Below are 72,089 nucleotides of genomic sequence, written 5' to 3' on the forward strand. Positions count from 1 at the left end.
TATTATGTATAGATATAAGGTAGGCTTATTTCTAGATTGGGAAATAAATGGCCCAAATTCTCTCAAATATTCTTGAAAAAAAATGGTAAGCTGAAAGGACTATTTACGAATATAGCCTCATGATTTGAAGGATATACACTATATACCTTATCAAAGCAGGGCATGGCAACTTATTACAATGTATGATGTCATATATCAATCAAAATGACATTTCAAGTGCTATGGTGTGGAACAAGTATGGTTTTACACATAGCCATGCATGACATGCATGTATGCATGTGTACGTGTTGACAAGAGGAATTATTGGTTTGTGAGCACATGCTTATGTGTCTGTCACATCATAGGTTGAGGCCTGGGGATGATAATAGGTGTCTTAATTCTTCCCTCCCCACCTTATAATTTGGAGTAGGGTCTCTCCTTGAAACTGGACATTCAGTGGTCCCCTGTCTCATAGTACTACAGGCATGCTGCACATCGACACCCACACATATTTTAGGTGGGTTTCGAGTATCAAAACTGCAGTTTGTCTGCCTTTGTGGCAAACTATTTACTCACAAACCATTATGCTACCCTCATATATGATTTTTCAGGGGATTACTTGAAATAAATAATGGCTTCTAAATATCTCTGTTTATACCCATAGGAATCTATTCAGCCTTTACGAGAGAAACTTCTCTTTGCAGTAAGGTTGGTTAATTCAAGGCGCTGAGAATAAGCGATGGCTGAGTGCTCGGACCTACACAAGGCATTCATGCCACCTCCTCTATCACTCAGGGAACACTGGGGGTCAGGGAAAGGAAGAAATACAAAAGCCAGGAGATACGGACAAAAGCTTCAGAATGACAGGTTCTAAGAACAACACAGCTGTTGCAACCAGGAGCTTGCAACAGTTGGGCTTACATGCACTGGGCCTGCATGGGGCTGTTCCTGTCTGGATGAGAGAGAGAGCATGGTGGTTAACATCATGCATTGGTTTTGCCGAGGACTCGGGTTGGGTTTTTAGCACGTATATCATGTGGATGACAACAATACATCCAACTCCCGGGAGACACACTTCACCGACAATCCCACGCTCTACACCATCATAGGAATAATTAAAAATAGATTTAAAAAGAAAAGCTATTGATAGATTCTGTAGAGGTCATTGTTCTAGCTGTGTGCTGAACCCACCACACCCTATTAGGTCAGTCCAGTCCTAGGAGCACACAGATGGACACAGTTAAATTTAAGTAGACACAGAGATGGAATGTATAGTGAAATGGGAGTAGTGTAGGCAGGGGTGGGCAGGAGAGCAGAGATGTTGAAACACAGCCCTCCCATTCAGGTGAGTCCTGACACATCCGACAGGTCACACATGCAGCAGCCTGAGAGCAGAGATGTTGAAACATAGACTTCACACGCATGCTAGTCCTGACACATCTCCTGTCATATCACACATACATCACCCTGACTTCTGTTTGACTCCAGCTTTTGGATTCTAAAACCCTGTGAGAGCTACAGTGTGGACAGGATCCTCTGTCTACAGCCGATGACTCCCGTGAGAGCTGCAGTGTGAACAGGATCTATTCAAACTTTATCAGTGAAATTTTTCTCTGTGGTTAAGCATCCTCTGTACATAGCTGATGACTACAACTTCCTGTGAGAACTGTAGTGTAGTCAGGATTGTGGTGGTATATTATTTATAATTTAATAAAGCTTACCTGAAGTTTGGAAAAATAGAAAAACAAAGCAGCCAGCCACTAGCTCTTACCCATACCTCAGGCCAAAATGGGTGATCCTGTCTCCACAAATCCTCAGAGTACAATCCTCTCAGTTCCTGTCTCCTCCTGACTTACATTCCTCTCTCTAACACTCCTGCCTCCACCTCTGTAGTGCTGGGGTTAAAGGTGTGTGAGCCCAAGTGCTGAGATCATCTTTGTGTGAGCGGATTTCCTTTTAGACTGGATCAATTTCTTATAGGTCAGTGTGACCTTGAACTCACAGAGATCCATCTACCTCTGTCTCCTGAGTGCTAGGATTAAAGTTGTGTACCACCGCTGCCTGACCTCTATGGCTTGTGCCTAGATTTGCATTATGAGCTCTCAGGCACGTTTTATTAAATCATATGTAATATATCACCACAGAGAATTCTCTGTCTACAACTGATGGTCCTACTTGATGTTTGTTGTTTTCATGATGAAAAGCAACTGTTGTTGGAGATAAAGTATGTGTGCCTGCAGGGTTCAAACAGAAGGCATTTGTTACATTGATCTAAATCTGTGAATTTATTATTCCTTGCACTTTGGATTAAATCTGTGACTTTCTTGTCAGAGTAATATAATAAGTTTATCTGATAATTTTAGCCTAACAGAAAGGCAGAGTTCATCTGTCTAGATACTCACGCATCAGATACAGAATCTCTGAATTTCTTTGAAACTTTTCTCCTTATAATCATCCTGGTTACAAATAGTTGTATTTGAAACCAGTTAACCTCTCCTCTCTCTCTCCCTGTCTCTCTCTCCTCTCTCTCCTTCTCTCTCCCTCTCTCCCTTCCCCTGTCTGTTCCTTTTGTTTGCTTTTTAAACCTAAAAGTTCAATAAAACATGTTTTGTGGTAACGAAATTTTGAATTTGAAGATCACATTGAAGTTGAAAAGGCCAAGATAAAACAAATTTCTGGAAAAATGATGCCTCTGTACCTCTTTGCTTCCATAAATAAAATGAAGGGTCCTGGAATGCTGTAGAAAACATTTTTCCGTGTTTCCCAAGCCTTATAACAGGAATGCTCCTAGAACCATGTTGCGGTGTGAGATTGGTGCCTTGAAAATGTAAGATGTAAAAACTGACCATGTGAAAGAGGAAGAGATAATAGTTGACTCAAATCCAAAAGACTAAGGTTAAAACCTTTATTCATGGTACCCTGACTGACAGCAGACAATATGGCTAAATAATGGGAAATACCATATCCATGAACTGTGGGAGAGAGGGCACCATCTTGCCAAGAATTGCTCTGCAAGGTTCTAGGGCAAGGCAAGTCATGAGCAGTATGGCCGAGCCCCAATGCAGAGAAGTAACAAACAGGGTCAGACTGAGAGGAAGCCTGAGAAAACCCATTAAGGCTACATCAGTCACTGTTCTTTCTCTTGAGTTAATTAGATAATTCCACAGAAGCAGTCATGAGTGAAAACGTCAGACTTAAAGATTTTATTTTCTTTTATGTGTATGTGTAAAGAGTGTGTATGGGTGTCTGGTTGGATCCCCTGAACTCACAAGGGGCTGTGAGTTCACTGTTGGATCTGGAAACCAAGCCTGAATTTCTGCAAGAGCAGCAAGTGCTACTCATCCTCACAGCCACAAAAGTCACTCCTAAGATTCTTCAAGCTGAGGTATTGAAAGGAACTCCCAGAAAAGCATATTAAAACTCCAGTCTCTGGAGAAAAATGACCCTTTGTTGCAAGAACACAGTGAGTCTTCATGGCCACATGACTAACCCCCAGCAGCCGGAATGATGGGCTGCATAAAAGACACAGTGATAACCCCTGGAACTCTTGTGACATTCACTGCGTAAACTGAAGCTCCTCTTCACCTCAGCTGAATTACAAACACCTTCCACTTTATCAGACTTTTACACCGGGCTGTGCAGAGATGATGATTCTGGAAAATACTGAACAGACTTATCCACCTGTTATAATATGTCCTCTTTATACAAACTGATTTCTTCTAGCACAACTTACCAGTTCATGAATAAAAGTTCATGACCGGTACTCAGATTCACTTATCTGGTAACTACTTTACTGCACACTGGGTGCTATTTCCTGTGGTTACAGGATGCAAAACATACAAAAACACTTCACAGGATGTAAAGTCTGATGGGAGGAGATACACAGGCTCAGCCAAGAGCCCACTGTGGAAAGCTAATGGAGAAACACAGAATCTCTCATCACAGAAAAGTCACTATGAGACAGCTTTCTCGCTAGCTGGAATGACAATCGTGGAAAGCGAAGTAGTTGCAAACAGAGGACACTGCACAGTGTCAGTGACGGGTGTGAATTAGCTTGGCCATTATGGAAATAGTGTAGCTGTTCATTGAAAGCATAGACACAGTTCTGTGTGACCAACTACTGTCATATATTAAGAATAGGAAGGGGACTTTTGCATACCAGACATTTCCTTATGTGCCATTATCTACAAGCCTAAGGAGGTTTAAAACCATTAAAGACACTTGTCAACATACGAGGACAAATCTGTGTGTGTGTCTGTGTGTGTACATGTAACATTATTGAACCATATCAAAGAGCGAATCCGGGCATTTGAAGTGAAATTGATGGAATTTAAGTGCACTGCGTAATGTTGGATAGTTTAGGCACAAAATGAGATAATCAATACCCTCCATCACGTCAGCTTGAATGTAGAATCCTGTCCAGCATAATGGAAAGACTGTTGCAGTAAACAAAGAGAGATTGAAAAAAAGGAAGAAGTTCTGTGCTCCTGAGCCCAGAGGTGGGATCATGGTTCCCTGTCACATAGTTTAGAAAGCTCTAGAAGAGATGAGCTTGAAATCTTCAAGCAAAAAAAAAAAAAAAAAAAAAAAAAAAGGGGGAAAGAAATACAAGATAACTTAATTGGTTCCTGCAAGACATGTATATGTTCTGAAATAACCGGCTGCATTATTTTAGTAAAATGCATATTAATTAATTGTATATTTCCAAACTGGCAAACCCTTTTATTTTCAACCACATGAGTGTTGTGGGTGGTTGTTAAATAAAGAAAGTCAAATACAGAAAGACAATCACCAGCATTCCCAAAAACATCTGAGAAACAAGCGAAGAAGTTATGAACAAGTAATGGAAGCTCTCAGTAAGCAAGTGGTCCCGAGCTGCAGAGGCAGAGAGGGGTGAGCTGTTCTTCAGAGAGGTAAGGGTCCTGTCAGTACACACTGTGTAGTGTGTGTCAAAATGACTGAACGAGTGTAAGATTTCAAACACACACAATGATTAGTAGTCGAAAGATGCAAATTTGTACTGCCCTTATTTGATTAGTATGCATTTCACACCTGTCTTGGGTTATCATAATGTTCTCTGTAGAGATGTATAAATATTGTGTCTTAATAAAAAACAAAGAGAAATATTTTTAAAATGGAAAAAAAAAAGCTGTGTCTAACTCTGACATGCTACTCAAGGAAATGTATCACCATCGTGGAGAGGAAGTCTAAGATGAGGAGACTCCAAGGACACTTTGTGTTCTCTGTGCATTGTGGGGGCCACAATGGGTGGGGAGGGGGGAGGCCAATGCCACACAGACCTTCTGTTAAACAAGGAGCAAATGTCTTAACTCTTGAAAGCTCCGTGGCAGACATAGTGCTGCCCTAGTTTCTGCAGTCTGTTACTTACTGCCTGGAGGCTTTCTGACCATGGGGGTTTGCTTTTCCTGCAGCTACACTATGACTTCCATGAACTGACAGATAATTGGTCTTTATGGGGCTTTTCTCCATTAGAAATAAAGTATCAAACTTTATGATTACATTGGTGTAAAAACAAGTTAAAATATGACTAGTTTCTAGAATTCCAGTGCATGTTAGTTTGACCAAAGTATCAGTTCTGAAGCCTTCTCTGCAACTGCATAGCCCCTTCATCGACCAGAGACTGACTGTGATTGTTGTCTAACCCCATCAGACACAATGAGGAATGGACGCAATTCCGGTGCCCATATTATGGCATTTCAACCTTGTGAATAGCTTTTTATGGTAGACTATCTGGAGATTTACATGGATAAAACAGTCATACATCTTAAGCATTTTAGTAATATGTTACTTATGGTTTATGAAAGCTTGCCTGAGGATTCAGAAAGTAAAGCTGGCCACAAGCCATAGAAGCCAGGCACTCACCTTTAATCCCAGCAGTCAGAACCTAGGGGGTAGTGGTACACACCTTTAATCCTAGGACTCAGGATAAAACATAGGTGGATCTCTCTGAGTTCAAGGCCACCCATGGAGACAAGAGATTGAATAAGTCTATAAGAGTATCAGATCACATGCTTTTAATCCCAGCACTAGACAGGTATGAAAGAAAGAAGCAAGATCTTCGGTGTTCAGTAGGAGGTATTCTTTCTCCAGCCATGTTGAGAACAGGAACTCCTCACCTCAGCCCTGTTAGAGGCGAGAGCTCTCTGGTAGCTTGGCTGCTTTGTTTCCCTGATCATCAGCTTGAACCTCCCTCATATCTGTCTTTGGGTCTTTTTATCTTCATATTACAAGCATTCAAGTAATTTCTCAGGGATTTACCCTTGTCATATTGTGTGTGTGTGTGTGTATGTGTGTGTGTGTGCGTGTGTGTGTGTGTGTGTGTGTGTGTGTGTGTGTGTGTGTGTGTACTTCAGGATGGTTAAAAAAAGAACCCTTAAAAAACCTGGCCATTTAAAGTTAAATGCTTTAATTAGAAGAACATCTCAGTGGCCGGCCTGCCTGCACTGAACTGCAGAGACACCCTGCTGGACCAGAGACCACAGCAGCCACTAGAACCTCAGACAGGCAGCCCAGCAGAAACTCCTCCATTCTTCACCAGTGCCCCTGTGCCCATTTCTGTCTCATTACCATATTCCATATCTGAACTTAGTCAGAGCCCCCTGCCTGCTGCATGTAAGGCCAAGCTAGGTTTCGAAAGTCCAGCCCCTAACTTGGACACAGGCTCTCTATAAATCTCCCAACCCCAGATGCCTAAATGCGAGTGTAAGGTTGTAATTAGCAACAGCCAGGGCAACATGGCCTGAGTATTCCAACACAGCTTCCACGAACCTACTCTTCATATAGTGTGCCTTGCAGACTTAATAGGAGGGGAGGAGCTTAGGCTACCCCACGCCTTGATGGCACCCATGGAGGTGTGTGTCCCTTTTCAGAACAGAAACGGAGGAGGAATGGATTGGTGGGAAGGGGCAAGAGAGGTTGACAGAGGAGTGGGAGGAGAGGATGAGCATAAAGTGAATGCATAAATTTAATTAATAAATAAAGTAAGATGTCTGTAACAAGTAGGATATCTCATACAGATAAGGCCTCAGAAATCAGCAACACATTCAATGATATAACAGAGCGTGAGGTAAGTGAAAACTGGGTGCAGAGTATCATTTTATAAACAAATTTCCCATACACATGAATCTCAATGGTGAAAATACACTGTTTTAAAATAAAGATGGAAACTCATTTCTCTCAAATCAGAAGGCATAAACACATAAAGAGGAGTCAACATGCATCTGAATTTTTCCTCTTCCTAGGTCTTTTCAGCTCTATCTTGTATAGTTCTTCAAGTCCACAACTGAAATGTCCCAAAATTGCCTTTGCATTTTATTCTTGGTACATCTAGAAAACAACCTCTACACATACACAGAGAGAAGGTGGAGGGGGAGGGAGGGAAGGAAGGGAGGGATAGAAAGAGAGCAAGGAAAAAGAGCTACATAGTTTAAATGGCACATTCTCTAGTGTTTCTATTTCTGAAAGTGTGTCAGTGAACACTACTTTACATACTTTCTCAACAAAATTAGAGTGTGTTAATTCTATATAAATATTTTTCTATCAAATTATAAAATCAAATAAACCGACAGTGCATTACTGTAAATGTGTCGGATAATATCGGGACACTATTAAATACTTTCAAGGAATATTTGAGGACATAAAAAGATGAAACGAGCCAATAAAAAGGGCGTGATGGTGCACACCTGCAGTCTTTATGTGTTCCAAGTGTTGTTCTTTACTTGCTGTTATAGAATAAAACCTGGAGAAGAGGTGGGGGTGGTCCCGAGTGAGTGGGGTCCCAAGATAAGGGACCACGTGGGACAGCAGGTGAGGGTGACCAAGGCGGCGAGGCGGGAGGGAGCAACAGGCCAGGCAGATAGAGCTTAAATGAGTTTATTTAGAAAGGGGAGTGAGGGACAAGGGAAGAGACATAGAGGCACCAGGAACAGAAGAGGAGAGAGGGGGAGAGATAAAGAAAAGGGGAGTAGCTGGTGGCCAACAGAAAGCAGGAGAAAGAGAGAGAGCAGAAGAGAGAAAGCAGAGAGCAAAGGGGTCTGACTTTTAAAGCATCTTTTACACCTGCCTGCAGGCTAGTACTCATGGAACCCTGGGCTGACCAGAGTGCTGCCTGAGTGCACTCTGCCAGGTGACAGGGGCGGGCCAGCGCAATGCCTGAATCCTTACCCCAAGCAAACCTGAGCTATTGTGTTAGACCCTACCATTGAAAACTAAAGATGGTGACTAAAGAGTCACATATTATAGCTTAACTATTTGGGTCATTTATAATGATAAGAAAACTATATTTTGAATTATCACTAGAGTCTAGAGAGGACACTCATCCTGTCATTCAAGGCAAACGAATTACAGACTGCCACTGTAGGGGGTACTCATCATGATGCCAACATTCAGTACCAGTGGTAGCATGGCCCTCAAACTTCCTGTACAGTGTGCAGGATGACATGTGGGGAGGGTCAGCTTGTGAGACGCCCAAAGTCCTCATTCACAGTTTGTCAGGCGCAAGCATTCCAAATAACACCTGTGACCCTGGGACAGGCATTGAAAAAGGATCTTAACTCAAGGGGCAAAGAATATTCCCTCAGAGCAAACGTAGCATGTCTACTCATTACACTTTTTTGAATTTGGCCAAAAGAAATTATTATTTCTAGATCATTGGGTACCTATGTGTTTTGTGTTTTGAACTTTTTTCTATCACTTCATGGTTTATATTAACTAATCGACATATTTTAAAAGAGAAATTAATTTTAGAGAATACATAGAATACATAAAATATCTATTTTATCCAACTAATATTCTTTGGAATTCCCAAACCTTCATGATAATATTTTTCAATAAAATTGAATAAATAAGTAAACAAGGCTAGACTATAGTTTGACGTTTCTCTGGCCAGGAACCTGTACCTCATCTGCCTTCATCTCCTGAAGACTGTCTTTCCATGTCTGACTTTAAAAATATATTTATATCTTTAATTTGGTTCAAAGAACTGTATTCATATTTGTGAATATTCATCTCATAACTGTGCCTTTGATTCACATAAGATACTCAAAACTCTGCTATAATTTCATAAAAACAGGCCTCTTCTAACAATGAGCACCTTCTTCTCAAATTCCCAGAAAATTTATATGAATGACTAACCCACTCACTTGTTCACTATACTAATTTATTTTATCCACTTTGTGTGTAGTGGTGCTGTGTGTGCAGTGACACAACTTGGGTGTCAGAGGACAACATGTAGGAACTGGTTCTCTCCCTCAGTCATGTGTACCAGGAGGATCAAATTCAGGTCATCAGGACCAGTGGCCAACACTGTTAGTAACTAAGCCTCCGACTGGCCCTTATTACACAGGTGCTTATGGCTGCTCTCTGTTGTTTGCAACAAATGAAGATGCTTGTATTTTTTTCCATGAACAGTACAGACCACCAGATTTTCATTAATGTTTTCCTTGTTCTACCATAATAACAGCCCATGTGTCACTTGATCAGTAATTCATCCATTCCTGTAGGAGTACCACATTGCGAGAACCCTAAAAGGCACATGCAATCGATTGGAGATCATAAAAATAAATAATAGGTAAATGAAAAACCCAAAGTCTATATATTCCAGTTCTGGGCATGCTTTAATAAAGCTCAGAACAAACAGCATGCGTTCCTTGACACTGGTGTGGTCTCCATGTGCGTCTTTCTTAAATTCACGTATCTAGAGGTAATTGTGCATCCAACCGTAGAAGAAGAGGAAACTCTGAGACGTGAAATTTTCAGGAAGACAGAATCCGTGAGTTAATGGTCTTCAGAAAAAATGTAGCAGAACAGCAATCCTATCTGCCAAAGGGCACTTAACGAAATGCAGCAAGGCCATCACCAGGCACAGAGCCTGTGAATGTCTTGATCTTGCTTCCATTAGGCACAAAATTATATCACTTAAAAACCACCCAACCTGATATATTTTTACTGCAACTGCAGGATTTGGAGAAGAAAAGATACCTGTGTGATTTTTCCACCCAGAACTGAAACTTTTTCTCAAAGCAGTAATAGTACTTAAAGCAGTCTTGCCTTCTGAGATACAGTAATTATTCTTTGTTTGAAGGTGTGGTGATAGACACGTGTTCCACTGAAGGTTCTGGATTTTGGAAATTTGGACCAATATATTAAAAATTATAATGGAATTTTTATGCACATATTTAGTGTAAATGATGGACTAAGCAGATGTACACAACTTATGAGGACTGACAGCTGTGATTGGAGAAAAAAGCTGGAGCTTCACCTCCTGAGAAATCTTCGGAGACCCTAAATATTTTCTTAAGATTAACATCACATGTCACTGTTCAAAAGATCTAAACTTCAGAACTGGTGCAGAGAGAACAGAGAATATGATGTTTAAAAAGGTTCTGAAGATAAAAGACTTGTCTAGGTAAAGACAAGTAAGTAACACAATCCAGATAGGGTTAATGTAGCACACAAAAGCAGAAAAATGGTAGACACTCTCGTGTTGGTGATGAATAAAGTTGCAGCAATACTACAATGGAAAACATTCCCACTAGGAAGCACAGGAGGGCATAAGGAGCCTGGGGAGACACAGACACCAAGGCAGGAAGAACCCAAGCCTTTTCTACGTTTCCTGGGCATTCCTCCCATGAGAAAGGGTTTGTTTTGGCTTAGGGTCTGACATGGCAGGGAATCATAGCCTTGAATGTCAAGTTAGCTGAGATCTCCCATGCAAGCATGAACCATACAAAGTGAACTAGAAACGGGGCGGTATAATCTTAAAGCCCACCCCACCCCCAGCAATGTGCCTCCAACGTCAAGACAGTCCCACCCACACTTCCCAGGCAGCTCTACCAGCTGGAGCTAAGTCAAACATCTTAGACAGTTGGGGACATTTTGTATACATTTGCATTTTGCTCCTTAGTGCATGGCATACTGTATATATACTACATACTCAGCCATGATTCACAGAATTCCCTCACAAGACATTTTGAAATATCCCTATAACAGAACAAGATTCTTGTGTTTAATGCACACATTATTTAATTTATCCACCCTATTAGTCAACATATTTGGTTACTACAAGCATATTTTGTGTCTAAGGCCACTGAAAATCCATACTGACAGCTTTAGTTTCACAGCAAAGAGCAATCGGTCTAAACTGTGTTCTGGTGTGGGTTTTGAGTGTGGTGTGTAGTCGTGAATAGACTTGCATGTCACTCACTCCCGTTCCATTTGTATGAAAAGAATATGTATTTTCTAGGTTCTGAGCAATTGATTCTTTTGGAAGATTTGATTGGCTAGAACAAACACGCATAAAATAGAGTGTAGAAATGTGGTATGAATTCTGGCAGGATCTATTTTCTCTTAAGATTGGGGAGAAAAACTGTCAAATATGATCCATTTGCTCAGATATGAATTATACAGTATTAATGGCTTGGCCACTGGGAGATTTTATTTAATTAGTTTAATGGTTGCTATACAAGGTAACAACAATTATCCCCACTTTTATCCCAGCAGTGAGACTGCTGAAGATGACCCACTTTGTGCTCAGAATTATTCGAATGCATTCTAGGAGCCTGGCAGTTTGAACAGTGCTATCGTTGTAATGGTCACCAGGAAGAAAGCAAATGAACAAGCGTGGGAAAAAGATCCAGCCTGTGGGAGGGCCAATGACTGAGCAGCCATCCTGGAGAATTGGCGCTAAGCCTAGGTTAATGCACACTGATGCACTGCACACTGAAATGTTGCAGTGGGGAAAGCAAGGTCATTAGCGTGGACTTGGACCATCATGTTCACTATGAAAGGGCTGTTTCACATGGATAAAACATTTACTCAGGCTTTGATGCAAACTGCAAATACACAGTTACTCAGTATGGATGTCTACTATTCTTGATAGGTAATAAGTATGGGCTGAATTGCCAAATAAAATATTATATATGTATGTATAACATACTATGTAATACACATGTAATGTATATAAGGATTTTAATATATAGATGGCATGTATTATACTCAATCCTTCTTTAGTTTTGGATCTTCCTTTATTACCAGTGGACTTTGGGGTGGGTCAGCTCTTCCAGGAAAGAAAAGAGACCTTAAAAAGAATGAATTGTGAGAAGGAAATAAAATTTACCCTGTAAGCATTTGATGAATTTTTCTTTGGCAAAATAACTTTTATTCTTACAAATTCCTGTTTCTTTTTATTTCCCTTAATAATATCTTTGCATTCTAATTAACTCACAAATGAAATCATCTCACTGCTAGTTTAAGGAAGCTATTCAAAAATTTGTGCAGTCTCTGTCTCTACAAATTGGGGAAGTTCTATATATTTAGTTTGGGTATCCTGAACTATGAAACTTAGTTTAGCGTTTAATGTCTCACCTTCAATTATTTTTTTATTCTGTTTTATTGAAATTTTTGAATTTATACATCAAGAAAGGAGGAAAAAATATGATCAAGAAGAACTAGCAGTCTTCTCTGTCTTCTGAACTGGAGTTTTTCAAGTTTGAATGAACATTCTTTGGGTTTGGATATTGACAACTCTTTCATGGTTGTGAGAATTAGTTCTTTCAAACTGTGTCTATTTGAAGTGGCCACTATACCCTAAAGGTGGTCTGGATGTCACCATGACAGTAATTTTGTATGATTTTAACATTCAGACCAGAGACTTTGAGTAAAGCTTGTTACCTTCTTTTTTTATATTTTAAAATATTTATAACTTTAGTTGTGTGTGTGCATGTGCCTGTGTGTTGTGTGGGTGGTTCACATATGCGTATACCACAGTTATGGGTAGATATCAGAAGACAAGTTCAGGAGTCATCTCTGTCCTCCCCCCTTGGGCTCTGGTGATGAGATTCAGTCCTCTGGCTTCTACAGCAAGTACCTTTAACTTCTTAGCCATAACACTGGTCCTAAGACACATTACATCCCATGTTGTAGGTGGGCTTAATCCAATCAGCTAAAAATTCAATGACAGAGGTCTTCCTATTGATTAATTTGCCCCCAGAATATCTTATCATTTAAACCGCAGACACTGCAGTCCCTTGCTTTCGAGTCTATCTTCCTGCCTGATGGATGCCAAAGCTTCAAACTCCGTAATTGTGGTAAGCTAATTTCTTCAAATAAACACACAGTTTTGGCATCTCTTGTATCATGGACTAATATGTTGGAGACATGATTTCAGTATATTATGAATCCACCATTTTCCTTATTTACTTATCTAGCACAGAGACCTTTACTAATTTATGATTACATGAGTTTTACATATCTGTACAGAACAGGGGAAGGATTATATACTGATAAATATATATTTCGCATTATTTTCAACATTCAGGGACATGTGCCTTATTCCAGTCCATGACTAACAATCTCACTCAGAGAAAAATCATCTCGATGGGACAGGGACTATGCTTTGCTGAGGACACAGATCTTAAAATCATCCATCCTTGATAGTCATGCAAGCTTCTGTGAACTAAATTTGGTATTTTTTTCTGCCACATAATGTAAGAAAACAATATATTTGTGCTCCCAACTGAGACCGTCTTTCTAAGGTGAAATTACAGCTTTTCTGAGCACAGCAGGAAGCTTAAGTCTTGGAAGCCTGAGAAGGCTTCGTCTTCGCTGGCTGTGTGTGGTTCCTGTGCTTGCAGCTTCAGAACCCTAGATACAATAATGCTTTCACACAGAAGAATGGAATGATTTTTGAGTGTTTTGAAATAGCTATTGGTTTTCTAGGGCATTTGATGAAGAACGAGTGTTCCCTGAGTAGGAAGTAGGGCATGTTCAAAAAGTCCATTATGGATCAAGAAGTGTAAACATTAAATCTTCATATAGCCTCCATTGGGTTACCTGTTCTACTTCTTTTAAAATAAATAGAAAAAAATGATTTTTATCAAGGCCAAATTCGTACTCCATGCAGTTATGACCTGCTTGAGTAGTGTTTCACTGACTTCCAGAAAGTAAGTCTTTCCACATAGGACAATTAATGATGAGCTCAAAAATCATTTCTGTTCATGGAAAAGAAGAAAGAGAAGGATACACAGGAAATGCCTGAAGACATTGATGACTATCTTAAGTGAATGTGATGAGGTATCCCTCCCATAGATGTATTTGCATTCAGTGGTACCAGGCATTTTGATTACATTCATTCCTCTTTATTTTTTTTATTGTTGACTTACATAATACATCCTGACTGCATAATACATCCCTCTGTTCCTACCAGCATCCCCCTGCCCCAGAGCCATTTCCCTTGAGAAAATAGCAAGCCTCTCAGTATATCAATTGAACATGGCATAACCTTATAATATAGTATTAGGTATAACCCTCATATTAAGTCTAGACAAGGTAACGGAGTAGGAGGAAAAGGGTCACAAAAGCAGGAAAAAAGAAACAGAGATACTCCAGACTCCCAGTGTTAGGAGTCCCACAAGAACATCAAACTGCACAACTATAGCATATAAGTGAAGGGCCAAGCTCACACCCATGCAAGCTATTGTTGCTTCATTCGCTTTGTGCCTCTATGAGCCCTACTTAGTGGGTGATGTAGGCCATATTCTCCTGGTGTCCTTGAGTATGTTAGCTCCTACAATTTTTCTCCCCACCCCTTCTGTGAGGTTCCTTGAGCTCTAAGAGTTTGGCTGTGGGTCTCTACATCTGCTCAGATCAGCTAGTTGATGAAACCTCTCTGATCTGATGATGATTGGGCGAGGCACGAATCTATGTATAGAAGAATATCATAAAGAATCATACTATTAACATTTTTTGCCAGTAATATTGGGTTCTTTCCTAGATCACTCAGCTATCCAGCCACTGGTTCTTGACTGTCATAGTTAGGGTTTCTATTTCTGTGAAGAGACAACATGACCATGGCAATTCTGGAAAAAAAAATCATTTAATTCAAGTGGTAGTTTACAGTTTCTGAGATTTAGTTCATTATCATCATGGTGGTGGTTATGACAATGCCCAGGCAGACATGGTGCAGGAGAAAAAGTTGCTACATGTTAACATGCAAGCAACAGAGAGTAGACTGAGTGTCACACTGAGCATGGCTTGAGAATGCATATATGAAATTCCAAAGCCTGCCTCCACAGTGACACATTATGTTCAATAATACCATACTTCCTGAAAGTGCCACTCTCTTTGGGGATCATAATTTTTCAAATCACAACATTCCACTCCCTGGTCCCCAAAAGCTTGTAGCCATGTCATAACATAAATAAGAAGTCAGCCCAACTTCAAACACCCCCTTAGTCTATCACAGTCTCAAACTTACTTAAAAGTCTAAAGTTCAAAATCATTTCTGAGATTCATGTAATCTCTTAACTCCATTCCCTTGTAAAATCAAAATCAAAAAGAAGATTGCTTACTTCCAACATATATGGGCATAGGTTATACATAACTGTTCTAAAACACAGGGGAGGGAGAATTGTGAGTAAATACTGGACCAAAGCAATAATGAAAGCCAGCTGAGTAAACTCCATATCCTCTCTCTTCGTGTCAGATGTAAAAATGCTCTTCAGATCTCCAACTGCTTTCAGCCTTGCTGATTGCAACACACTCCTTTGCCTTGGGCTGCTTCAAAGCCCCTGTTAGCAGCTCTCCTCAGCAGGTATCCCAGGGATCTGGTATATCCAATATCTTGTGGTCTCGAAAGCAACCCAGGGTTCAACTTCACAACTTCACTCAAGTTTTGCACCACCATTACCCCAGGTCATCTTGCAGACAGAACAAATTCAGGGTGGTATCAGGTTGAAGGAGATATGGAGGGAGAGATGACTGGATTTGTGGGGCACTTGGGGGTGATAAGGAAACCTGGTGCACTGGAATGTATGGGTATGACTCAAGCAAGGACTCCCAGAAATGGGGTACAGAGTCTGAACAGTCAATCTTCTTATCCTCCCATTTTTCCCTCTCAGTCCTCTACTTGCCTTCCTTCTGTATATAACTGAATCTCTACTTTCATATGTGTATATATTCCATGAAACGATCTGAGATGGTGGCTCAGTGGATATGAGCACCTGGGTCAAGTTGTATCAAAGGAGAAGAATTTTAGCATGTTGCCGAGAGATGGTTCTAATGGTATTTTTGTGAAGAAGGTGGCTGCTGCTTTTGCCCTTCTCCAAAGAATCTGCCTGAGGGTACGGTGAAGAATTTTGGATTCATTCCTTTGGCAGAAGAATTATCTTCTCTGTAAGACCTCTTCTTCTGTAAAGCCTCAACTTCTCTGTAAGACCCCTTCAATTCTGGGTTTTCAACTAGTACTGAGCTTGAACCTTCACCAATAGACTCTCCTGGTCTCTCACAGTGCCAAACCTCAGCTGCTCTCCATGACCCTTTCATGTCCTCTAAACTGGTATCATCTGAGAGGCTCATAAACTAATTAAGTTTGGCTAAAAGTACAAGGTCCAACCTTGGAAATGTCTGGAACACAGCTTTCTTGTGCTGAATCTCAGTAAACACTGTCCTGAATATTTCAAATCAACATTGCTGGTCTCTTCCTAATCATCACTAATTTCTCAGCTCCAGCTGACCAGCATCAAGTATTCTAGCAAAGAAAAAAACTCACTTCAGTACTTCTTGTGTTTTGCTACTCACATCTGATTATTCCACAGACTCTCTTAATTCAAAAAAATAATTTGCCATGGCAAAATATTTAAACTTCCCTTTGAAACTTCATAAGCCATGCCTCTGTCATCTGCATTGCCCTCAACATTCTCATCTTCTGAGCTCTTGTAGAAATGAAATCCAAATACTGAATTGACCGTCTAGTCCAAAGTTCCAAAGTCCTTCCACAACCCTCCCCAAAATAATATGTCATAACAATACCCCATTTCTGCTACCAATTTGTTTTTGTTAGAGTTTCTACTGTGGTAATGAAATACCAGGACCAAAGTGCAAATTTGGAAGGAAAATGTGTATCTGGTTTATACTTGCACACTGAAGTCTCTCATTGAAGGAAGTCATGACAGGAACTCAGACAGAGCAGGAGAGTGGAGGCAGGACTATGCAGAGACCATAGAAGGACATTGTTTACTGGCTGGCTCCCCACATTTTGCTCAGCCTTCTCTCCCTGACTTGTTCATTCTTATAGATCCCAGGACCACCAGCTTACAGATGGTCCTTCCCACAATGAGCTGTGTGTTTCCTCATCAATCACTAATTAGGCTTGCCTATAACCTGATATTATGGAGACATTTTATTAATTGCAGTTCTCTTCCTCTTAGTTGATTAGCTTTTTTTTCCCAACTTTGCATAGAATTATCTACCACACAAAATCTGTAAAGTTAAGATTTGTTTTTCAGATTCTGGAATAATTTTACTGATAAGATTTTCTCCATTTCTATCTATTTTGTATTATATTTCTTTATTTAAAAACATGTATAGGGCTGGAGAGATGTGTCATGGGTTAAAAGCACTGACTGCTTTTCCAGAGGACCTGAGTTCAATTCCCAGCACCCATGTGGAAACTCACAACTGTCTGTAACTCTAATCCCAGGGGATCTGATATCCTCTTCTCGCCTCTAAGGGTGCTGGGCATGCATGTGGTCCACAGATAAAACACTCATACCTGTAAAAATAAATAAACTTAATTTTTTTGGGATTGACACATAAAACAAGATTGCTTCTAACTTAAATTTAAATTTATTAAAGTGATATGATAGCAATTAAAAATATGGAATGGTGCTGCATTGTTTTTAGACATATGAATACAACAAACACCTACAGAATCATAATGACCAAATTCTGAAATACAGAAAAAGATATAATTCACAGAATTGGGCAGGGGCAAGCTACTTCACATAGTTGTTCATTTTTATTATTATTATTTAGAAACAATCATTTTACATATCTGTCCCCTCATACCCTCTAACTCCCATCCTCCCGTGTCCCCAACCAAATCCTGCAAACCATCCCCCACTGGCTCCCAATGGACTGTAAGGCCTTTACCAAAATCAGTCACATAATTTGGGGGTGGGTCTAGGCCAGATAACATGTATCTGGGATGAAATATTATCCCTTCATAGGGAATGGGCCCCCAAAGTCCATTTGTGCACTAGGGATAAATACTGGTTCTACTGTTAGAGGTCCCATAGACTGCCAAGTCCTCCCAACTGTCACCCACATTCAGAGAATTTGGTTCAGTCTAATTCTGGTTCCCCAAAGTTACAACTGGTATCCATGTTCACTCACGAGGTCAGATCAGCTGGTTCTGTGTGTTTCTTCAGCACAGCATCTCTCCTCCCTCTCTACAACTGGATTCCAGGAGTATGGATCAGTGCTTAGCTGTGGGTGTTTGCTTCTGCTTCCATCAACTGATGGATGTAGGCTCTATAATGACAATTAAGGTAGTCATCAATCTCATTATCAGGGAAGGGCATCAAAGGCAGCCTCTCCACTACTGTCTAGATTCTTAGTTGGGGTGATCTTTGTGGAATTTTGAACATTTCCCTGGTGCCAGATTTCTTTTCAAACCTATACTGTCTCTCTCCATTAAGGTGTCTCTTGTTTATCTACTCTCTGTTCCTACCCTGACTCAGTCTTCCTGATTCCTCTTGTTCTCCTCCCCTCTTCTCTTCTCCCTCCCCCCTTTTTACCTCCCTTTCCTCTCTTCCTGTGCTCAGGAGCTCTTGTCCCTTTCCCCTTCTTTGGGGTACTATGTACTTTTTTCTTAGGGTTCTTCTTGTTTCCTAGTTTCCTTGGTGGTATGGATTGTAGGCTGGTAACCCTTTGTTCTATGTCTAATATCTATATATGTGTGAGTACATACCATGCTTATCTGCCTGTGACTGGGTTACCTGAGATACCATCTTTCACTGGGCAGAATGGCTAATATCAAAAACACCAATAACAATCTGATGGAGAGGATATGTCGAGAGGGGAATTCTCCTGGTGGGAGTGCAAACTTGTGAGGCCACTTTGGAAATCAGTATGGCAGTTTCTCAGGAAAATCAGAATCAGTCTACCTCCTGATACAGCAATTCCAATCTTAGGCATTTATACAAGGGATGCACATCCATTCAACAAGGACATCTGTTCAACTATATTCACAGTAGCATTGTTTGTAATAGCCAGAACCTAGAAGCAACCTAGATGCTACTCAACCAAAGAATGGATGGAGAAACTGTGGTACATTTACATAATGGAGTATTACTCAGTGTAAAAAAACAAGGACATCTGGAAATTCACAGGCAAATGTAAGGGACTGGAAGAAACCACATAGTTGCTCTTGAACTGAGAACATTGTATCTCAACAGGATAACTTTCTAAAGTCTCTGAATTCTTCTGGAGAAGATAGATGAGTCTTCTGAGTTCTACCCTAAAATGATTGGAATCATGTATACCCTCATTTTGTGGGAAGTAATCATAAGACATTGCTGAGATTCCAAGCTGATGGTGAACAGTAGTAAACTTCTACAGCGCAAGTTATAGCCTTTCCTTATGTGTGTCCTACAGCATTTCTGCTCTTCTTTTCCTAAAATATTTATTTATTTATTACATTTATGTTCCTATGTGAGTTTACATGCCCCTTAAACATGCAATGCTCAGGAGACCAGATAGCTGTGAATACATCAATCAGAGGTAAAAACTCAACCTAATCTCTTCATCTTAATAGATGGAATCACAAAAAAATGCTGTATTAACAATTTCCTACTTTAACTTCCTGTTTGTTTCATCTTAAGGTAGAGTTCTGAAGAGATGGGGAATCAATGTGTTAAAAGTACATAGGGTAAGCTATACCCAGGTAATTAGCTACTCTTTACTTTTGTGTTGCCTGCTTCCCATTTAGAGATTTTTCTTGTAGTTTGATGTGATGGGTGTGGATGAAATTGTGGCATTTTGCTTTTGGAAAGGGATGTTCCTCCTTGAGTTTCCAGAAGAGCATAGCTTTCTGGGAGATTCTAGCTCTACTTTACCTCCTTGCCCAACTAAAGCATGTGATATTCCCTCTGTTACAGTGTTCTGTTTCGAATCAACATAAACAGGCATTGCCCAGTGCTGAGTATAGAGGACTCACATTTAAGGCCACATTTGGTGTTTCACTTGATATATTTTGAGGAGTTTCTGTGCTATCAGTCTACTTGGTTTAGTTTAGTTTAGTTTAGTTTAGTTTAGTTTAGTTTAGTTTAGCCCTTGGACATGGGGCTCCAGATACTACATTACAACCATGTATCCACTTCTCTCAAGGGCACAAGGAACTAGCATAACACAATAACTGTCATCACTTTTGTACATGTGTGTTAATTATCATTAAAATAAAACATCAGAGTAGCCTCTTCTAAGCACAAACTCCAACTCAAAAGAAAAGTTAAATGTAAATTTGGTCATTTTCCTCTAAAACATTAGGAAAGGCATTCAAAGACTATTCTTGACCCCTTCTTTAGTTTCCTAGAGGAAAAGGACTCAAATCTTTCAATAAAAACTTTAACGCCATAAAGGGAAAAGAATAAAGCTGTATGTAACCACTAAATTAAGCAATCTTTTACCTGGGAGGGATCATGCTGGGATAGCTAATTAGACATCTGAAATATTGGATGTATGAATTTATAATATTTGCTTCAAGCATGGTTTCTTTTTCTGATTTTCTTTAATATAATTCACCAAAATTAAAGTCGTATGAGTTTGACACATTTAACAAATATGTGCATGCCCACACACACACACACTCACACACATTTACTCACACACACATTTCACAATCCACAGCAATTCTGCCTCTGTATTGATTCAGATACCAAGGATTAGCACAGTGGAATTTTAGTCTTTTTCAGATAGGTTTCTTTATGTAGAGAGCCTACAACATCTAACATGGCTGAAATCTGTATTTCTTTGTTTTGTTTTATTTCTTTCTTTATTTCTTATTTTACATATTGATTCCAGTTCCCTCTTCCTCCCTCCCTTTATCTGTCACTGCCTCCCATGCCCCCGACCACCCTCCCATCCCATCCCTCCCCTCCACAGGGACGGTGGTGCCTTCCAGGAAGGGTCAACAAAATCTGTCAAATTGTTTGGAGTAGGGACTAGGCCTTCTCTCCTGCCTCTAGATTAAGGGAGTATCTGTATTTCTTGATGACTATCTATTCAAGCAAAAAAATTAGCACCTACTGTATGCAAAGCTTCCTATAAGTGTTATAAGGGACAGATGTGTGGATTGGAGAGGAGAAGATCATGTATGAGTGTGTGATGGAAATGCTAGCAAACACTACTAACAGCCCAGTCAAAGCTTATAATTTCGCGTTGTGGCTGTCAAATGAGCCAGAGTTTGAATCTATCTCCTTTCATTGTACCATTTTTCTTAAATTTAGTTCATTTCTTTTGTCACTGTCAGAGGACCACGCGACAGTCTAGGCTATGGCAATGTGAGTGTCCCGTTCTGCCACCCAGGGCCATGGTTAAGTCTGGGCCCAAGCTGTAGCTGATGACTGTGACCCTACAGCTGTGAGGGTCTGCGATGATGTCTTTGGCCAGTGTTAACACTGGAAGTCATGGGAGAGCTGGCTCTTGCCAAGAAAAGTGAGGGGCCTACAGAATCATCAAATATTTTTATGTAAACATTTGAAAAGAAGTAGAAAGCAGAAGCAAAGAATGCTGTGTTGTTCTGCAAATAATAGAGCATGCAGCCTGTCTTCGGTTACTTATGTGGGGGACCTAAAGTCTTGGAAATTCAACGGCTGCCAAAGACCCCCTGATCCAGGAGTTTCCTGGTAAGCTTCCTCTTGAGCTTGAAGGACAGTAAAAGAAAAGGTGATCATGGTTTGTTCTGAGGTAGAAACATACAGGGCCCTATAAAACACCAACTAGTAGTACAACCCTAGGAATAGGAGGCTGCTTCTCCTCCTCCTCCTTCTTCTCCAACTTCTTCTTCTCTTCCTCCTCCTCCTTCTTTTGAGTGGGAATGACATTGATAAGCAATTGCCACAATTAAAATAATTGGGGTGGATTTTGGATGAACTTGATTGGTTAATATGAATGTACACTGGGAATATTGATTGGTTGATAGGTCTGATGAAATTGCCCAGACTTAGAAATGACCTCCAAAGAGCAAAGACCAGCACATGAATGAGCACTCAGAACTAATTTAGTTCACTAGAACATGAAAATACTTCATTCCCCTTGGGCCTGTGGATCTTCCTACCAACCAAAACTGAGTTGCTTTGCTAACACCATCAAGCCTACATGACCCAAAGTTCTATATTCTCAGAGACAAATGCCAATTTCCCGAACTCTACAAGTAAAAATCTACATTTTTACTTGCATCACATAATTTAATACTTCTATCTCCATAAATTACAAGAAATTAGGATTCTGATTTCATCAGCAAAATTAAATTTCTTTATAAATTTATATCTACTGAATACACAATTAAAATCAAGTTTCAAATATTTGAAACTCACTTAACAACTGAGTTTGCTATGTATTTTAAGTACATCTAATTAGGGCTATGTATGCTAATCCCCTCCTTTTTCTTTTAAATTAACTATATAATCTTAGCACAGAGACATAGAAAGGTAAAAATGTCACAGGATGGACAAACATAAAACAGCAAGCTTAACAAATCTTTATTGAGTGTTTAAAAATAGAGAGGCACTATTGTTAATCACATAAAAAACATTAGCACAGAATCAGAGATCTCTGCCTTTTCCGTGGCAAAGAAAGTAAAGTTCCATCTAATAAGAACATATAATATTTACAGATATGGAAACATGTTAGAATAATCACATATCTTGGCAATTTCACATATTGAGTTACTATGGGGGTAATTTCATGGATCAGATCCAGGGATGCAATTGTACTTCTCGAGGAATGTCAGGAAACAGCACTGATTATCAAGCACCAAAGTCAAGAGGAGCTATTCACAGATCAGTGAAAACATCACTATGCCCAGAGGCGCAGGAGAGAAGGGGAAGAGTCAGAAAAGGAAGATTTTCCACATTCTGGAAGGCTTTGTCTTCAGAAAACACTTGGGATGCATTTCAAACCAAGTGCTTTGAAAGCTCCTGTGAGATATTAACCAACCAGAGTGGCATTTCAGAACTCACTCTGCCCACTCAGTCTTCAGGGAATGGATTATGAAGGGATGCACCCTTCAGGTAAAGAATAGCTTGTCAGACCAAGCCATGCACATTAAAAGGGAAATTTCCTTTCAATCAGACTCAGGTGGCTCACAGTGGTAGATACCTCCCCTGTACAGGGTCACCTGGGGCCTAGATATTCTATTCTTTTGCATTGCAATGTTGTCTTCTTTTAATATCTCTGCTTTTTCATTTTCCTTTCTTTCCACTGAAGCTGCTTCAACAGTATCAAGCTGATCTTTGAGCATTCATAAGTTAAAGTCAGGATCCAGGAGATACGGTCACCTTCCATAGCAGAAAAGGTCAGCCTCGAGAAGATAAAGTCAACCTCTAGGAGTTAATATTAGCTTCTATGTCTAAGGGCATCCAGCTGCAGATAAAGACAGATTCCAGAAAATAAGGTCAACCTAAGAGGATAGAGTCATTGTCTAGGATACAGAGGCATGCTCCAGAAAACAAGATCAGAGTCCAGCAGATGATAAGGTTGGCATCCAGAAGAAAAAAGTAAAATCTATCAGATATATGCAAGTTAGGTCAATGTCCTAAGGACAAGGGCAGGGTCCAAGAGAGGAGGTCAAACTCCAGCAGATAAAGGCAGACTCCAGAAGATAAAGGCAAACTCTATTTGACTTGGGCAGCACCTAGCAGATTAGGTCTTAAGAACAAAGTCACACTCTAAGAGATGAGGGCAACCTCCAGCAGGTAATGCCAGCCTCAAGGACATTAGGTCAGATTCTAAGAGAAAATAACATATTCAATTACATCAGAGCAGCCTTGAGCAGATAAAGTCAGTCTCCTGCTGATAAGGTCAGCCATTTCTACTTCTAATAAACACTACATGTTGTATCTACTGGCATGTCACTGGTTTCATGCAATCCTAAGGCCACACACCCAGCTAAAGCATGTTTTTCTATTACTGAGCAGAGAAAAATAGAGAACCAACACAAAAGTGTAGCTAGCCAGTTCATGAAAGATAAGTTGTCAGTGAAGATGGCCTCTTAATAGGTTGCTCACACTCTTGGATCTACACACCAACAGGTGGCTAACTCAAGTCAAAACTCTACAGCCAACACCTCTCTCCTTTTCTTTGCAAGATTCAATCTTTGAAAGGCATTAGTATTCTGGGGTCAACCTGATTCATCTTCAATTCTGCTTTCACTTTTACTATTTGTATCTTTCATGAAATCAAACTTCCTGTTCATTTTCATCAGTACTGAGTCTTCTGTAGCATCTACTATTTAGGACAATTGCTACAATTAAAAGCTACAAATGTAAGTATGGTGGGCATGGGGTAAACGCTGAATAAATTGCAGGAGTTGTTTCAAATTCAAATTTATCTCTCACTGAAGCGATACCCTGGAAAGAATATCGTCTTTGGGACATATTGTATTATCACATAGAACTTGTGACACAAGCAGCCTTCTATATCATTTGCTTTTGTGCCTTCTTCTTCGCTTGTATATTTAAGGTGATAAAGAAAGGAAAACATATTTCTTCTCGCACAGAAGAAAATGTTTTGTTTTTTTATCTCAGAGGCATGTGTTGTGTCTCTTCTAGAACTTGATAATGTTTATTTAATGCACTGTTTTATTACGACTTTTAAGATTATTATATAGTGTTTAGGTTCAAAGTGTCCCCCCAAACGGCAGTGCTGATATCAGTGTTATAAACAGAAAGACTTTTTGAGGGTAATCAGAAGCTTACAGGTACACTTCAGTTTGTCAGAAATCTGGGTCTCTCAAAACAGTTTCTCTTTACTTAAAAAACTCCCTTAATCTGCCAGGAACCTTCCTTCATCTGCTCCCAAGGTCAACTCCCTTGTTCAGGGAACCCTAGTTTCTTGTCAGTCTGAACAGCTTATACCAACTCAAGGACCCTACTCTGCTGTTATATAAAATCTGCTTAACAAAATAGCCTTAACATTCAACTTTGCTCTGTAGAACAATGTTTAACCTTGTTTAACATTGATTCCCCATGTGTGTTCTCTATTTCATGTATGCCCTTGCTGCTCTCATTGTTTGGGTCATGTTTGGTCATTCATGTTGGTGAGACTTTATGGATATAGTTTCTTTGACATTTCTGGGAGAAATAATTTCACAGGCAATATCTTTTCTTCTGGGTCTTATACTATTTGTGGACCCTCTTCTCCATGATCCCAGAGCAGGGTTTATGTTGTAAATGCATCAGTTGGAATTGGACACCATAGATTTTGCTTTCTTCCTCTTGATTATGTTTTTCAAAAAAGGTCTTCATCTGTTGCAAAGAGAAGTTTCTTTGAAGGGGCATGACAGTTATACTTATCTGTGGGTACAATAATAAATATCAGAATCTAGTTAGGAATTATGCTAGTTTACTAAAGTGACAGTTGTAAATTCTCCACATCCATGATTCATTGGTAAGATTCCACTCTTTTTGAGTTGGTTTAAGTCCAATTAAGGAATGTTTGGCTACTCTTAAGGCATGCATGCCACTATTGCTTTCTTAGTTATGATGACATGTTATTTTTAGTGTGGTTTATAGTTTTTGTGGCTGGATAGAACTATTTATTGGCTGCACCCATCCTTGGGGAAGACTGTACAATACCTTCTGGCTCCATGAAAGTTAGTTAGTCCTCAAGGATAAAGCTATCAGATTAGACCAAACTCAAGGTCATCTGGGTCCTGTGTCTGAAGCACATGATGTCTGCAGGAAAGGGGACTTATCTTCAGGGATACAACCAATTGCAATAACAATAACCTAAAATATTTGGGAATCCTCTTGGACAATCCTGTTCAATAACTCAAAGAATGTTTTCACATGTATTGTTTGGAGCTTTTCTTATATCATTTTTGGCTCTTGGAAGAAACATTCAAATCTAAGATGGGAAATTTTCTTTTTTTTTTTTCTTTTTTTTCCTTTTTTTAAATTTATTTTATATAACCAAATCCATTTAAATGAAAACAAACATTTATAGACAATGTTTGAGGATATTGGGCGTCGTTCTTTCCAAACTACTTCCTGCTGGTAACGGGCGCTGCCATGGGGGATTATAAGAAGACTCAGAAATCCTGGCTGTAGTCTGTAAGGCTGATTTGTCCAGCTGTTTTGAATGTAGGATCACCTGGTACTCTGTTTCAGGTGGTCTGGCTTGATCAAACCACATAAGTCTGGAAGGAATCCATGTCTTTTCATTTTCTGAGGAAACAAAAATAGAAATCATTTTCCCCAGTAATTTGTCCTTGAACTTAAATTTTGGAGTTAAAACATTTTTTTTTTTACTTTAATTTATTATTTTACATGTCGATCCCAGTTCCCTCTCCCTCCCTCCCTCCCTCCATTTCTTCCTCCCTCTCTGCTTCCCTCCCTTTTACCCTCTCTGCCCTCTCACATGCACTCTAACCATCCTACCCTCACATACCCCCACCACAATTCCATATGTAGGGGAATGCCATCCAGTTGGGGTCATGTAGATCTGACAGGTCCTGTGAAGTAGGGACTAGGGCTTCTCTCCTATCTCTAGAATAAGGCAGTTATCCCTCCATGGGGGATATGTTCTCAAAGTCCTTTTATGCACCAGGGATACATCCTGGCTCCACTGTCTGAGGTCCCTTAGACTTCTCATTCCTTCTGGCTGAGACCCATATTTAGGGGGGCCTGAGTCAGTCCCATGCTGGATTCCCAGCTATCAGTCTGGTGGCCTGTTAGCTCCTCCTTGTTCAGGTAAGCTGTCTCTATGCGTTTCTGCTGCCTGGTCTTGTCCTCTCCATCTGCATCTGGGTTCTACTTCGACTCAGTGTTTATGTATGGGTTTTTGCTCCTGTTTCCAACAGGCATTAGTTGAGGGATCCATGGTTAAGTTAGTTGTTGATCTCACTCTCCGGGAAGGGCATTTATGGTAGCCTTTCCACGGAAGCTCAAATTGTTAGGTGGCAGCAGGACAGCATGGCTTTATTCACATGTGCTGCTTTTGTAGGAATAAAATTAGTTTTGTACTTCTACCATTTTTCTAGATGTTTTGTCTGTAGCATATAGCTGATACATAGGTGAGCCATCCGTATCTACAAGACAAATGTGAAAAAAAAATATTTACCTGCTTTGTGTACAACATTTTAAAATCTCAGGTAATCATCTGTAACAACCTTTTAGTTATGGGATTTCAGTATTTTATTTTTATTATTGTAGAGTTTCATTTGGAGCTCAACTTTATATTCTCTTCTTTGTAAAGACACAATGCATTTGGCAGTGATTCCAGCTTCTAGAGATGAATCCTAAGGCAGCAGTTAACCACATGAAAATTGAATTACAAAGACATTCATCATAGCATTTTATGTGTGAATGAAAAAAATAATCAACATAAGTGTCCTATAACAGCGGATTAGCTCAGAAAGTAACAGGCCACTTAGTCATCATAATACCCCGAACCATCAAGAAAAGTGATATTGTAGACTATTAATCATTGTGTAATGATGTTTACAATGGCTTAATAAATAAAAAACATGAATGCTTAGTGGATGAAAGACTTCATGCATGATTTAAATGTATGCATACAGATATATGAGCAAAAACATACAAGATAATTATATAAATGAAAGAAAATGTAAATGTGGCTGAGTAATTATCTCATGGGATATATTCTAATTTAATGCACATTCTCATTATTTCTGAAATCAGACAACATTGCCTAGTCACAATTCAAATAAAACTGGTGAATCTAACATTTATAGATGGATTCCTTTGTGATGAGAATGTGTGAATGATGGAGTAGAACAGAGAGTGTTTAATAAGCAGCCTGTTTCCAGATACAAGTTCAATTAAACATATCTTACACCATAATTAGTAGTCAGATGGGCTAGGCTTGTGAAGTCTCTTATTACATGTTCAGTGACCACTCTACCAGTCATTTGTTCCTGTTTGCCACACAGGAATCTACTTGTGTACTGTGCAACACTCTTTAGTCCAATTTATTTCTTTTCAATTTGCCTCAGTAAAAAGATAAGCTTGTTGTCTGTCTGTCCTTCTGTCTCTTTACTCCAACATCTAAATAAACATTGCCTTTCAAATGTGAGAATCTCCATCGTGACTACTGAATGAGCACATAAGTGAATATAATTCAAACATATCATTGAAGTTTATGAAACCATATAGTCTACTTAAAATGATTCAAATGTTTGTATGGATGTGACATTTCAGAATAATTAATGGCAAGTCCTTCAAAGGAGTGCAGAAGGTATTTTATTTTATTTTATTTTATTTTATTTTATTTTTTATTTTTTTTTTTGTGTTTGTGTCCTGGTATCCTCGCTCATAACAGCTATGAAGTAGAACAGGGGTTACCCACAGATCATTGATTTCAAGAGAGGAAGTCTTCTAAGGCAAAACACAAGAATATAGGCCTGTCTCAGTGAAAAATTCAAAACACAAAAAAGACCATTCTTTCTATTATTCTCACCATAGACAAATGATTATATAAAAAACTTCAAGTTTTGTGAAGATATTTTCATATCTCTGAAGGCCTATACTGCATGATCATAGGTGAATTTAAGTCAGGTAGTGTTTTCTTCTTAGTGAAGCTTTGTTAATGTTTCACAAATCTCCATGTAAGGCAGTTAGTAAAGAGAGGTTACTGGGGTCTCCCAGTCTTGGTTATTCTAAAAGATTCTAGTTGAGACCATGCACGAAGAAAAGCATAAACATTTGCATTCACACCACGCAAAAGGAAATAAAGACTATTACATTAGTGAAGCTCTATAAACTGTTGAGAACAGAGATGAAGATTTGTAATTATCTAGTGTTGGATGACAGAGAGATCCGGATGGCCAGGAAAGTAACCCCAGTATAGGAGAAGTGCTGAAGATACTCACTTAATGAGCACATAGGTTAGACTCTAACTCCCTATTTCCCTTCAAAAGCATGGAAACACTTGTACAAAAGATGTGAATAAGTACATCCACAACATTACATTCTTGCTGGCTTAGCAAAATCCTTTATAGATGAGGTCAGCTGGTCATCTTAAAATTTTCATTCCATACACTACCTTTTCATGTTTTACTCTTCTTTTCCTGGTAGCTGTCATTTACCCAATACCTTTGAGTCATAAAGGCAGGCTATTGACTGTCAGACCGATGTGGCTGGTGCCCTTCCTTACAACTCCCTAAGCTTCATTCAGGGTTAGTGTAATAAAGTTGGATGTGAGGAGAGCTGTGGTCACACTTCCATTCTCTACTTACAAATTAAAGATGAGTCATGCCATGAAATCATCTGAACACTTATAGTAAATATACAAGTGAAACCCAACAAGGGACTATCATAAAGACATATTTTACAGACTCTCCTGGGTTTTCTTAACCGAGTCTGCTCTCTAATAAGACTTATGTGTAGTTAGAAACTCTAGGAAAGCAATACAAGTCAGAGGTAGGGGTCCACAAGTGCCACTGTTTGTCTATTAGCTAACCTTAGAAAGAGATCAAGGAGCAAGCCATTGATCTGTGGGCCATGCTGCCTGATATAGGTGGGTTGGGCCTTTGTGGACACTTACAGGGAGTCATGGAGAAATGAAGTGTAAGACTACATATGGCATCCCTTGGTCATCAGGCATACAGGGACTTTGGGTGTGCTGTGGTTCAGACAAGGTGCATACATTCAAGTCTGAGCATCAAGTACAAATCTCCAGGGTAGACACAGGGCTGTTTCAGTCATATGCTGGCACTAACTTGTGGGTTCATTACTTTTCACATGAAATCCTCTGTATTATTAACTTTTTTCACTTGTTTTACATATCAACCAGTTTCCTCTCTTTCCTCTACTCCTTTTCCCTGCCAACCCTGATTCCCATCTATTCCCGTCCCCACCCACTCCATCTCTACCTTCATTCAGAAAGGGATGAGCATCACATGGGCTTGAAAAAAGTGTGGCACATCAAGTTGAGGTAAGACCCAGCTACTGCCCCTACATCAAAGCTGGGAAAAATAATCCAGCATGAGAAATAGGTTCCCAAAAGCCTGCTAACACCAAGTACAGGTCTTGAGCTCACTGTTAGGCTAACAAACAGATCAAGCAACACAACTGTCACAAACATGCAGAAGGCCTAAGTCAATTCTGTGCATGCTCTCCTGTTGGTCTGAATTCCTTGAGATCATACATTCTCAGGTCAACTGTTGTTGTGGGTTCCCACATCATGAACCTGCTTGCTTCTACAATCCCTTTCCATCTTTTTGTTCCAGGAGGATTTCAGGAGCTCAGCTGAGTGTTTGACTGAGTATCTCTGTATATGTTTCCATCAGTTACTGGATAAAGTATCACTGATGATAATTAGGAAACTCACTAGTCTGAATATAGTAGATGGTAATTTTAGGCGTTCTGTCTGCACTATTGCTAGAAGTCTTAGTTGAAGTCATCCTTATGGCTTCCTGGAAATTTCCTTGTTATGGGGTTTCTTGCTAACCCTGAAATTGTCCAGCAAAATGTCTCTTTCATTGCCCTTTCCATCTGTCCCACCCCCAAACACACTGCTCACCCAACCAGCTCCCTCCTGAGGGAGGTAACCCAGTCACAAAAAGAGAAACATGGCATGTACTCACTCATATAAGGATTTTAGGTATAGAGCAAAGGATCACCAGCCTACAGTTCACACTACCCGAGAAGCTGTGATACAGAGGAACCTAAGAGATTCATACAAGGTCCCTCACAAAAGGGGAAAGGGACAAGATCTCCAGAGCATATTGGGAGTGGGTGGGGGTACAGTGAGTGGACAGGGAGTTATCAGAAAGAGAAGGAGAGGAGAGCAGAACATGAGGGTCCAGGAAGATTGAGTCAGGGGATGAATAGATGAGAGTAAGAAAAGAGGTACCATAATAGAGGGAGCCATTATAGGTTTGAAGAGAAAACTGACATTAGAGAAAAGTCCAGAGACCTACTAGGATGTCTGCAACTAACAATCTGAGCAACAATGGAGAGGCTACCTTAAATGCCCTTCCCTATTAATGAGAGTGATATCTAACTCATATGCTATCCAAAGAGCCTTCATCCAGTAGGTGATGGAAGCAGAAGCAGACACCTACAGGTAAACACTGAGCCCAACTCCTGGAATCAAATTGCAGAGAAGGAGGAGTGATGAGCAAAGGGGTCAAGACCAGACTACAGAAACCCACAGAGACAGCTGACCTGAAAAGAGGGGGCTGATGGGCCTCCAGACTGAGAACTTGGAAAGCAGCATTGTACCAACTCAGATCCCCTGAACATGGCTCTCATTTAGAATGCTTGGGAAGACTAAGGGACCTCTGACAGTGGAACCAGGATGTATCCCTGGTGCACAAAAGGACTTTTGGAGCACATTCCCCATGGAGGGATACTTCCTTAGCCTAGAGGGAGGGGGAAGGGCCTAGACCCTACTCCAAATGACTGGACAGATTTTGATGATCCATCCTGGAAGGGCTCACATACCCTGTTGAGTGAGTGGGGAATTGAATGGAAGGGGGATTGGAGGGATGGGAGGATGGGAGGGAGAGGGATCTGGGACTGATATTAAAATAAGAAAAATAATAATAATAAATGAAAACAATAAAGTGTTCAAAGGTATGTGGCTTTATGACATAGAATTTTAATGTGAAAATGTTAAGAATAGCATTTAAATGGGGAATGGAGTAGTGTCTCCATGATTAAGAACAGTGGTTATTGTTCCAGAGTACCTGAATTTGATTCTGTGTATCCACATGATGTCTCCTAACTCTCTGTAATTAAAATTCCAGGAATCTCACATGCTATTCTGGTCTCCATGTCCAAGAGGCATGCAAGTAGTGCACATGTATGCGTGTAGGCAGAAACACTCATATATATTAAAATTATGTATTATTTAAGCCAAACTTAATTATATTATAGAAGCTCGAGCTTGCTTAAGTGAGATCTAGGAAGACACTTGATATCTAAGGCCTTTTGTTCCATACATAATGCTTCTCTCTCACTTATCACTACAGTATGAATGTAAAGTTGGGAGCACAAAGCCTTGGCTGTTGTTAACTGGGTGATTGACATGGTTTTGGAGAACACTTGAAATATTCATTGTAAGTCCTTAAAATTTTAGCTGTGAAATCATATCAAAATTATACCAAAATCTCAGTCATCTTTAGATGTATCAGGCCCACAATCTTTTCACAACTTGTATTTAAAGAATTACCCCACTCTCAATGGCAATTCAGGAGAAGGGGATTTATGACACAGGTGATAGTGTTTTTCATTTTCTTCCAAGATATGATTTTCTGTGCAATATAACTTATTGACTCTGAGTCTAAAGGGATTTAGTTTTATTGATAAAAAGGAGGAAATATAGTCTTCCATGCGGGTATATTATTTGATTCCCACATGTATGTTTTTATAAGAAAGAAACTTAAAATAATTTAAAATGCACACAAATTGTTAATGAAGTGTGCCTATGAAAGAGGATTGGATATGCTATATTTTAAATACGTAAGCAACTAGATGGCATCCTGTTCAAAGCTGTGTGCTCCCTCCTCATATTTAAAAAGAAAGAGGTATTTGACATTAATAAGAAGATTCTGGCCTCTCTTATGTGGATTCTAAAATAATTACCATTTCATGTCCACTTAAGGGTAGGACTGTTTGCTAAATGTGGTAAAGAAGGCCTTCGAATGTATGTACATCAAAGGACAGAGAGGTGGAATTTTGTAAGAATCTGTGTGCAGATGTATTGTTGGACAGAAGCAGGAAGTAAGATATTATGCTTTATCCTGGACACTTGTTAATTTTTGGGGATATGTGTTCTTACAATACACACAAAGATGCCATATGGGAAAGTGACAGTTTGTTGAGTGAAGTAATAATTTATGTGTGTCTACCATGATGAACATCTTATATACATACACAGCTAGATTAAGTGTGCTATTTCATTTTTGTGCTACTCAGATTTTTCAAAGTGTAAAAGTTTAACACTTACAATAATTAGTTGTCTTTCAGATATAATCTTTCTCAAATTTTAAGTGTAGCAAATAAATATATTAATGATCTACCCAAAAAAATGAGGCTGAAATAGTTTGAATTATAGGATGGGAATAAAAATGCCATGATTTACATTATTATTGTAATTTCAAGCAGAAGACAAATCTTAACTAGTTTAAGAATTCCTGACAGTAACAAACAGAAGTGGGTTTGTTATATTCAGTATGGGGGACTTTGACAGAGAAACAGTTATAAATGAGGAGGGGAAGACAATTCAGGAAAAGTATAACGTATTCACTCAATGAAGAGTTGTCTTGAAAATCACATTGTGAAGGATAGACAGACAATGCAGCTGAAGCCAGCAAAGGGCAGAAAGTCAATGAGAATTCCCCTCTTCACTTAAGCACTTGCTTATCATAATGCAGGTGGTACTACAGAATGAAGACCATTAGTCCTTGTTGAAGGATTATGCTGCATGTTTCGGTATGCTGTGACTATTCCCTGTTTCTCTTATATGTTGATGAATGGAGCTGTTTTAGCCAATGGACAGGCAAAATTTAACTAGGCAGCAAATCTGAACAAAGAGACAGAGGAAGGGAAGACAGAGTCAAGGAGACATCATGGTCTCACCCAAGAAGCAAAATGCAAGGGTATCACTGGTAAACTACAACCACAGGTATATACACAGATTAATAGAGATGGATTAATATTTTAAAAGAGATCTAGCTAGTAAGAAGACTAAAGCTTTAGCCCAACAATTAAAAGTATATATTAAGTCTTTGAGTGGTTATCTTATAAGTCCATGTGGGATTGGTGGGAAGGAGAAAATTCTCCATCTACAAATCTTAAAACCAATATGGTCATATCAGGATAGGTTATTTTTTTCCATTTTTTAAAATTTCCTTTTACATATCAACTGCAGTTCTCCCTCCCAAGCCTCCCACTCTACCTCCCACACTCCTTTCCCTCCTCCAACCCTCCTCACCTACCCCTTAGCCCAATCCCTTTCCACTACTCCTCACTTGTAAGGGCTGCCATGATGACTCAACATAGTCTGGTCCAATAGCTTGGGGTGGGGCCCAGTCCCTCTCCCATGCTTTAAGGCTGATCATAGTATCCCACCATAGGGAATAGGCTCCAACAAGCTATGTCATGTACTGGTATTATGTCAAGGTCCTACTGCCTCTGAGCATGGCATCTCACACTAAGGTATGGGTTTCAACAAACTAGCTCATGTACCAGATTTGTGTTGTGGTCCTGCTGCCAGGGGCCCCTCTGATAGTTCAAGCATCATAACTGTCTCCCATATATGGAGTTCAGTAACCTAGAATCTCCATAGTTGTGGGTCTAGAGTTTATGAGTTTCCATGAGCTTGGTTCAGCTATCTCTATAGATTTCTTCATTAGGATCTTGACCTCCCTTGCTCGTATCTTCCCCTTTCCATCTCTTTGCCTGGATTCCTAGGACTCAGCCTGGTTCTTAGTCATGGATCGCTACACCTGGTTCCATCAATTATTGAATGAAGGCTGTATGATGATAGTTGGATATTAGATGTAAACCAAAGAATAACTAGACAAAAATCCACCATTCTAGAAAAGCTAGGTAACAAGGAAGACTCTAAGAGGGGCACATGGATTATCGTAGGAAGAGAAACTAGATGTTATTTACAGGGAAAACTGGGGTAGGGAAGCAGGCAAGGGGTATGGGTAAAAATAGGAGAGGATGATTTGGCCTTGGTGGGAGGGATGCAGTGGAAGAACAATGGAAAATGTATCTTTTAAAATTTTTTGTTAATTTATTTTTTACATTCCAATCCTAGTTCACCCCCCTCCTCTCCTCTCTCTTCTCTCACTCCGCCTACCTCCCATCTGCTCCTCAGAGAGTGTAAGACCTCCCCTAGGAAATCGACTAACTCTGTCCTATCATTTCCTTAGGGCACAACCAAGGCACCTCTACACCCCCACACCCCTGTGTCTAGGCTGGGCAAGATATCTGTCCATATAGAATGGGCTCCACTAAGTCATTTATCGTCCCAGTCACACCATTGTCGCCTGTATTAAAGGAGTCTAGTTCAGTCTTACGCAGATTCCCCATTTGTTAGATCTGAGACAGTGATCTCTCACCAGCTCTGGTCAGCTGATTCTGTGGGCATCTCCATCATGGTCTTGACTCCTTTGATCATATTATTTATCACTCTTCCCTCACTTTGATTCTAGCCCAGGAGGTTGGCCCATTGATTAGTTGTGGATTTATGCATCTGCTTCCATCTGTTTCTGGAAGAGAGTTCTAGCTTCTCTAGGGTGAAACAGCATCTTAATAGTGAGAGCCACTATGGCTTAGGGTAACCCCCAAGAATCCACAAAGAGGATTCCAACTAAGTCTCCCAGTAATCAGATTTAAAGAGTAGTTTATTTTAGATACTAATTTAAATAACAAGTTTAAAATTGTTTTTATCATTGCCATTTTAAAGTGAAGATATAACTAGATCCTAAGTGTTTTGAATTTAACTTATGTTTTTAAATAATAGCTTATAAATATTAGATTACTTATAAATTGTTAGTTATAAATAAAATTTATTCCTCTCGCCTCTCCTCTCTGTCCTTTTTGGCTATGTCCCTTTCCCATACCCACACAGGTAATCCTGCATTCAAGCATGGACTTGAATAAAGCATGGCTACCCTGAGACTGAGGACAAACTGCTCAGAGCAATACAGAGCTGCAGGAAAACTGTCTGATACAGGGTCTCCATGAGGATTGTTTCAGGTACATATGTGAATATACATATGTGAAAGTACAGTCACAGAGTAGAAGTCAAGTCTGACTCTCTAGGACTAAATAGCTGTTGCAAAAAATTATGAAAATATCAGCTGAGGGAAGAAAGGATATTCTGTTTCCTATAAATATATTTTTTGCCCCTTCTAAATATTCACTTTTTTTTCTGAAATTTTCACTATTACAGTGCTATAACTAAAGACAATTGCAAGTTCGTTCATGTAAAATAACTAATTTTATTGAGCTATTAATGCTTGTAATTGAGGTACTAGAAATTTTACATATAATCTATAGTACAAATTGCTATTTTGATGTTACACTTTTTGATTAGGAAGAAGGAAATCAAGATTCAAAGATTTACAATAATTTGCCAAAGTCCAAACATCTAACAAATGTCTGTGATGAGTTTTACACGTAATACTTTTCATATGATATTTTTTTTCTTGCAGTGAGTGGAGATCAGTAGTTACTTAGAATTCTGGGCTTATTTTTCTCTCAGATACCATCCATCATAAAATTCTGTAGTTTAATATGCAGAGCTGCCAGGAGAATTTTATTCCATGAACAAATGCTGCTGCCATTCATATATAGTGTAATAGTTATCTGATGTGTGTAGGGAAGGGAGACAAGGAAGCGTGAGGGCAAGGTAAAAGAGGAGAAGACTGCTTGCCATTCTCTACCCAACAGAAACTCCTCCCTTCTGACACCACAAATATAGGAACTATGGAGCAAAGAGCTTTCAATTTCTAGCCTGCAACATACACCATAAATATCCTCCCCCATTTATAAACATTCTATTAATTTTCTGTTTTCTTCTGGTAATACACAGCCCGGAGCCATTTTTGAAAGTGACAGACAGGTTGACAGAGACAGCCTTCAACTGTCAAGCATCTTTGAGAATTGCATTGGGTCAAAACAGCTTCCTCTCCCAAGGAATTCTCATTTGATTGTTAGTCAGCTTGAACATGTGGAACACTGAGCCTCCTCTCTAACTCAGAAAACTTTAAAGTCCATGAAGTTTCTAAGGTGCTTGGTGCTCTGATGTCACTGATATGCAGGCTCACTTTACTCTGCTCTGCCTGCTTCCTTCCTGTTTTGGCCGTGGGCATGATCCCAAGAGCACTCTCTGGTGAAGACACTGCTTGGTAATTCCCATTTCAGCAGCTGAGAACTGGAAAAATCCATCTATTAATGACTTCAATAGCAGAAGCAGCTGCGCTAGCCTTGGCTAAGGAAAGTGAAAGGATGGTACTCTGGAGAGCATGTTTTCATTGTGGTTAAGAACACAGGAACTTTATTTAGTCTCAAGGGAGTGATTAGAGGCATTTTCCTTCCTAATTTTCACTTGGGTTGAATATCTGTCAGATTTCCTCAAAAAGGGCCAATCAAACAAAGGGATGTGCTCAAGGTTCCCACAACACTCGACCCCACAAAGCATCCTTAGATATTTCATCCAGTAGAAAAACTTAATCATCACATAAGCCTTGCTATTGACACAGTCACTAGTAGCCATTATGGTAACAGCTTGCTTGTTCATAAAGGCACAAGGAATCTAGTATGGGAGCTGCTGACCTCATGTAATTTTCTAGTTTTAACTAGTGTTAGTAAAATCAATTGAACTTCGTCATCTGATGTATCTGGGATTTCCCTCCTCAGCCATGAAACAAACAGATAGAGGTACCACAGAATAGGTCCCCATCCCATTGACATTTGATCGGTTCCAATGTATGGTCTCCAATTGGAGTCAGCATTCACAACATTGGGGGAGTCTCTTACTAAACCTATAGCAGTAAGAGAATCTTATTTTCTTAAATTCTAAAAAAAAAATATTGCTCACCAGGCAGAGATAGTATATGCCTTTAATCCCAGCACATGGGAGGTAGAGGATGGACACTCTCTGAGTTTGAGGCCAGCCTGATCTACAGACCCAGTTTTAGGATAGCCAGTCTTTGGCAGTGAAAGGATTTGAAACCATCAAAAGCAGAAAGCTGGTGAAGATGTGATTAAACAAGGGGTTCATGTTGCAGCCACAGAAAGCAACAGAACGTGGCATACTTGACCATGCGGTTCTGGCTTTCCAGGTTAAGAGATAGAAGAAAGGGGTTATGGAACCATCCTACATGATCGAGGACAGAACTGAGTCCAGGCATGTTAGTGTATCCCTCAGTGGAGGCCTGGAGAGGCCATTTCATGTCTGAGAAGTTGAAGTGTGAGTTGATTTGGAGACCCCAAGATGCTGGACATGCCAGAGCCATGTGACACTGGCTGAAGAAAGTTGACAACAGAGAGGGAAACAAGCCTAGGAGACCACACTGTGTTGCAGACAACAATATTGAAAGGAATTGAAGCCCCAGGAGTATTTTCACATCACACATTGAGATACCGAGTTTGGACCTTGTCAGGGTTTTTCATTTTGCTTTGGTCCAGTATTTCCTCACTAGGTTCTTTTCCCTGTGTTTTGGAATGGCATTGTATGTCTTGGTCGTTGTATGTTGGAAGTGTGTGATTTTTTTTTACTTTGATTTTTACAGGGGGATTACAGTTAAGATACTACATTACTCTCACATGACACTTTGAACTTTAAACATTGTTGAGACTGTGATAGACTTTGGGGACTTTTTGAGTTGGAATAATTGGATTTTGCACTCTGATACTGTTATAAGCTAATGGGGGCCAGGGAGTGGAATGTGGTAGTTTGGATATAACTGGCCCCCATAAACTCATGGGGAGTAGGATTATTTGGGGGTATTGCTTTGTTGGAGTAAGTGCGTCCTTATTGAAGGAAGTGCATCTGTGTGGGGGTCTGTTATATGCTCAGACCACACTCAGTGTCTCAGACCACATCCTGTTACCTATGCGTCAAGATATAAGAACACTCAGCTCCTTCTCCAGGCATCATGTCTGCCTGCGCACTGCTTCCCACCTTGACAATAAATGACTAAACTTCTAAAATTAATCATATGTTTTCCTCTATAAGAGTTGCCATGATCATGCTGTCTCTTCCCAGCCATGGAAACTCTAAGACAAGGGTTTTTACAAATATATATATGTGTGTGTGTGTGTGTGTGTTTGTGAGTGTGTAAATAGCACAACAGAAGTGTCCAAATTGATTACAACCATAAATTAAAATGTTAGAATCTAAACTGGTCTGAAGATATGGCTCATCAGTGATCAGAACACACTTGTCTTGCAGTGTATGTGGGTTCAATTCCCACCTACATCAGGTGGTTTGCGCTCCTGTAACCTTGAATCAATGGTATCCAATATTTTCCCCTGGTCTCTGTGGGCATCCTCACATACTCACATGTGCACACACACACACACACACACACACACACACACACACACACAAACACACACACACACACACACAGAGAGAGAGAGAGAGAGAGAGAGAGAGAGAGAGAGACCTTTTTAACAAAGTACAAAGATGAACACATATAAAAATACATTTTGGGAAACAACAAGGAATAGTTTCTGTGTGGTTTGCAGTCAGATTTCTAGTCCTCAGTGCTCTGAAACATTAGTTCTTACACAGATAATAATTTTGCTCTATACATTGCTTATACATAATCCAGTTTCTAAACCGTGGAGAGGCATGACCACGTGAAAGGAAGGTCACACCCAGCTTTGCTGCGAAGTTTCACAAAGGGAGCATTTCCCTTATGGAATTATATTGTTCTTCTATCTACAAAAATAGTTTACAAATGCAAGCTAAAGCCAGCCTACAAGAAAGCAGGATATGTCAAAGCTATTTTTTAAAAAATTGTTTATAAAATATCTCTCCTGAAGAATTCCAAGCAATAGTGCAGGGCAAACAGTGCTGTGTTAATGTTAAGAATGCGACTGCCGGAGAGTGAGTGAACTTGGGAAAGCAAGATTATGGAGGGTGTCGAAGCCACACTTTGAAAGACTTCCACCTTTGCTGAAAATGTGTTTAGAATATTCATCAATAAAGTCAGAGCGAAAAATTGCCGTGTCTACACTGCCAAATCAGAAAAAGAGGTCTACTGAAGGGGAAATAATGGATTGACCCTGCACACTCAGTTTTTAGTCAAGAACAGACATTAGTCTGCATTATGGTGATGCTAAACCTAAATGAATTTCATTTTGTGGACAAGATTAGAAGAGAGTAATGTAATTTGAAAATGTACATTACTTAGGTGAACTTTTATAATACAATGCTGTCAGTGTTTCCAGAAGATGAGATATTTCTTTCCTTTTAGGTAATTAACTAGGAAAGTGCCTATAAGTCCTTTTTAGTCTTATTTTGTGGTGGCAAATCAAGGTAATTTAAACTCAACCACCATACGTGCCACTCTGTTTAAAGTATGTGTTCATACAAATCATGATTTTCAATTCCTGAAAGTCAAAACAATAAATGTGGGACTTCAGGATAGTGGAGACTAACATCGCATTCGCCAGGGACTATCCCTTCTTTTAAAATAAAAAATCAAATTCCATTAAAATATGGAAAGAAATAAAAGCCTGACTGGATTATCTTTTCTTCTAAAACATAAACAATTCATCTACGTAAATGCAGTACTTTTTCTGTGACTCTTGGCCCCACCACCAAACTCTACACTAAAGCAGTATTTCATAAGGCAAATATTATACTAGTCAAGCCAATATGGATATTCCTCTCCCTTCAGATGACTGCCCATTAATCTTTGAATGCAGAAGTGCTTTGACATAAATATAATAAAACTTCTCTTCATTTTTCTTGTAGTCCTTCATCTTAAAATGAATGTCTCTTGCTAGGTCCAATTCCAATTTAATATCAAAGTAGAATGATGTCCCTCTTAACAATGCTACCCTGAATTCTATGAGCCAACTAATTTCCTAAGTTATTTCAAAGTTAAATAATTTTCCGTTCAAGCTATCAGTTAATGTGATGTATATTTGAGTCACTTCAAATGGTTTTGTAGGACTTTAGATTAGTGAGGTCAATGTAGGGAGAAAATGAGATTACACAGTAAACTAGAATGCTTTGCAGTTTGCCTGGACACTGTTTGAAGTTCTCAGATAATGTTCTTAGCTTTCCTTACTTCAGAATTTTTTCATTTTATCAATATAATTACACGGTTGTGTAAAATAATTAATTTTTCTGATTAAACCTATATGTATATTTAATTCTTGAATAAATGGCTTTACGTTGCCCAAGCTGGAACCAAACTACATAAAGCTGGCCTTGATATCCTCATTCTCCAACCTCTGGAATGGTTACAGTGCTGGTATTGAAAAATGGTGAGAGTCACCATTCCTGATGAAAAGTAATTTTCCTCACACCCTATGAATTTTACAGTCATAGCTAATGTCCTATTAACTTCCATTTATTTGTATGATTACATTAAATTTCTATAATTGAAAGTTGTCCCAAAAATCTGTTTAGTTTATCATTTGGTAATAAAAAGAGTCTATACTGTAAGTTGATTCCTATCCATTATATGTTTAGTTTAATTATTGTTTGAGTATCGCAGACCTTCCTCATATGAGCCTGATTCAGTGAACTGTACACACCCAGGCTCCGTGTTGCAGACTGTGGCTTCTAAGGACTCTGGCACTCAAGAGAAAACAAGGAAATCAAAAGACACAGTGGAGACAAATGAGATGCCTGGGGCTGCTGGAAGCATTATGTGTCATGATATCTTAGGGTCTTTTTTTAAATAAGCAGAAATAACACACTCCAACAATGAGAAGTGTGATAGAAGATATATAAGTCCATAACAATAGCTTACTGATATAGGAATGGGCTCAACTTGGTGAGTGCTCAGCGTTGGAATAACCCTTCTGGTCTCTACCACCTGTAGAAATCAATGACCACTTTACTGAATGTGAACAGGTAGCTTTTTGTTTTTGAACATGAAATGTTATTTTCCACCCAAACTTCACGAAACTGGGTATTGTACAGCTGCGAGGAGAATATTTCCAAAAGGGGAATCTAGAATTCCTGAGAGGCTACACCTCAGCTGTGTCCTTTCTGTGGTGTAGATTTAGATTCAGGAATCTGGGGGCTCTCAGACCATGCTTGGAAGACTTTTGCATGTGTGCCTCACTGGGTGCTTAAGCCGGAGAGTTTTAGCACGTCTAGAGATGGCTTTTTGTAAAGTACATTGTTGATGAAGACAGAAGACCTAGAAATGTGATGGGAATGTGCTGTATGAGTTGTGCTCCATGATGTCTTTAGAAGGAAGCTCTGCAGGCAGATACTGAACTTCCCACCAAAGATTGCAGGTAGGAAACTCAGAGCTCACAGCTTCTGCAGTCGCCTGAAGACCTCACAACCTGAACTGTCTCACCAGGTGTTTATTTTCTTTGTTTGGAGATGGTCAGATGTGAATGTTCCCATCTTCCCCTTCTAAATGCTCTTGTGTTTCCCAGAACTCCCACTCAAATTCAGCACCACGTTTTATTATTGTTATAGTAAGCTCACACATATTCATTCATTTATGAGTACTATCTAACCCAACATAAAGGCTTTATTAACACAATACTATGGAATAAACCCTAAGAAAAACTGTACATGCTCAGCTCAAGTGTGTATATATGTATTTAGTGTTTCTCACATGCACACATGTGCGTGTATATTGTGCATGCGTGTGTGTGTGCGTATGTGCGTGTGTGTGTTTGTGTGTGTGTTTAAGGTGGACCGCTCTGGAGTGGACAACCTATCAGGGGTCTCATCGTACAGAAGACTGAATCGGCCTCTTTCAGTAGTCATTAACGGTCATGTATGGGTGAAAAGTTGTGAGATTCCCCAAAAGTCTCTTGCTGTGTCCATTTTTCTCTTTAGGCAACTATATGGCTAAGATTTTATGTGTATGACTTCATTGTCTTGTTTAGAAGACACTGTCTTGTATCAGATGTCCTGATCCTCTGGCTCTTAAAAGCTTTTTTACCCTATATCCTATGATTTTTCCATGAGTCTTAGATATAGAGATTGTGTTTTAGATCCCATGGTATTTAAAGTGGAAATTATATCAAACTATAGTTTCATATTCATTTCCAAATTCTTTTTCTTCATTTTCCTTTAAGGATATTTTCAGTTTTATGCTTCATGGGGAAATATTTATATAAATAGCATGCATACATTTTAATTTTTCTACTTTATACTTGCTACTATGTCTTTCCATCACTCTAGTAAACATGCTAATGTTTCTTTTGTTACTGATACTTTCCCCTTCAAAAAGTGAAACTCATTTATGATTTTTCTGCCCTTTATACCCCCAGAAGTTAAAATACCCAGTTCATCCTGGGAATAGAATGCCTACTAAGGGCATCCAATGGCTACATTTAGCTATGCTTTTATCAACTAATGACTGAACAGAACAAAGATTGTCATTTGATTTTTTTTTTTTTATCATGTATGCAGTGTTCTGCCAGCAGACCTGAAGAGGGCAGCAGATCTCATTGTATATGGTTGTGAGACACAAGTGGTTGCTGGGAATTGAACTCAGGACCTCTGGAAGAACAGTCAGTGCTCTTCATCTCTGAGTCATCTCTCCAGCCCCTGTCATTTGATTTATTGATCACTTGTTTAAATACAATTTTAACTTCCATGAATAGAGCCATTATAGTCATTTGTGAATAAAAGTTTTTTTTTGGAATTAGTTTCCATTACTCTTTGGTGAACATCCAGCCATGGGGTCCTAAGGTGAATTTTATTTACCTTCGTGGGCTTGGGAGAGGCCCTGCCTGGATTATGTTAGTGTATAGTTTCAACATGGAAGTGGTTACTTTAATATGTATTTTGAAAAAGCTACATCACATGTCTCATTTACCTACTGTTTTAAGGTTGATAGTCAACTGTAATTGCCATTTAAGTTTTGTTTGACTTTTAATTTGATCCTTAAAAGCTTACTTATGTATCTGTCAGATCACTGTTGAACACTTCTTCCCACTTTATATATTTAATTATTCTTTACTTTTAAAATGTGTATTAAATTTTATCTTAAAGCTGTTTTTCCGTTCTCTCAGGAAAGATGTTTATATCAAATTTCATTATAGAGACTTCATGATTATGATTTTTCATATACCCAGATCCTTCTCATATTTATTGAGTATCTGATGTATGTTCAGGTTTATATTTTGTGTGAACATCTGCTCGTTCTCTGCCGTAGCCTTTACACAAAAGTACTACAAACTCACACAGGAGCCTAAATTAAAATTATTTCACTCTGCCCTTGTGAGAAACAAAGTGACCGAAAGCAACTTGAGGAGGAAATGATTTATGTGGTACAACCCATTGTGGAGGGAAGCCAGAGTAGCAAGCAGAGAATGAGTTTGAAGCAGCCTCCACGCAGGGTTCTGCTTGGTGGAACAGGTTTGCGCTTACTTGGATTTCTTCTGGAGCTCAGACTCACTTTCCCATAGATGGTGCCACCTACAGAGGACTGGACTCTCTTACATGGATTAATAGTCAAGACAACTTCTCCAGACTTATCCACGGGGCACCCCAGCCTGGGCAATCTCTCAATTCAGGCTTTTGTTCAGGTGAGTCTACGCTGTGTCGAGTTTGTCACGAAGCAAACTAAGACAGATATAAAATACTGATGATGCCGTGATCTTCTACCGAGAGATTGCAAAACTTTCTTCCAGACCTAATGGAGAATTCCAGGTAGATCACAGTCATGTTCCTGCTGCGTCTTAAATCGTCTTTTCCAATAGGGTAAGTTCAGAGATTTGGAGTGTGGGGTTACAGAGTGAAGCGAGAGTAAATGTCTTTGCTCATAAGGGAAAAAACTCTAGAAACTCTCCTTAAGGTGGACAGATGTCAGGAGAGTGAGAAGCCAGGGGTAAAGTTCCTGGCTGTCAAACACCAATAGCTGGAGACATATCTGTCAGATGAGGCGTCAGTTTCTAAAAGGACTAAAGTTCCCTTCTGTGTTTCACTGGTACTTGCATGCACACCCATAAATGTGTTTGCAGACGTTATCTTGAACTCTTCTTCATTCTCCTATACGTTTCCCCCTACTAACAAAACCCGTAGCGTATAGCTTCAAGAGCTCTAAGTTAAACAGATCCTCCCTGTCATTGATTTTCTGCATGAATTTCAGAATCGACTTGTTAATTTTTACAGAAAAAGATGTATAGACTTGATTGATACTGAATTAAATTTATAGGTTAATTTGGATACAATAACCCCCAATAGTGAAATTGCCCATCTATAATCACATTATGGTTCGATATTCGATTATGTATTCTTAGATTATTGTGCTGTCCTCTGGAATGATGCACAGTTATGCGTGTCAGCACAGCTTTATGTTCCATACATATTAAATTTCAGTCATACTTTCCATATACTTATGATCATTGGATTTCATCATATGCACACTTACCTGTCTTTCCCAGATGACATTTACTATTGTGTTAATCCTTTCTTCACAGCTACTTGACTCGTGTGTGTGTGTGTGTGTGTGTGTGTGTGTGTGTGTGTGTATGTGTGTGTGTGTGTGCATGTGTGTGTGTCTTTGCTTGGTTGTTCTTCACCGTCTTTCTCTGTTGGAGACCTGACATCCAAGCCTGCCATTTGCCACTTTGTTTCAGTTAAGGTAGGATCCACCCACTTCCCTACCTCCAAGAAAGGCACCTACCATCCATACACAGCTCTTACATGAGTTCTAGGGATTAGAACTCACATCCTCATTTCTGATCAGAAAGCATCTTAGCCGCTGAGGTGTCTCCTTGGAAACCAGAGTAGATGCTTGAGCATGTTACTGTTTAGCATTTGCCTCCTTTCTCATTCCTTACTTGTCTGACACTTTACTGACGTGGGCACACCTGCATGCAAACCAGAGTGTGTTGTCTATGCACATGTGTACATTCCTACATCTTTTTCTTCTTCTTTCTGGCTTCCTCTATGTTTACTTTGCCTCCTATGTTCTCTGTTTCCTGTATTTGGCCCTCACTTGTGATCTTCTGCTTTTCTATGAAATTCTTCCTTTAGTTATGACTAGCTATCCATTAGCTGTTTCTGCTGTCTGTTCATTTTCATTTGCTGCTGGTCCTGCAATTGCAACACACAATTTTAAATTATTATAATGTTCTTGAAATGATGCCCGAGTCTGGTTTTCATTTTAATCATCACTTCTTGTGTTTGCTTAAGCCTTCTGGATCTGGTGTTGGTGTATGGTGATGAAATTCTCATTAGGCTCTTAGACATGGTTTGGATCTCGCTAAGAAGGTGGAAGCCTGGGGATTAAGTTTAAAACACAGTGTTCAAACCTTTATAATTGAATAGGTCCTATTGCAAATGGCTAACATCTCTTGTTAGATGCCAAGATTAGCTCTCCTTTGTTTTTATTTTATTATTATTATTATTATTCTTTGTATTGAATCTCACCATAATGTATTGGTATGTGAAGGGGAGGCCATTCTTATGCATATTTGCAGCTCTTGTTTGTTGTTCTTCACTCAGAGACTTTGCTCTATATTTCCAAATTATTCTCAGGTCTTTGAGATTCAAGTAAGATTTTGCTGCTTAAGTACTATATAGTGTAGCCAGGGTTTCTTGTCCAGCCTGGTCCTGCAGCCACTTAGCCCCAAATGAGCAAGCAGAGACCATTTATTTATTAAACTGTTGGCAGATAGCTTAAGCTTCTTACTGCCTAGCTCTCTCTTAACTGCTAACCTATTTCTATTAATCAAAGTATTTCCTTGTGTTCTTATCTTACTAGAGAAGAGTCTGGACCAGTTAGTCCTTTTGTAACACATGGTGTCTCCTGCTGGCCTCTCTCTCTCTCCTCTCCCCAGAATTCTCCTCATCTGGTGCCCCGCATAAACTTCCTGTCTGGCTACCGGCCAATCAGTGTTTTATTCATCAAACAATAAGAGAAACATATATACAGAATGACATCCCCCGACAATATAGTTTTCAAATATATTTGAATATATAAGTCCTAACTTTTTTTCTTCCATTTGTAGGAGTTGAATTTTTGCTCATTATTGTTCATCCTGCAAAAACTTAAAGAAAATATTTTGAATATTTTGTTTATAAATTCTGTGTTTGTCAATAGGAACATTTGTTAGTCATGACTTACTATACCATTGCTGGATGAAACAAACCTGTGTTTAAGTCCATGCTTAAATATATTAACTATTATTTTCCCTTCAGAGAAGCTATAAAGGTTCATTATAAAATGTTTTAAAATGCATAATAATAAAGCAAAATGCAAACTATTTCTAGTTTCACTAATTAGGAATAGTATGTATGTGTGCATTTTATATTTTTGTTTGCATATAACATATGTGTTTATGAATCAATTTCAGATAATTATAGGAAAGTTAGTGTGCTTTTAAATTAAAATTTTACATTAACATATGCATATCGTCTTCTCACATATTAATTTTTATAGTCATGAAGAAAATTTTTGAGCATAGTGCTAATAATATCACATAATACCACATAATTAAGTATGACACAAAAATTGGTAAGTTTCTAATATTAAATTTACTATTTAGAAACAGTTTATCTTGGGAATACTGAAGTTGAATATCTGCATACAACATTTCATTTTTCTTCTTTCTTCTCTCCATGACAAACATTGTGAGCAAATTCTCCCAGTATCATTGATTATCCCTTTTCCACTCCAGACCCCTGGGAAGATAGGTGTAGTTGATGGAAGAAAGAGTCATAGTACTTAGTGTCGTAGCAACTGAAAATTCATCTTTCTTCAAATAATGAATTTCCCACCCATTGTCATGTAGGATGCTAATTGAATGCAGTGGTCCAAAAATGAACAGACAGACAGACAGATATGAAAACATGAGAGGGGGCTTGTCTTACATTGTGTTTTGAGGATCCATTGCGTTCATTGCTCTACATGGTCACTGGACTCTCTCTGCTGTTATGGCCATGTGGAAATTACTCCAACATTGACAGCCAGTTTAAAAACAAAACAAACAACAAACAAAATGTGACAAAGGCCACTTGGGGCTTTTTGGGTCAAGCTTGATAGATGTGCCCACCATGGGAGGCTTAAAGTGCCCCACTGGGAGATGAACATACTCACTATTAACTTACAAGTGCCTGTTCCTAACCTTCTCTCTTGGCTACTCTCCCTGACCTCTGTGTGTGTGTTTTTTCTTTTTATTAGACTTGTTCTTCCTGCCAGTGACTCAGTTTCTAGTTTTCTAACACTGGCATCACTCTTAGAGGGACTACTTATTAGATATCTCTCGGCCATCTCTGCTGGCTACACAGTTTCAGACAAGTGGATACAATGTGTATTTATAACCACTGAGTATTGTTCTCTCCCATCTCTTCCCATCCTCTCTGTCCTCAAATTAGCCCTTATCTATCTTGCCACTTTCCCTTATTTTTCCTTTTTCTTCTTCCTCATTATTTTGTTGGTCCCTGGATGTGTACCAGGTCTCACACATTCAACTCAGCTGCTGGACACTATGCTACACCCTTAGGTCTGCTTCTCAGATTTTCAGTGAGAATTCGGCAAAGCTTCCCCTGAGCTCTCTACTCGGAATTGTCTGTCTCGTTGATGATTCTTGCACATATTCTTTAAGGTGTGTGAATGAACCCTGTTTTCATAGCAGATAATAACAGTGTGAGCAATGTTATATTAGATCATCTAAATGTTGTAAAGCTTAAGAAAGTTATCACAAGAATGTAATGAGGAAAATAGCTTATGTGATCTGGGATCTTATCTGATCTTTGGCTGAGGTACAGTGTGGGATCTCCCATGTGAGAGAGAATTCCCACGCAAGACTGAGAAAGTCCAGAGAAGGCTTGACCTCCATTTGATTCAGTAGAAAAAGAGGAGAGGAAGGAGGAGATGGAAGATGTGGATGGGATCAGTATACCCTTTAAATTTTTCATTTTGGAACTTCCCCAGTTTTACCCATTTTGAACATGCCATGGTGAGTGTGAGGACAACTTTTAGGCACTGATAATCTCCTCCCACCTGTGACTTCCAGAGAAACCAAATGTACACTATCAGGTTTGGAGGCAAGGACATTTTACTCCCAGTCATCTGGTCTGTCTCATTTTAAAAAAATATTTGATAACTTATTAATGAATAAAAGAGAGTTGGAGGACAGATATTAAACCGCTTCTATATGTTTTTTTTTAACTCAGAGAGTTATTCTTTTCATCAACACTATAACCACTTTGTTTGTATATTAAAGGTCTTTCCATGTAATATTAATACATATTTTTATGAAACTCATTTTGACTGCAATAGTGCAAGCATATGAATCATTCTTTACTTACTAAAGGTAATTTAGAGAAAAATTTGTTAGGAAGTACAAAGACATCTGTATGATGCTTACAGTTCAAACTTGACTTGAGATTTTTTTTTTAAAGTGATTGACCAAAGGGAGGAAACAAATGCTTCCTCACTGACATATCTTGAAATTCAAAATACACGGTGAGTATGAATAGATGCTACACACCCCTTCCTGCAAGATTCATTCTGCAAATGGGAACGCACATGCTGAAGGATTTTCATTTGAATGAGAACAACAAATTTTAAGAGCTGGAATATGCTAAGCTGGTTTTGGGTGGGAAGCAGTGATCTTAACCTTCCCCAAACACACTCTCTCATACATGCACACACACACACACACACACACTCACACACACACACACACACACACACACACACACACACACTGCTTTGTTCCTCAGGAACTGGACAGCCTTTAATGTGGGGTCATCACTTTAATATCTTCCAGGAAGTTACTTGTACAAGTGATTGGTGTGACCTGAGAGGAAATGATGGACTAACACATTCCACACGGTGACTAAGAAATCAGTAGCACCTGTGACAAGAACACAGGAGACACATTACACAGTAAATAAGAGGACAAAATGAATTGCTATCTGCTAGGTTTAGATTGGTCTGAGTGATTTGTATAATTATGAAAAAAGTTATTTAGAACTGGCCTTTCTTTTCTGTTTATCATGTTTATATACCATTCTGCTTTTCAGATGGTCTCAATTTAAGGGAAGCTATCATTAATAAATCTCTTTTATTCCTCAAGGGAGGGGTCATGCTCCTATAGGTTAAGATGTGAGTTAAGCGATATTGGATTATAGAACTAATGTCACTCTGCATCAGAGTCCTCCCTAGCATGTGAAGATTGCGGACTTGTCACCACGCGACGCAAAAATTTATTTTAGATTAAGTCAATTGACATGAATTTGTGGCTCATACAATGGGTAACAGAGGCTGAGTCCCTAAGCGCTGCCCCACACCAATTCACTCTTCTTGAATGCTAGGCTTTAATTTCCAAGATTCTCTTATGTCTTAGCTAGCAACGCCATCACAGTACCACATCAACATTCCAAACTAGTACAAAGGACAAACCATGCTAACTGGCCTTCAGGCATCTCCTGAAGAAGTTCAACACAAAGATGGCAATTCCCTGGTCTTGTGGCCACATCTGACTACGGCAGATGCTAGGAATGGATGCCTCCTAAGTCATCAGTAATATATATATATATATATATATATATATATATATATATATATATATTATAACCAAGTCCATTTCAATGAAAACAAACATTTATAGAAAACATTTGGAAATTTGGGCGTTGTTCTTTCCAAACTACTTCCTGCTGGTAACGGGCGCTGCCATGGGGGATTCTAAGAAGACTCAGAAATCCTGGCTGTAGTCTGTAAAGGCTGATTTGTCCAGCTGTTTTGAATGTAGGATCACCTGGTACTCTGTTTCAGGTGGTCTGGCTTGATCAAACCACATTAGTCTGGAAGGAATCCACAGCTTTTCATTTTTTGTGGAAACAAAAATAGAAATCCTTTTCCCCAGTAACTTGTCCTTGAACTTAAATTGTGGAGTCAAAGCATTTTTTAATTTAATTTATTATTTTACATGTTGATTCCAATTCCCTCTCCTTTCCTCCCTCCCTCCTTCCCTCCCTTTTACCCTCTCTGCCCTCTCACATGCACTCTAACCACCCTCCCCTCCCATCCCCCCACCCCAGTTCCATATGTAGGGGAATGCCATCCAGTTGGGGTTATGTAGATCTGACAGGTCATGTGAAGTAGGGTCTAGGGCTTCTCTCCTGTCTCTAGATTAAGGCAGTTATCCCTCCATGGGAGATGTGTTCGCAAGGTCCTTTTATGCACCAGGGATACATCCTGGCTCCACTGTCTGAGGTCCCTTAGACAGCTCAGTCCTTCTGGCTGAGACCCATATTCAGGGGGGGTCTGAGTCAGTCCCATGCTGGCTTCCCAGCTATCAGTCTGGTAGCCCGTTAGCTCCTCCTTGTTCAGGTCAACTGTCTCTATGTGTTTCTGCAGTATGGTCTTGTCCTCTCCATCTGCATCTGGGTTCTACTTCGACACAGTGTTTATGTATGAGCGTTTGCTCCTGTTTCCAACAGACCTTAGTTGAGGGCTCCATGGATAAGTTAGTTGTTGATCTCACTCTCCGGGAAGGGTATTTATGGGCTGATCTCCAAAATATACCAAGAACTCAAGAAACTAGACAACAAAACACCAAGCAACCCTATTAAAAAATGGGGTACAGAGCTGAAGAAATAATTCTCAATAGAGGAAATCAAAAAGGCTGAAAGACACTTAAGAAAGTGCTCCACATCCTTAGCTACCAGGGAAAAGCAAATCAAAACAACTTTGAGATACCATCTTACCCCTGCCAGAATGGCTAAAATTAGAAACACCAGTGATGACTCATTTTGGAGAGGATGTGGAGAAATGGGAACACTCCTCCACTGCTGGTGGGAGTGCAAACTCACACAGCCATTTTGGAGATCAGTATGGCAGTTCTTCAGGAAAATGGGAATTAGTTTACCACAGGACCCAGCAATCCCCCTCTTAAGCATATACCCAAATGATCCATATCTATGCAACAAAGACATCTGTTCAATAGCACTATTTGTAATAGCAAGAACCTGGAAGCAACCTAGATGCCCCTCAATTTAGAATGGTTAATGAAGATGTGGCACATCTACACAATGGAATACTACTCTGCAGAAAAAAAAATAATGGTATCTTGAAATTTGCAGGCAAGTGGATGGCACTTGAAGAAACCATCCTGAATGAGGTAACCCAGTCACAAAAAGAGGAACGCAGTATGTACTCACTCATATATGGATTTTAGACCTAGAGAAAACGATCACCAGCCTATAATTCACATCACCAGAGGAACTAGGTTACAAGGTGTATTCTAAGAGATCCATATAAAGTCCCTCACAGAACCGGGAAGGGACAAGTCCCCCAGAGCTCAGGGGAAGTGAGGGGGGCAGCGAATGGAGAGAGAAGTAGGAGAAAACGAGGAGGAGGAAAGGAAAACACATGCAACCAGGAAGATTGAACCTGGTTAGAAATAGAAGACAGGAAAGAGAGAGGAGGAGGAGGATAGAGAGAGAGAGAGAGAGAGAGAGAGAGAGAGAGAGAGAGAGAGAGAGAGAGAGAGAGAGAGAGAAGAGAGAAAGCATAAAAGAGGGAACCAATATTGGTTTGAAGATAAAATTGAACACAAAGAAAGGTCTAGAGAACTACAAGACTGCTGCCAACTAACAATTTGAGCTTCTGTCATCAGTATTTTTATAACACACATGACACATTGTAAAAAGAAATAATGTTGAAAGTTGATCACATTGTCCATATATTAATTCCTGTACCCTCTCAACCAGTTTGTCTGTTGGGCATTGACGTTGGTTCCACAAACACGAGTCCACCTACTGAGTGTGTTAAGTAGCTCGCACAAAGAGTGACATGGTGGTCTTCATCTTACTTTCAAATCAACTGAAAGGCCATGCTCTTAGTTTAAATGCCCCCGATGTAAGTGCTAAAGTTTGATAAACACCTAACCGGCTGGGGAAAACGGGATCATATTACAGATGATGTGAAATTGAAGCCAATATATCTATGCAGAGTTGATTAAATGGGCTCTTAGTTGCAGAAAGTTCCACAAATGTACATACACTCAACAAAACGTAACTGTGGGTGTCAGTGCAGAGGCTTTGGAGAACTGATGCGACTGGAATGAAGCTCTTGAGAAAAGTTGTTCAGGCTTTGAATTTTGTAATTTTACCAAATATACCATTTCATAAACTGTTTATAATATCGTTTTTTTTTTTTTCTATGAAAGGCCATTAGAAGAGTGGGAAGTATACTAATGTTAGCATAATATCTAAGTTACTAAAAGTGTGTACTTAAAAATTAATGTGCTTTTTCTTAAAAAAAAAAAAAAGTTTTTGGACACAGAAATGTCTAAGTACACCTGGGTTTCACATAGGGATAAGAGCCCCCTGAGCAGAGATGTGGTTTGCAAAACTGATAATTGACTATGTATTGTTCTTTCATATCAACAGTTTCCATCTTTTTACTCGGAGTCTTGAGACTACAGTTGGAGAAATAGATTTGTAGGGCTCATCATTTTAATTGGTGGCTTAATACATGTGTGCATCAGGTCCAACTATTTACCAACCAAAAGTTATTTGTTTCGATGTGAGCAAAGATGGAAGATACATTAGAAGTCATTTGGATTATCTTGTATCTGTCTAATGTGAGAGGAGATGAGGATAGTAAAGACCTCAACATTCATCATGGATTATATCATCCTAGGATAAGCACTTGTCAGTGTCTGCCAGAAGGGAAATCACCTCATGAATGGTTCAGAGACCTACTGGGAAGCTTAATAATTTAAGTGATGGAATTTGATCTTTAATTTTAATATTTTAATTAGATATTAGAATTTGCATATGTATTTTAAACAGCTATTCTGTAATGACCCGTTATGCTACAAACACATTTTTTTATATTGTCTAAGATTTTCAGGTCTAAAATAGTACAAACAATATTTTTAGCTACTTCTATCTTTGATGCTAACCTAGACATGTAAACATGTATTATAGACAAAAATACAACAAAACAAAGAAAAACCTATAATATTTCTTTCTCTATGTCCATAATCTTCATTACTGAATCCTTGTCTCCAGAAAGCACCTCCTCCTATTAGAATAACTTGAGCATGGCCATACTGCCCAGGTCAGAGTATAATTTATTTCGGAAAGGGCATTCATGTGATTTCATTCTATTTAAATAGAGTAAATGACCATGTCTCTTAGAACAGCTTTCCCTTCCCCCTCTTTCCACTTCAAAAGAAAAAAATAATAATGTATAGAATGGAAGATTTTGATTTTCTAGTAAGCATGGTGAAATGGAAAGATACTTATTGTTGAAACAGAAATAAGAAAAAAAGAAATGAATTTGTGAGTGACTGAGAAACAATCGCCTCCAAGACTTTTACTCCGGACCGTAGGGGACATGATGTGACTGGATTTCAAAATTCATAACACAGTGTCACCTGCCTCCTCCTGCCATGATCTGTGTGTCACCAACTGCCACCTGCTTGCATGTTCAAGAGGAGCAGTCCTGGAAAAACAAGCGAATGACACTCACTGTGGTTTATCCTGCCTTTCTTCTTAGGTCGAAAAAGAACAAATCATAGTCTTTCCTTCTTTTTCTTATAGGTCTCTAATTATATGGCTCTGTAATTTTGTCCAGAAGTTTTTTAAAAAAATGGATTGTATATTGAAAACCAAGTATAGTACATTTTCAATTTGGCTTCTTCATACATTTTTAAATATCAGAATGATTAGGTCAGGCTTAAGACCAGTTCTCTGAGAAAGTCCATGATTAAAACACTCAGCCTGTGGCCGGCCGTGAGATAATGAAGCAGTCAACACACCTTTAGAATTTCATGAAGAAGGAGAGAAGAGGTGGCCGATCTCTACCTCCTCTGTTGCCTAACTGATGCATGCAAGGAGTTTGGGTAATATAATACATATTCATGCTGACAGCTAATTTTCAGACTAATGCAATTCAAAACAGAAAAGATAATGAACCCTAAAGAAAAAAAAACCCAGAGTTAGTAAATGGAAATGCTGACAGACTCTTAACTCTAATAGCTATGCTATTGGGCACCACAAAAATAACAAAGCTAATTTTAATGAAGATTTGAAAGTAGATGAGGCATTTATCTTCGGTAATTATGGTGCTTCTGAAGGACCAATATCTAAATGGAATTTAAACCATTTAAATGACCCAAGGGAAGGGACAATTGTAGAAATAATCTCTGCTCAGTGTGATTTCACATAAGTAGAATAATATGGTAAAGTTGTTAATCCCACGTATGAGATTCAGGTGAATTCCAAATGTCAGGATACCATTCTTTTATAATTTCATCCTCAACTCTAATTGAAACATTCTTCTGTTACTATGACAAAATTCCTGTGACCAGACATTTCATTTATCTCAAAGTTCCAGTCATTGAAATGTGTGGCCCAAAGAGTTTCTTAGCTCTGGCTTCAAGGACGTTAGTTGTTCGATGGTAGGGACTCATTGGAAGACAGAGTAAACAGTCCCATAGTACAGAATTATTCCATTGTTTGCCTTAACTTTAGTAAATAGACCTTCTTTAATGTCTTCCTTTCAAGCACAATGTAACAGTGTGGTGATTGCAAATTGTCATAAATATCAGAGTGTTCCACTAGCGTCCGAGAGAACACATGGTACTTCAAATTTGGAACAATGATGGGGATGTTATGATCACAGGGGCTCCTGTGTCCATACCATTTGGTTTGAATTGGAAGTTTCCCTACAGGCTTCTGTTTTTGAAAATCTGACTGGAACTTATAACACTGATCACAGGAGTCATGGGACCTTACTTGGGAATGGGCTACATTTGGATAATATCAAAGACCAGATGCTAGCTCTGACCTTTGTTTTTGATCTTCTAAGATGCGAGGAGCAACTTCAACCTCTCACCACTATGCTTTGCCTTAACAGATATAACTGAAGCAGCACAAAAAAGAATCCCCCTCCCTAATGTTCATCTGGTGAGTATTTTTTGTTACTTCAGTAATAAAAGAAGCTAATGAATTTCACGTTATGGAATAAGCCTGGTCCTTTTCCTTTGGCAGGGGGTGTCTTAAGATTCTCAGGAGAGCATGACTGACAGTGGCTAGACCTAGACATAAGATATTAATCTTAAACTTCATTGAACTGAGATGTACCTGTGAAGATAATGAATAATCAATCATCTGGATATGTGGAGATATAATAAAAGGAAAGAAAGAAAATATAGAGTAAAAGTGAAGGCAGGGAATAGGAAACACTCTTTACCTCTTGTTCATAATAAGGGATGTACTTTACCACCCTCTCCACCATAATGGTATTTTAAACACTGAAAGCAGGAGATGGGTTAAATATTTTTGTTCTTCGGTTGTTTTCTGAGAGTTTGTCGCATGGGTAAAACTTCTGATACCACAGATGATTTTATTTTCATCTCCTTAGTAGGAGTCTCCCTGATAAAAAAAAATGTAGACATTCCTCTTTTCTGTTAATGAGACAATTAGATGAACTACACACTCATCTAATTGCCTATTTTCTTCCCAAGTTCCCTGAGTTAGATTCTTGGGTGGCTGCAACGTTAGGAAGAGCATCTAGGAGACTAAAAATAATTCTTAAGATATATTTTTTGTGTCTCATAAAGATTGTGTATATTATACAACCAGGTTTGTAGTCTTGACTAAGGTATTTATGTAAGGAAAGAGAAAAAAAATAATGTTCTATAGTTTTAGGGGATTAGGAAAAGAAATAGAAATTAGAACTTGTTCACTCTTTTGAAATGGGAAGATTCTGTTTCCTAAGTGTTTTCTGATTTACACAAAAATATATAAATGAGTAGACAAAGTACATGAACCTGTAGTTGTTATTGACATCTTTTTACCAATGTGATGCATTTGTGGTGAAAATGACCTAAGAATGCACATTACACTTGATTGGGAATTCTGGAGTTTTGCTTGCCTTTTATTCTAGAATCCACCTGGAGGACAGCATACTGCATTTAATTGTCATGCTTTAGTATCCTCTTCCAAACTCTACCAGCTTTATTTTACTCTAGTATTTGATAAATTTGACCTTTTGAGTATGTCACTGAAATATCAAATGTACTGAATTACCAAATATGTTTTTGGGCATCATTTTAGAGATGCAAAGCACCATTTAACGATTTAATAGCCACGGTACTTATATATCACTGTGACGTGTGTGTGTGAGTGTGTGTGTGTGTGTGTGTGTGTGTGTGAGAGAGAGAGAGAGAGAGAGAGAGAGAGAGAGAGAGAGAGAGGTGTAGGTATGGTTTAGATGGGATATAGGTAGATTAGCCTATTTTCTTGAGAATTTGAGTAAGAATGAGATAGTATTTTACAGCTTACATAGTTGTGTATTCTTATGTGGTAAGCTATGTAAAATTAAGTTTATATTTTGTTATATTGTGTTAAATGTTTCCACTTATAATATTTTATGCACATTATTTTTTACCATATTCTATGTATGTATACTTTTCCTGTATTCAAGACATTTTGTATATAATTACAATTTGGGATATTTATCTTGCTGCCCTTTATAGTTCTACCTCTTGTCTTGACACTTATACTCTACCTCTATTTTAGGGATTTACATGTAGGTATATGTAAATAGTTATATTGTTTAAGTATTTGTTCCTGCTTTACTCAGGAAAGTTTTAATCAGTCTTTTTAGCTAAGTTCCCGAGTATTACAGATTATCTTCACTCACATTTCCTGTACCTATGAGATTAGTCAGATATAGATGCTTAATCTTCAATCACTTCATAGACATACAAAACATGGCATTTAAATGTTTTAATATTAGTACTCCTTTGACATGAGACACTGTTGCTCCTGACAGCACCGTGCACTTTCCCGAAAATATGTTGGACACTGTTGTTGCTCCTGCTGGAGTTCAATCTCGCCTCAGCTAATGGCCTGTTGGGCATAAAATTGCCCCCACCTTGACCACTGATTTGGACATGCAGTCCTATGTGCTTGCAGGAGACAAATATAGAAGACTGCTTGACCTTGCCAAGTCAGGGTAAGACAGCCATTCTATTTCCCTGCTGTTGTTGTGGTCTGTCAAGTTCTCTTGGCCTTAGCCAAATCTGGGTGTACCAACGACGCTGTGAGAACTAGGGTGACTGTTCAGGTGGCTTGCTGTTTCTGTCCTTGCTGCACCTTTTGGAAGTTGTCCATCCACACTTCCTGTCTACTCTAGTATTGTTAATTTCCTTCTCAGGTCTTGATGAGGTTAAAGATTAAACTATCACAACTATTATTCTCTCTTCCTAGTTAGATATATTAGGTACTAGACTTACGTTTTCCAGCTTAGGACAACTCTATTGTAAACTCCATTATGCCCTCACCCTAGGACTAGATATGTAGGTCATTTTGTTCTCGATTTTCCTTTTCTTAGAGCACACTTGTTATTCACTGTTTTGTATATAGTTTTGTATTAAGCCTAAATCTTTTCTTTAGACTAAAAGGGGAATTGTAGTGAGGTAGTCCTTCTGTAGCACTGACCACGCCCATTGGGGGGTGGAGCGATGGGCGGAGAGGACCTGAGGAAGGAGGTCGGAGGGGGCCAGGAAGGTGCTCTCTCTTGCTGGCGTGACTCGGACAGGAGAGGATCGGGTTGAATTTCCTGGTGTTCATCTGTCTAGGTTGTAAGTTATTTCTCCCTGAATAAACATCTATTCGGCCTATTTGTTTATCCTGATCCTTATTTACCACAATAGAGAGGGAGAGAGAGAGAGAGAAAATTCCTGTGATGAACTTGATTAACTTTTGGATGTATTATGGTTCATATTTCTCACCTTTAAATATAGCCATATCCCTTTTTCTCCTTATTGTGTTTGAAAGAGAGTTAAAATCACACTACACTCACACAGTTTGGAGTTATATCCTCATGCTCATTATACCAAATACATGGCATTCTTTAGAACTTTTCTGAGTAGAAAAGAGGATGCTTTTTTGCTCAATTTTATAAGCTATATATTTTATTTATAATAATAGGGATCCAGAGACATCTACTACCTTACTGTTTACTGTTTAGAGACATGATGTCATAATCCAGCACTTCAATCTCTCACCCAAATTGTGCCCTCTCTTACTCTCAGAGGTCTGTCACTTAGTGTTTGCAAATCTAAAATTTTTATTCATACATCTCACATCTATGTTGCATGTGTTTGCTTTGTACAGACTCATAAATTCTGGCATTCTGAAATGTTCTCAACCCATCATGCCCATTTTCTGTCTCAGTCACAGACCTAGGCATTTCTTCAAGGTCTTGTGCTTCTATTTACTGAAGGATTCTATCTGCCATCAGCTTCCTGATGTGAAGTGTGCTTCCTGCGACCTTTCTGTTCTATTCTGCTCCTACTAAACTGTACCGGGCACACCTGAATGGAAGCCAGTGGGGAAAAGACACAGGCTCTGCTTTGACTTTTATCCGAAGGATCTGAACCTATTCTTCCTTGTGCTTAGAACTTTGTATCGCTACAATCACCTCCTTTGCATGCTCTTCCTGCTTTAGGTTTTACACTATTCTTTCAAATGTCTTGCCTGATACTTATTTCACACAGGTAAGAAAAAAAAGTTTTAATTATTGAATCATCATATATGTAACGTTACATTCATATAGGTAACGTTACATTCATAGTGATCTGATATAAATTCAAGTTAAAATTTTTATTTCCGTAATATTTAGAGAAGCCATAATGATGGGAGATATGATTCTGTAAATATGTTTCTCATACTGGTTAATGAATAAAGCACTGTTGGCCAATAGGAAAGGAGATAGGAGGGACTAGGAGACAAGGAGGAAAGAGGAAGGAGTGAGGAGGAGTCAAGATGGAGAGTCTGGAGAGAGCTGGATGGCAGCCGGCTGTCTGGTAAGATGAGACCATGTGGAGATCAATAGAAATTGGTTAATAAAGACAGAGCTAGCCGATAAGAAACTAGTACCTGGCCAACAGCATAATATCAAATACAGAGTATTGGTGTGTTAATTGGGGCTGGCGCGGCAGCGGGACAAGACCATCAGCGGGCAGAAAAACCTTACGCCATAAGTTGCTTCTGTGTTTAATATTGAACTCAACTCACATAAATGAAATCAGTGTCAGTTTGAGAAGTCATGGTGATCATATCTGCTTCTACTTCTAGGTGCTTCCTGATGATGGAAGCAATCCGCGTGACTAAGTGGACACATCTTAAAAGCAATGAGATAAAAAGGCACAACTCTTCTCTTGTGATGACGGTACTGAAAGCCTGCCTGATGTGCAGTTTTGTAGAGTGTATTCTGTTATGAGTAGTTTTCCCTGTAGGTCTGGACCCACAGCTGCGCTAGCCCCGAATATCTAGACGCTGTATTAGATATAATGCTCTTGCCCAGGTACTAGTTTCTTATTGGCTGGCTCTGTCATAAATATTAACCATTTCTATTAATCTAAGTATTTCCTCGTGGTCTTATCTTACTGGAAAGAGGCTGCATCATTCTTCTTCGTCCTCCATCTTGGATCTCCTCCCTACTGCTTCCTCTTTCCTCCTTGTCTCCTAGTCCTGCCTATCTTGCTTTCCTATTGGCCAACAGTGATTTATTCATTAACCAATAAGAGAAACATATTTACAGAATGACATCTCCCATCAGTATTCTAATTTGCAACATGTGGTTATTAACTTTTATTAAGTACTAGTGTGGCAATGTTTTCAGGATTTCACCCCAACTGAAGCAAATACCTTTTAGATAGGATAGGAAGATATTCAAGCAAATAAATGAAACAATATACATGCAAGTGATTCCTCAATCATGTGGACTCAGGGTGTATGCAACAGGAGAAACAAAATCAAGGCAGTGTGTAAGGGAAGAGTGGGAGAATGAGCCTGGAAACAGCGTCCCTCCGTGCAGGAAGCTACTTTCCTACATATGGAGAACGGCTCTCCCCTGTGCAGGAATCAGTGTTCCTCCATGAGTCACCTCCAGTCACTGTCTTCCTTCAGTGATGTAATGTGACCCCAAAGCCTCAGAAAAGTAAGCCTGGCAGCTTTGGGTGAGAGGGTTTCTATCCTATTAAATAGGAAGCAAACTAGAAAAAGTCCCTTTTCCGTGGAGGGCTGTAAGTTCCAGAATCTCACATATTGGCTTTGGTGGTGTGAGTTCAAGGCTGTCTCGGTTAGGGTTTCTGTTGCTGTGAAGAGACACCATGACCACAGCAACTCTTATCAAGGAAAACGATTGAGGTGGCAATTTAGAGACTCACATGTTCAGTTCATTATCATCATGGCAGAGAGCACAGCATCATGAGCATGGATGTGGTGCTGGAGGAGCTATGAAACAGCCCTGCATCATACAGGCAACAGGAAGTTGACTGAGACACTGGGCAGTATCCAGAGCATAGACAGTCTCAAAGCCTACCCTCATAATGACACACTACCTCCACCAAGGCCGTACTCACTACAACAAAGCCACACCTTTTCACAGTGTCACCCACTATGAGATGATGGCACCAAGTACTCCAAACTGGCACATTCCACTCCCCAGCCCACAATATCATAATGCAAAATGCATTTATTCCAACTTCAAAGGACCTCATAGTCTATCATAGTCTCATTGTTTACAAGTCAGTCTACTAAAAAAGGGGGAAGTTAAAAGACTCCTCTGAGACTCCTGTGATTTTCAACTATAGTCTACAAAATCAAAATAATAATGAAAATCTCTTCACATACTTCCAACATATAATGACATAGGATATGTACTACCATTTCAAAACATAGGGAGGAAATTCAGGACAAAGTCAGATCAAACTCCAAATTCAGTACCTCCACGCCTCATGTAAAAATATTCTTCAGATCGGCAACTCTGTCTAGCTTTGATTGCAACACACTTATTTCTTTTGGGATGGTTCCACTCCGTTAGCCACATTCCTCAGCAGGTATCCATGACTTTGGAATCTCTAACATCTTGATGTTTCCAAGGAAATCCAGGCTTCAATTTTACACCTTCACAAAATGGCCTTTCTGAGCTTCCATTCCAGAATCCCTAATACATGCCAGTCTTCAGTTGTTTCCTTAGATTAGGACACAAATCTCACAATCCATTTCTTCTACTTATAACATTGAAGCCAGAACCAAGTGGCTGAAGCTGCCAGGTTTTGGTGTTTACTGTGGCTGGCACATGGTCCACTTGATCTATTATATCGCTTTCAACTTTCTGTCTTTCACTGCCTAAGCTTGACTGTATTGAAACATGCTCAGTAGACCAGGCTAGCCTCAAACTCAGCGATATAGCAGCCTCTGGTTTTCCAGTGTTGGAATTAAAGGTGTCCCCCACCACATCTGGATTTGAGCCTTTCTTTAGTGCCTTTGGACAAATTGAAAACTTACCTGAATCTTGCCCTGAGGTCACCACTACCTATATACCATTTCTTAATCAGTTTATTTTCTTGAATAAAGGACTTCTGTTCCATTTTTTGATGTCCTTTTCTCCTTAAGTTTGACTTTTTGTTGTTGTTGTTATTCATTCATGTTTTCTTTGTTTTTCAAGACAGGATTTTTCTGTGTAGCTTTGGAGCCTATCCTGGCACTTACTCTGTAAACCAGGCTGGCCTTGAACTAACAGAGATCTACCTACCTCTGCCTCCCAAGTGCTGGGATTAAAGGCATGTGCCAACATCTCCCAGCTAAATTTGACATTTTGTAATTTATGATGCTCAGTTCATTACTTTTCATTATAAATCTTCTTTAGAATTACCACTAATAACCACATAAAGAGTCCTCAAAGTAGGGAAACCTATAACCACTTTCTTCACCAAAATATCATGAGAATCTTTTCTAAGCAATATACTAAAATTATCCTATGAAACCTCTTGAGGTAGCTCCTACAGTTTATCAAATCCCACTCAGCACTGTCTTCCATTCTCCTCCTAGTGTGGCCCCTTAATCAATGCTTAAAGAATTAGCTATTTTCCTAACCCAAATGCCCAAAGTCCATATTACTCCAAACAAAAATGTTGTATGGCCAATCATGACAATACCATGGTCCCTAGAACAAATTTCTGTCTTAGTTAGGGATTCTATTGCTATAAAGTGATACCATGACCACGGCAGCTCTAAAAAAAGGAAACAATTCAGATGGATGGCTCACTTGTGCCTTCAGAGATTCAGTCCATTATCCTGATGATGGAGTACAGACGCTTGCAGGCAGACACGGTGCAGAGGTAGCTGGGAGACCTACATCCCTCAAGCAAGAGGAAGTCAACTGGAATACACTGGGTGGTATCTTGAGATCACAGAACACCACGAAGCCCATACCCACAGTGACACACTTCCTAGAAATTACACCACTTCTCCATTCAGTCAAAGCTACTCCTAATAGTGCCACATTCTTATGAGATTATGTGCACCAATTACATTCAGACTATCACAAAGGTAGAGTCTTGTTGCCTATGTGTTAGAGTGTCAACAATAAGCAGTGTAGGATTTTAGCTATGGGTTTGGGGACCCATGGATTCTTAGCTTCTTGCAGCCCTGTTCTCACTTGCTGTTTAGAACCCTTCCCCTGCCCTTGGTATTATTGTTTTGAGCTCTTGGTTCTATTATATTTACTTCTTGGTGTTGCTCTGGAGCCCATATCTGCCTCTTTGATGTTACATCATCAAACTTTGGATACTGGAACTCTGGAACATTTAGGCTTTCTTTTCGCTATTGCTAATGCTACATTGGCTAGAAACCCTAAACATTCTCTGTTCTTATAGCCAACTCAATGCCATTTACTTTTAGCAAAGACTAAAATAAAGCTAAATCTCACTCAGGCATATTCATTAGAGTTTAATATTGCACCTCTAGGGAAGTGCTTGTGTCTGAGTACATGTATTGGCATAAATGTGTTTCTGTGTGTATGGGCACATATATACACATGCATCCATGTATACACACTTGCATGTTTGAGTGTCATGCAACAAAATGTAAAGGTTTCATAAGACTTCCACTGAAGAGGTAGGTTTTGCCTCAACTACAGTTTGCTTGATTGTAGGTGGATGAGTCAATTCCCAAACAACCAAATTATTTGTCGATGACAGATATATTACTATTTTGCAGCATAATCATATATACTCCTAATTATATTTTTAATTTCCTGAATTCTAGAGTTCCCTGCCTTATTTCCACAACTTATTAATTAAAAATGTACAAGGATTGGACAAGAGTATCTTTTCGTCTTTTCTTCCTTTATAAGTATAGAAGCATTCTATTTCCTTGGCAGACAGATTCCATTAACCTTTTATCTTTTAACTCTTCTTTGATGTGTATTCTATAAACAAGTTGAATGCTCCTTTTGAGATGAGTTATTCGTTCAAAACGGTTCCCCTTCTATATTAAGTAATAAAGCAGCGAGCTATTGATTTGGCATTGCAAATGAGCTGGCTTTATTTCTTTTCATTTTCTCATTTGTCTTTCCTACCAGTATCTACGTGAGGATCTTGCAAGCCAATAACTGTTCTACTCACATGAGCTAGAATCTAGTTGAAATTTATTAAGTGAGAAAATTGAGGAGAAATGTACTGTAACAGATAGATTAAATACACATGGTCATTACAGTCCTGTAACAAGTACAGGAGGTATGTCCGGAGAGACACCAGCATGGCAGCTGTGTTAGACGAATGACATGCCTGCAGACATAAAAAGCCCACGATAATTAAAGGAAATCCCTTGCAGCCCTACACTACATGAATGTTCAAAAACAAGAGGGCTGTGAGCTGGAGAAGGTTGTCTTCATTGTTCTAGCTTCTATTCTCAGCTATTGATAGTTAAAAGGTGGTGGACATTGATTTTTACTGCTTGAAAATCTTTGTAAGATAAAATTGAATGAAACGTAACTAATATAACTAATTTTAAATATCCCTAAAATGTGGCCACCATGCCAAAAAATCATAATTAATAATGAATGCAAATCATAGTGTGGCTTCATCCTTATTTAACCTTAGAAAGAACATTGCTTTTTATTTAAAAGAAAACGTATTTTTCATTTTTACATACCAACCATATTTCCCCCTCACTCCTATTCTCCTGTCCCCTTCCTCCACTCACACCCCCACCCATTTACTCCTCAGTTCCAGTAAGGCCTTCCTTGGAAAGTCAACAAAGTCTGGCATAACAAGTTGAGGCAAGACCAAGCCCCTCCCCATCTGTAACAAGGGTAAGCAAGGCATCCCACCATAAGGAATGGGCTCCAAAAAGCCAGTTCATGTACCTCAGTAGGTTCTAGTCCCACTATTAGCCTCCATCCCCAACGGTTGAACCCAGATCAAGCCATATAACTATCACCCACATTCATAGGAACTCGTTCATTCCCTCTATGCAGGCTCCCCAGCTGTCAGTCCATAGTCCATGAGCTCCCACTAGCTCTGATCAGGTGTTTCTGTGGTTTTCCCCATCATGCTCTTGACCACATTTTGTTTATGTGACCCCTCCTCCCTCTCTTCAAATGAACTCCAGGAGATCAGCCCACTGCTTGGCTGAAGGTCACTGCATCTGCTTCCATAAGTTACTGGATGTAGGTTCTATGATGACAATTAGTGTAGTCACTAATCTAATTAATGGGGAAGGCACTTTCAGACATGTCTCCACTATTGCTATGATCCTTGTGGATTTCTGGGAATTTCTCCCTACCCATTGAGGGAAGGACAGAGGCAGAGAGCAATGAAAAAGACTGACATTTTTAAAGCACTGAAATAAATGTAAAATCTGAAGTATAAGAGTTGTAAATCTAGACTCTTAATTCAGAGCCTCAAACATTAGCTATAAAACTGTTATTAGAAAAGTTAGTTACTTATTTTTTTATTTTTTTATTTTTTTGACACAGGGTTTCTCTGTAGCTTTGGAACCTGTCTAGGGATTTGCTCTGCAGAACAGGCTGGCCTCAAACTCACAAAGATCCGCCTTCCTCTGTCTCCTGAGTGCTGGGATTAAAGATGTGCACCACTACTGCCTGGCAAGTTATCTAAATTTTAAAGGCTCAATTTCTCTACTTAATTTAACACCAACTTCCAAGCAAGCCATGTTTTCCTGTACATACTCTCTGTGATTGTGTGTGCTAAATCCAAAGCCCGAAATGTAGAACACAAAGACTCAAGCCCACGGTTATTAACAGGGTGTGATATCATTAGCTCAATAGATTCCTTTAGCTCAATTTCTGTATTGTTTATTTGTAAATATGTAATATCTGTTTCAAAGACATTCTAAGGGGAGTGAAAATCTAGCTTGCCGTACTTTGAATTTTTCATTATTGTCAATAAATTTACTTATTTGTATTCATGTGTATATGGGTATGCTTATGCCATCATTCCTAAACAGCCAGAAATTCTATCCATCACTAAGTTAGCTTCCAATTCTCTATGTAGTGCTATTTCTAACTGTATTTGCCTCTGTTTCTATCGTGTGTCTGTGGTTTTAGGTGTAATTATATCTATATCCTCCACCTATAATCTATCATATTTATGAATTTTATGCCATCTAACATAAATCATCTGAAACATCATTATCAACCTTTGTAGTATCTCTGTTTGGTCTCTTATCCATATCATTTACTGTGTATACATAATTTATCAGCATGCATCTGTATCATCAAATCGCCTGTTTCTGTTGCATCTGTGTCTTCAATGACAGTTATCCATATTAGTATTTTTATTTATCTATGCTTGCATTAATCAATAAGCAAAACCTCGTGGAAGCATTACATATATTTTTTTCTCTCAAAGGGCTCTATGTCAGTAGAAACTTGGAAGTGTCTTCCCCTTTTGTGTCATGTGATGACCTACAAGTCAGAAAGTCAGATATTGCTTCTGGCAAAACAGAGAGATCAAGCAGAGAATGGTGTGGGAAAGCGTGTAGCCTGAAACTGCGCCTTTCACACCCTCTTGTCACACACAGAGGCTTATAGAGAGGCCAGCAGGGCAGGAAGCCAATCCAGGCAGCCCCCGAGCATAGGCTCCACCCCAGCATTACAGGCATAGGGGTTGGAGCACAGGGTGGGCCTGAATCCCAGAGAAGCATCTGTAGACAGAGAGAAAAGATGTCTCCACTTTCTCTGCCTTCCTAATTCCTGTGCTTTTATTTTTTTATGGAATGCTCGTGCTACAGTTAGCAATGCTTGTTGAGATTTTTGTCAGGAACCAGCTACATCTTTTGTAGGTACTTTTCTAGAATAAATAACTTCGTCACTCATCTCACCACTGCTGCATTAAGTGAATCTCTTTCTCTTTCCCTCCCTAAACTCACATTCATTCCTTACCAATCATGCACAAGTTCTCAATTTGTCCGCCTAGTGCACAAATGAATGAGACCATGCATTACCCATGAGGAGAGAATTCTGAAATAAAACAAAGGACGGGCTGTATTTCTGTTTGATTCCAGACAGTTTTCTCTGTGCTAAGCCAATGCCTGTTAAGAGAAAAAAAGTTTAAGCTCAACTAGAGTTCCAGAGTTTGTCTTTGCTTGCCAGGTGTGTCCTATAACTAATTTTTAGACGAAGTATCTACTGAAACCTATCTTCAGATAATGCATTTTGTTAACACAGATACACACTGAAGTACTAGAAAATGTTACAGATTTAACAGATAAGAGGTTTAAATTCTTAACTTATTGTATTTTTGGAAAAGCAATTGGACTTTGTCAATCTTATTTTCTTTTTAAATGACTAAAATCTGCCTCACACAGATGTAGGTAGTTATATTTTCTTCTAGTCTCTCTCCTAACAACCAAAGATATACTTCTGAACGGCTAAGCCTGCCTCCAAATGCAATACGGGAAGATGAAATGCCATCCAATGGGAAACATGAAGACCTGAAATAAAAAAATAAGTTGGCCAGAAATTATTCAGTGCTCAAATCCTTAATTTGGATGTGTACAGTTCATAATTAAACATAAATGTTCAAAGTGATAAGAACATGTGTTGTATAAATTTTAATTCAAACAAATCTATATTTCTTATAGTTCTATTTTCCTGTAAAATGATGGTGAAATAGTTTACCAATTATTACCATTTTTAGGGTTTTATCATATTTTTGTAAGGAAATTTCTGGAGAAATATATATGACAATATTATTGACCTAGATAAAAATACTTGTCTTAAAGTGTATAAGGTAAGGAAAGAAGTTTTTCATGCTCTTGGCTTCTTAGTTTGCATAGTCAAACAAACAACAAAAACAGACACATGAGCCATGGTATTTTAATTCTGTTTATTTTCATGGAGAAAAGGATAACTGTCTGGTCTAGATTTAAATGTAGATCAAATATTGGCTATAATGGAAATTTTAAATATAGATAAGCACAATAAAGCAAGATAATCTTTCATTTATAGCCAGTGAACTTGGTTTGTTTGAATATGACTTCTCCCCTTGATCTCCTGTGTTAAAGAGTTGAAGACTCAGTCCCCTCCATTGTCACTCTGGAGAATTCTTCTAGTCCTAAGGGTTCTGACTGAATCATGGCGAATCCACTGATGAATTCTCAGTATGATGATGCTACTAAGCATTTTCAGACCTGGGATGAAGGTAGAGTAGGTTATGTGAGGGAGTATCTTGTCTCTGGCACTTTCCAAATTATGCTCCCTGATAGATATCAGGAGAGAAGCCTTTCTCTTCAATGCTGTAAACATATAATCTTCCATTTAGGTGCAACCCAACACATTGGATGCAGGGAAACAAGAGCTCTCCCCTGTGAAACTCTGACCCAAAACAAATCCTTGTGCTTCATGACAGGAGTTCAGTGCACAGATGCAAAATGCCTCATACACTTACGTTCATGAGTCAAAAAAGTTTTCCTATCAATGTGACCTGGTACTTTCAAGACAGCAAAATATTTTTTTCAAATTGCGTCTATTATAAGAACAGAAGAAGTAGAGCTGTAGTAAAGCAATTTCAATAGTGAAAAGATCCAGTGGAACAAAAGACTAAAAGACCCTTCACAGATGAGAATACTATCATGACCAGACCACATGCCAAAGTGATAAGTGACTTTTATTTCTAAGAGCAATTCTAGCTAAAATCACAACCATCTCATTGTTGACTCACATGAAAAAGTTTTAGTCGATTGCTAATGATTTTGACATTTCCTAGTTTCTAAGTATCACACATACTTTAATTTTGTATGTAACTACGTGGATATATTCAGATTTGGTCACTAGATTATCTCCAAAAAATTCCTAACAGGAGTAGTATGATAGTGTTTCCTTTTTATCTATAACTTTCTTTACCCTTTAAACTTTAATATATTTCCTCAAAATTTTTCCTGCTGGCTTGGGCCCACTACCGTGCCATCCCCAAATAACACAGAGACACTGTATTAGATACAAAGCTGTTGGCCTGTTATTGTCATTGCTATTTGGCTAGCTCTGTCTTAAATATTAAACCATTTCTTTTAATCTAAGTATTTCTACTTGATCTCATCTTACTGGAGAGAGGGCCTGGACATCTGTTCCCTCAAGTCTCTACATGCTGACTTCTTCCTACTACTTCCTTGAATCCTCCTTGTCTCCTAGTCCTGCCTACCTTGCTTTCCTATTGGCCAATAGTGTTTTATTCATTAACCAATACGAGAAACTTATTTATAGAATGACATCTCCTATCAAACATTGCCTTCCAAGTATGTTTTATTTCAATTCATTCAAGAGCAATAAGTGATCACTGTAAACTCTATGCATTATTTCATGAAGGGGAGTGTCAGATCTGGGCCATTTTCACTGTAGCAGATGACCCATGCTGTGTCCACAATTCAGTGCCTGTTCATCCCTCTTCCTGCACACATATCCTGTGTTGCCCCTTGGCCTTCAGTGCTAGGCATGATGCCTGCTCACTTACTCCCTAGTAACTCATGAATGCTTTTATTAGTTTTTCCAGTGTTTTCACCATCATCAAATGAGAAGCTCTGTGGTCTGTGTTTCTGATTGTGCATTGCTTCATTTGATTAGAACATAAGCTACCACAGAATGTAAGTGCACCTGTGTTTATTTTGAGACTTTACTACCTGCAGACCCTAAAACACATACAACACCTCAAATACGTCCTTAATTATAACTACATACAGTTGAAATATATTATTTTAAAATGATATAGTTTATGATGAATTGATTATTTCTTTTCTGATCCCCTTGCAGTTCTAGTATTTTAGGCTTCAGTCTGTCTTTTCTTGTTATAGCCCTACTGGTTAAAAAAGGGTTTCTGTAATGGTAGACAATCAATTTTTATTGAGTAAATGCCACAATATTATCTTACCCCATCAAATTAATTGCAAATTAAAAGTAGAATACAATGAACAGAGAAGAATATTTGAAACTCTCTTGTAAAAGTTCTCTCTGTTCAAAGAACTTTGGTCTCTTAGGCTCTGAAATTGAAGATAACCACACTCTATTCAGTGATGTCTTACATGTATTTTCCTAGTTGACTTTAGTCTTCATCGACAGTCAATGTGCTCTTCAAAGTCATTCAGTGATTCACAAATATGTGCTTCTTGAGGTTTTCCAACTTCACTGACAAGAAAGTCTGTTTTTTCTTTAAAGAAAACATACTTGTGGATACAAAAGCTGGGTCATCATTCACTATAACCTTAAATTAGCCAACTGGAGTGATTGTGTTTACTGTGTATTCCTAACAGGGTTCCAAATTCTTCAAGGAGCTTTTTGTCTGCTGCAGAACATCAACTGCTGTGTTACACAGCTGAAATTCTGGAACACACAATGTCTTCTTGGTAGATCCATCCTTAGAACTTTGAAATATGGGCCATTCCTCATAAGTCACTATAGACTTTTAAGGGAAGGGCTTGTTTTTCTGAGAGAACTTCACTCTGAAGACCATGTTGACCCCCACCCAACTCATGGTTCTTGGAATCTAAACCACTCGTCCTGGATTAATTGTGTCCAATCAATCATTTTTTAGTTAATGGATAGATGTTTGGATGCAGACATGATAGATATACTAACGAATATTGTGTAACTACAGGCTAGCTACTTTATAATCAGTCATCCTTAGTTGTGTCTGTAAATTATTTATGTATCCATCTTACATTTGATATTTCACCACTAGTTAATACCTGAACTCTAAATAGATGAAAGTAATTATTTTTGAATGGGGGTGGAACGGGAGAGGGAACTGGGTTTGGTATATGAAACAAGATTGTTTTTAATTTAAATAAAAATGTAAAAGTCTTTAATTGGGATATAAGAAGGCAGATCAGAGTTTGAGAGCACTTTGTACTATTGTAGAGAACTTGAATTCTGTTTCCAACACCTATGTTGTGGCTCACAACCATTTTATACTCTGGTTTCAGGGGATCATTCTATGCTTTTTTTTCTGGTCTCTGTGGGTACCAGATACACATAGAGAATATGTATATAGGTGCAAGTAAAGCATTCAGACACATAAAATAAAATGAACACTATATTTAGGAAGACTTTAATCATGGTTCTTCCTAATGACTAAAGCTGTATAAATATTCAAATATTACTTTATACCCATGGAAAATATATCTATAGATATACTTATTTATGTTTTTATTATATTATATGTTATATAATAAACAAGATTTAATAAATATATTATATATAATAAATGTGAAAATATTTAAGAAATGTTTTTACTATGTAAGCCTGGCTGGTCTGGAGCTAACAGAAGTCCACTTGCCTCTGTCTCCTGGGTGCTGGGATTGAAGGTATGTTCCACAATGTTTAGTGGGTATTTTTACTTGTTATAAAATTCTTCTTTAGGCCTCTACTTGAGTGTTTAATATACCAAAAGATAAATGTTGTGTCTATTCACACACACAGACACACACACACACACACACACAGAGAGAGAGAGAGAGAGAGAGAGAGAGAGAGAGAGAGAGAGAGAGAGAATCAGATTGGATTATTGGAGACATCTTCAGCTTGCAGTAACTTTTCTGAATGTGTTTTGTGAACACTAAAAGATGAACATGGAAACACAAGAAATGAAAAGAAAAAAATGGTTAATTGAATCTAAAGCTGTAAGAAAAATTTCAGCTGAGGATAAAATGTCAACTTGAAGATAAATTTAGCAGAGCAGTGATGGATCTCTTCCCTTTGCCTGTCCAACACTCAGCTCCTACCCTGAAGGTTATGGAGTCAATCAAGAAGCTATCTCAGTAAAAAGGAGTCAGATTAAATGGAAATACATGAAAACATATTGAAGAAATACAGTTTCAATAGCATTAATCCGATAGAATGAAAAATAAAGCATTGTACTTCATCACTGCCAAACTGAGCTCTCATCTTTGAGCCCCAAACTTTTAATGCTTCTGCAAATTAATATTAATTACATAAATTTATTGATAGGTATTAAAATTTCACAAAAGGTTAGACCCCAACAATCTATAACTATAGACCATTTTTGCATCTTTTATGTTCACTGCAAAGCTCTATCCAGTATTCTGGGTTTTCATTAGTTTCAATATGAATACAAATGGATTTG

The sequence above is a fragment of the Phodopus roborovskii genome, unplaced genomic scaffold, assembly GCF_943737965.1.
Source record: "Phodopus roborovskii unplaced genomic scaffold, PHOROB, whole genome shotgun sequence".
Lineage (NCBI taxonomy): Eukaryota > Metazoa > Chordata > Mammalia > Rodentia > Cricetidae > Phodopus > Phodopus roborovskii.